The sequence below is a fragment of the Scyliorhinus torazame genome, chromosome 4 (genome assembly GCF_047496885.1).
Source record: "Scyliorhinus torazame isolate Kashiwa2021f chromosome 4, sScyTor2.1, whole genome shotgun sequence".
Taxonomy (NCBI): domain Eukaryota; kingdom Metazoa; phylum Chordata; class Chondrichthyes; order Carcharhiniformes; family Scyliorhinidae; genus Scyliorhinus; species Scyliorhinus torazame.
The window spans coordinates 61,029,693-61,101,781 of NC_092710.1; the positions used below are offsets into that span (position 1 = coordinate 61,029,693).

Genomic DNA, 72,089 nt, shown 5'->3' on the forward strand with positions numbered 1-72,089 from the left:
CACCAGAGACACACCAACGAACAAGCAACGCTAGCCAATCAAGCCACAAGTGAACATCACACATACCTCAACTTAAATGAAGCAGGTTATCGACAAGGCAACGGCACTCCGCCCATCCCCAAATCTTCACACACCCGAGTATCAAACCGAACAACCCGGGCTCCCACTGAATGGGTTCCTGAAATGGACCACACGCCACCGACCACGGCGAACGACCTGACCAAACCCAGCACGGATCTCCAACTCAACTCCAACCTCTACACCAGCCGAGCCTACACCTACCAGTCGTAACCAGGGCAACACAATACATCAATTACGCCAAAAAAGGAAGTATAAACCCTTTGGCCGTTGCTACGAGTAGATCGCAGTCCATAGCACGAAGAACCCTCAAGAGTCCCATAAAATAGGAGTCAAGGGTGGGAGGGCCATTTCTGCTCCCCCATCATCAAAAGCACCACCCGTCAAATGTGGTCAGGCAAGAACCAGCACCAGAACCGTGATCGCCCATATGGTAGGGAAAGAAAAACCGAGGGAGGGGACCGGATCACGGAAGCAGCTGCCAATCAAAGGATATCAAGGCCCCCCTCATTCCGCCGTCCGAAACCATTGAACCAAATCCCCTTTTGTAATAGCGGACCTGACACTCTATTAGTTGCAATAGCAGCAAAAAAAACTAACCAGAGAGACCTGTATGAAGAGAAAAGTCAAGCACGCCCCGAAGGAAGAGTCAAAGACAACCCATTCCTCACCAGGGGACGGGCCAGAGAAGATGAAAGCACGGATTCTGAAAACCAAAACCGAAAGAAAAACCTGAAACGGATTAGCTCTAACTATTCTCAGATACAGCAAGCATGAACTAACTCAACCAAAGCCAGCCGTCCACCCTGCTCCCAGGGTCGGTTGTTGTCATTTTCCCTTTAAACGAGGCGGGGGAGACAACAAGGGACACCACCCTCGCTACACCACAGGATTCGCCAGACGTTATAACGCATGGTGACCTCTAGGATTGATTTTTTTTTAAACAAATTCCACTCCCCATATTCGGCTCAACATGATACGAAGTTGTTAAATCAGAATAACCGAAGGCACAGCTGATCACACCCCGATTATACACGCCCCTGTATGAAAGGAAATGCATCACGGCGCAAATAACAATACGGGGCAACAGGGAGCACTGTTAAGGACTTCAACTGAAATGCAAGACAATCCTCAGGATAAATACTTCTTCATGTACGCACGATGGCAGCAGAATCTGGGATGAAACTAGACCATTGAGCACTCTTCAGGATCTTACAATGATTCCAACGATCGGAGCACGACGCAACATTATTTCCACCACGCCATCGCTCCAAAATGCATACAGCCTTGATTCTGCCGGGGGAGGTGACTCGACCAGTTCCCCCTCAGGACGACTATCAGGAATAGGACAAAACGGGAGTCATCAGAATACCAAACCGACACCTGGCATCTTGGACAGAATATGTTGTGCACGGCATCACGGTGGCGCAGTTGTTAGCACTGCGGCCTCAGGGTACCGAGGCCCCAAGTTCGACCCCGCTCTTTGTCACTGTCCGTGTGGAGTTTGCACATTCTCCCCGTGTTTGCGTAGGTTTCGCACCCACAACCCAAAAGATGTGCAGGATAGCTGGGTTGGCCACGCTAAATTGCCCCTTAATTGGAATGAAAATATGTATTGGGCACTCTAAATTTATTTTTTTAAAAGGGAAAGAATATGTTGTGCATCATTAGCAACTCCCACCGCCCCTCTCCGTGGTTAGTCACCAGAATCTCGGTTTCAAGAAGGGTGTGTGTCGTCCTGCTTTAGCATTCCCCAACCAGAATCCGAACGGCCCTGGTCTTTTCTGAATGAAACATGCATGAAGGCTATTAAATGTTCAATGATTCATTTGTTTCGAAAGCAATGCCATAAATGCTTACCAAACTTTCTAAAAAGAAACTGTCCCCCAAATTCTGTACATCGCCCCACAATATATGATGAAATTTATCTGAACGTCAGTCTGATGTAATGCCTTTCTCTTTCTTACAGTGAACGTGTTGACAATAGTGACCCTCTGCAGAGGAAGGTGCAACCTTTCCAAAAGTATCTCTATCTATATGGTGGCCATGGCAACAGCGGATCTACTGGCCACAATCAACCAACGAATTGCGCACCAGATATTCAGGGAACGGTTTCCACATTCATTTCTTTCCTACACTGTAATTTGGAAGATTACGTTGTACTTGACTGGGAGCAACGTGGGTCTGTCGGTGTGGTTTACAGTTGGTTTCACATTTGACCGGTTTGTAGCTATATGTTGCCAGAAACTGAAAACCAGGTATTGCACAGTGAGAAGTGCGTCCATTGTTATAACCATTGTTTCTGTGCTAATATGTGCAGAGACTATTCCTTTTTGGTTTGCATTTGAACATAAGAAAATAATTAATAATGTTCCCTGGGGGATTATTCCCAGTGCGGCCTTTTTTAGATCTCCTGCAGGTGGGCCCTACTTCAGATTACAAAGTGTTTTATTTTCCGTCATCCCCTTTGCTTTAATGCTGCTGTTTAATTGTTTAATTATCAGACGCATTGTAGTCACCAATATTGCCCGCATTCGACTCCGGTCTTCTGGGATAGGGAATAAGTGCGACCCAGAGATGGAGAGCCGAAGGAAATCCATTATTTTGCTCTTCGCTGTGTCGGCTAATTTTATATTGTTGAGTCTGCCATCGATGGCCAGTCAGTGGGCTGACGCCCTGGTCATACATAGTCGACCTGTTTATACAGATTCTGCGTACATTGCCTTTAAAGTCGGAGATATGCTCACCCAATTGAAGTCTTGTACAAACACATGCATTTATGCAGCCACACAAACGAAGTTCAGGGAAGAGCTTGTAAAACTCGTGAAATGGCCTTGGGTATATATTTTTTCATTTGTTAAAAATATGAACAATCAAACCCAAACTTCCTGTCCTCGTTAGAACACCATAACTGCCCATGATACCATATGGAATGGTCACCTGTCGTAAAGCGATAGCTGTTGTGAAAATCAGCAGACATCAGAAATCATTTCCTGAATTTAGAGCCTTGTGTTTCAAATGGCCTTCATTTCCCACGAGTAACTGAAGAATGTTCTGTCTCCAGATAAGTAGCTAATAACGAGAGGGCAGGGAATTGGTCCATCGATGTGGCATTAGGTTATTTGTTGTAGTTATTAACTTTCCTCTCAATTAGGCTTGAAAATGTTGGTATTTTGTAGCAGGGAACAGATTATTCAGACAAGTTAAATCTTGTGTATCTTCAATGATGCAAATAGCTTTAATAAGCATCAACTTTCATTTATCTTCATGTTCGCTTCATTTCGATATTTGAATAAATTATGTCTCTGCGATTTGCATCATGCATCAGTTCTTCAAGGAAGTTCTCCTACCATTCATTCTAAACTTTCCCAATATGGATTATTCAATTTCCGGCTGTTAGCTTTTGCACGTTCAACTCTCTGCACCTGCCTAGCCAGTTATAGAAAGATGCATGTAGGAGAAGTAGGCCATTCATTCTCTCGAGCCTACTCTACCACAATTAATATAATCACATTTGACCGACTAACTCAACACCTCATCCGAACTCTTCACATATCCTTCATGTCTTTATTGTCCATAAATACATCTAATTATTCTTCAACACATTCACTGACTTGGTCCCCACAGACTTCTGCAGTAGAGAATTACACAAGTTCACAACCATCTGAGTGAAGAGAAGTCCCCCATCTGAGTTGTAAATGGTCTACCCCGTATTCTGAGATTGCGAATCTTGCCAAATGTAAAGGAGTATGAGCGGCTGGGCAGCAGAGTGTACCATCTCTAAGCTGTACTGCAGGAACTCAGCAAGGTTCCTTTGACAGAACTTTCCAAACGCATGACCACTAGCATCTAAAAGGACAAGGAATAGTCAGACAGGGTATACACAAGGGAATCCAGGAGGATCCTAACACCCTACAGTGCAGAAGGAAGCCATTCGTACCATCGAGTCTGCACCGACTCTCCATAGGCCGCCTTCCACACCCTATCCCAATAACACATGAGCCAAACCTACGCAACACTGGAGGAGCAATTTAGCATGGTCAAACCACCTTACATATTTGGACTGTGGGAGGATACCGGACCACGCGAAGGATAAGCACGCAGAGACGGATAAAAGACCGGAATACAGTTCTAACCACTGTACCACCATGCCGCCCTTCGATTGGTGTGCAAGCTACAAACAACTCAGACTCTATCATTTCCTTTCGGGGCATAATGGTGTCCCTAAGCACCTCGCATAAAATTACGTGTTTTATTTCTTATCATTGTAATGTAGGGAAACTCGACAATCACTTTGATTGCACGAAACAGCAACATGCTAATGACCATCAGGTTTAGTGGACTAAATATTGACAAGAGGATCCTAGTGTAAAACTATATTGATTTTCTGAAACGCTATGTTTTGGAATGCAGGATACAATCAGTGAAAGCAGACAAACAATGTCTGTGTGACTTTCTCGTTGATGCCTGGCGAGGTGTGGTGAATGTGGTGGTGAAAGGTTGAAGTGTCCAGACTGTACTAATAGATAAATATCGATATAGTCAATCTTTCCGCGATAAAGTTGTGAAAAGTGAAGCTAATAGAGGCAGATCTTAATACTTCTGGAAGTTATAATTTAATATTATCGCATTTTTCGTCGATGAGCTAATTTCAGCAACTCTGTCATTTCATTGGATTGATTGTTCTGACGTCATAACGCAGCAAGAGTGTTTTGGTATTTAACATTTCTAACAATTGGATTTTTTTGGGGGGGGGCAGATTAAAAGCAGGCGCGACATGGCCGAGCGAATGAACGTAGGGCCAGAACGATCTAATTCAACAGGAGGGAAAGGCGGAAAGGGCGCCGTTCGGAAGGTAATCAGCTGTATCACAGGCGCAGATGAGGAATGAGCAGGAAAACCTCTCGAATCTGTTGTACAGAAATTCCTAATTTTCTTTGTCAAACCAGTTTTTAACAATACTTGATATAATTTAGTCTCTCGAATCTGTCAGGTACAAATAGAAGTGATCATTCAGACTTTCGAAATGATTGCACTGGACAAGGAGTGAGGCATTAATTTTGTGGAGAGTGTTTCACAGAGGCAGGCTTAGATGAATCATAAATAAAAATGCCGAACGAACTCAGCATGTTTGGCAATATCAGTGGAGTGAGAAACCGATCTGTACCAAAATCAAAGGGAATCTAAACGTTAAGTCTGGTTCTCACTCTGCAGGTACCGCCAGACGTGCTGAGTTTATCCAGCATCTTATTCATCTTTTATTTCAGATTTAAAGCATCCACAGTATTTCGTTTTTATTAGACCAATAAGAGACTTGAACATAAAACACGGGTACACAGATGAGCCACTTAGCTCGTAGAATCTCTTCCACCATGTACTGAGGTTAGAACATAGAACATAGAACAATACAGCGCAGTACAGGCCCTTCGGCCCACGATGTTGCACCGAAACAAAAGCCATCTAACCTACACTATGCCATTATCATCCATATGTTTATCCAATAAACTTTTAAATGCCCTCAATGTTGGCGAGTTCACTACTGTAGCAGTTAGGGCATTCCACGGCCTCACTACTCTTTGCGTAAAGAACCTACCTCTGACCTCTGTCCTATATCTATTACCCCTCAGTTTAAAGTTATGTCCCCTCGTGCCAGCCATATCCATCCGCGGGAGAAGGCTCTCACTGTCCACCCTATCCAACCCCCTGATCATTTTGTATGCCTCTATTAAGTCTCCTCTTAACCTTCTTCTCTCCAACGAAAACAACCTCAAGTCCGTCAGCCTTTCCTCATAAGATTTTCCCTCCATACCAGGCAACATCCTGGTAAATCTCCTCTGCACCCGCTCCAAAGCCTCCACGTCCTTCCTATAATGCGGTGACCAGAACTGTACGCAATACTCCAAATGCGGCCGGACCAGAGTTCTGTACAGCTGCAACATGACCTCCCGACTCCGGAACTCAATCCCTCTACCAATAAAGGCCAACACTCCATAGGCCTTCTTCACAACCCTATCAACCTGGGTGGCAACTTTCAGGGATCTATGTACATGGACACCTAGATCCCTCTGCTCAGCCACACTTTCAAGAACTTTACCATTAGCCAAATATTCCGCATTCCTGTTATTCCTTCCAAAGTGAATCACCTCACACTTCTCTACATTAAACTCCATTTGCCACCTCTCAGCCCAGCTCTGCAGCTTATCTATATCCCTCTGTAACCTGCTATATCCTTCCACACTATCGACAACACCACCGACTTTAGTATCGTCTGCAAATTTACTCACCCACCCTTCTGCGCCTTCCTCTAGGTCATTGATAAAAATGACAAACAGCAACGGCCCCAGAACAGATCCTTGTGGTACTCCACTTGTGACTGTACTCCATTCTGAACATTTCCCATCAACCACCACCCTCTGTCTTCTTTCAGCTAGCCAATTTCTGATCCACATCTCTAAATCACCCTCAATCCCCAGCCTCCGTATTTATTGCAATAGCCTACCGTGGGGAACCTTATCAAACGCTTTGCTGAAATCCATATACACCACATCAACTGCTCTACCCTCGTCTACCTGTTCAGTCACCTTCTCAAAGAACTCAATAAGGTTTGTGAGGCATGGCCTACCCCTCACAAAGCCATGCTGACTATCCCTGATCATATTATTCCTATCTAGATGATTATAAATCTTGTCCCTTATAATCCCCTCCAAGACTTTACCCACTACAGACGTGAGGCTCACCGGTCTATAGTTGCCGGGGTTGTCTCTGCTCCCCTTTTTGAACAAAGGGACCACATTTGCTGTCCTCCAGTCCTCTGGCACTATTCCTGTAGCCAATGATGACATAAAAATCAAAGCCAAAGGTCCAGCAATCTCTTCCCTGGCCTCCCATAGAATCCTAGGATAAATCCCATCAGGTCCCGGGGACTTATCTATTTTCAGCCTGTCCAGAATTGCCAACACCTCTTCCCTACGTACCTCAATGCCATCTATTCTATTGTAATCATCCAATTGTAACGTAACAGCAAATAGGAATGCTTTCAAGACAGAGAAGAAATAATGGTTTGGAAATTAAATCCATTGCCAATCATACAAGGGAGAGGTTATGTGCAGTGATATTTTCATACATATGTGTGCAATATTTTGTAAATTATATTTTGTCCAGTTCCACTGTTTTCTATTTATAGCTGACGATAGCGATGAAATCCGAAAACTAATGAACAGTTATAGTGACACGGAGTTAGAGGTCATTACCCAATTCTACCGTCAGAGATTGGAGGAGGCTATTTTAGAACTGGTGGAGAGCATTGCCTTGGCATTAATAGCAACAGGTTCATTGAGCAACGAGGAATATGGGGTATGTTGCAATCCAGAAGCTCAGTTATTGTACCATTTTAGGTTAATACAAAAATAGCAGTAATGAGGGTTCAGATGACGAGAAATGTAGAAACTTGTAGGGAACTGGCAACTGAACACTTCAGAGTAACCATATGAAGAACATTAGTCAGATTATTGGCAGATCTGAAACATTTATTTTGAAAACATTTGATTGCAGTCTTTATTTTATACACTGCACAGTAGATAAGGGTATGTGCAACGGGTGAAATATGCAAGATGTTTACATTTATATCAACCCACCCTCCTCCGGCCCGCCTTGGCTTCCCCCATGTCCCCCCCCCCCACCCCCAATTCCCGCTTCCCCCATCAGCACCACCATTTTTTGTTGCTTTAAGACATTTTCTTAGGTCTCTTATCATACAGTAGGCAATTCGCATCATTTACATATATGCAGTTCTTGCCCCTTTCCCACCACCCGCTTTGTCGATTGGTCCCCCACCCCACCAATCCTATTTTCTGTATTTCTTTGGGGGTCTGTTCTTTGTGGCCTTGCTCGATGCCCCGAATATCCGTTTCGACCATTGTGCAGCCTCTCCGCCCTCTCTCTCTCTGGCGTCCCTCCTCCCCTTCCTGGTCTGTTCCTTGCAATCTCGTTGGCTCCCGAATGCCCCCCCCCCTCCTCGCGCCCTATTGGTTGTTCGTTTCGCACAGGTCCTGGAACAAGTTCTCCACGTTGTGTGGAAGACCGCCTTTGACCCTCGGATAGCGAATTGGATCTTCTTGAGGTGGAAAAATTCCGACAGGTCTATCAGCTAGTCTGCAGTTGTGGGTTGTATTGCTGATGCCAGACTAGCAGAATTTATCAACGGCGATAAGGGAAGGAAAGGCAAGGGTCCTGGCCCCTTCCCCATGTCTGCTTCTGGTTTGTCCGATACCCTGAAGACTGCCGCTCTCGAACACGACTTCACTCTCACCCACACAACCTTGCACATTGCCTCGGAAAATGCTGTCCAGAATCCGACGAGTCTGGAGCATGCCGAGAACATTTAGTTTTGGTTGACTGGGCCTATCTACCAACTTTCACGTTTGTCCTCACATCTCCAGGAAGAATCTGCTCATTCCGGTTCCTGTCAGTGCGCTCTGTGCACCATATTCAGTTGCATGAGGCTTAGCCTTGCGCAAGTGGATGTGGAATTAGCCCTGTTCAGTGCTTCGCTCCACAGTACCCAGCCTATTTCCATCCCTAGTTCTTCCTCCCATTTTTCCATGCTTCGTCCAGTGGAGAGCGTGCACTTTCTAGTAGTCGTCTGTGCAGGTCTCTCCTTTATTACCCATGTCCAGTAGCTCCTCTAGCAGTCTGTGTCTCGGGAACCGTTGCTGTGCTGTTGTCCCCTTGTGGAGAACGTTCTTAATTTGTTGGTGCCGGAGTTCATTGTGGTTAGATAGCTGCACTTTCTCTGTCGGTTCCTCTAAGGTCACTAGCCTGCCTACTGTATAAAAGTGCCAAACGGTCAGTATTCCACCGTCCGGTTTCTACCTCTTAACGGTGCCATCTAGCATGGCTGGCATGAACCTGTGGTTGCCACAGATGGGGGGGGGGCATGGTGTACATCTCAGTAAGGCCGAACTGCTGCCTCATTTGGTTCCAGATTCAGAGGGTGGCTACTACCACTGGGCCTGATGAGTGCTTTGTTGGTGGAGATGGGAGTACTGCTGTGGCGAGGGCCCAGAGGGCCATCCCTGTACAGGAGCTCTCCTCCATCATCGCCCATTCCATGGCTGGTTCTTTCACCCATCAAATCATTCTTTCTGCCGTGGCTGCACAGTGGCAGTACTGTAGGTTTGGGATGGCCAGGCGCCCCATGTTCCTTCCTCTCTGCTGGGGTTTTTGGGTATCCTTGGGTTCTTCCCTCCCCCCTCCCCAAACAAGCGTCATAAACATTTTGTCGACCGTATTGAAGAAGGCCTTGGGGATGTAGATCGGTGTGGATCTGAACTGGAAGAGGAACCTGTGCAGTACGCTCACCATGATCGTCTGTACCGTCCCCGCTAGGGCGAGCAGGAGTGCATCCTATCTCTAGTCCTTCCTTACTCCTCCGCCAGACTGGTCAGGTTGCACTTATAGATTGTGTCCAATCATGGGCCAACTGGACACCCAGGTAGTGCAATTTTCATTGGGCAAGTTTGAATGGTAGTCCCCCCCAGCTCTTCTGCTCCTCCTCTCGGGTTCATCGGGAAGACCTCATTCTTGTTCAGATTGTGGTTGTAGCACGAGAAGGCTCCAAACTCGCTCAATAGCTTCATGAGCCCTTCAATGCTACTTTGCGGATTCGAGATGGGGAGCAGGTCATCTGCATAGATAGAGACTCTGTCTGCTCTTTGGATTACCTTCCAGCTTCTCGGCGCTTTGAAGGTGATCACCAATGGCTCAATTGCCATGGGAAATACGAGCATGGACAGCGGGTATCCCACCCAGTGCCTCTGTGCAGCTGGAAGTACTCAGAACTGGCGGTGTTGATCCGTACGCTCGCCTTGCGGCGTTGGACAAGAGATTCACCATGAGGTGGCATGCCCAGTCCATCGACCAACTGTTTCATCACCAAGTCCCCATCGAAGGGCTCAGAGGTGTGCAGGCCCCGGTAGAAGGCTTTGAATGCATCATTTACCTTTTTGTTGTTTCGGCTACCAATCTTAGAATATAATCATAGAATTTACAGTGCAGAAGGAGGCCATTCGGCCTATCGAGTCTGCACCGGCCCTTGGAAAGCGCACCATGCTCAAGCCCATGCCTCCACCCTATCTCTGTAACCCAGAATCCCCACTTAACCCTTTAGGACACTAAGGACAATTTAGCATGGCCATTCCACCTAGCCCACACATTTTTGGACTGTGGGAGGAAACCGGAGCACCCGGAGGAAACCCACGCAGACACGGGGAGAACGTGCAGACCGCACAGACAGTGACCCAAGCCTGGCATCGAACCTGGGACCCTGGAGCTGTGAAGTAATTGTGCTAACCACTGTGCCACCGGGCTTCCCCAGAGTACTGGGCTAATGGTAAGATTCTTGGCAGTGTGGATGAGCAGAGAGATCTCGGTGTCCATGTACATATATCCCTGAACGTTGCCACTCAGGTTGAGAGGGTTGTTAAGAAGGCGTACGGTGTGTTAGCTTTTATTGGTAGCGGGATTGAGTTTCGGAGCCATGAGGTCATGTCGCAGCTGTACAAAACTCTGGTGCGGCCGCATTTGGAGTATTGCGTGCAATTCTGGTTGCCGCATTATAGGAAGGACATGGAAGCATTGGAAAGGGAGCAGAGGAGATTTACCAGAATGTTGCCTGGTACGGAGGGAAGATCTTATGAGGAAAGGCTGAGGGACTTGAGGCTGTTTTCGTTAGAGAGAAGAAGGTTAATAGGTGACTTAATTGAGGCATACAAGATGATCAGAGGATTGGATAGAGTGGACAGAGAAAGCCTTCTTCCTCGGACGGTGATGTCTAGCACGAGGGGACATAGCTTTAAATTGAGGGGAGATAGATATAAGACAGATGTCAGAGGTAGGTTCTTTACTCAGAGAGTAGCAAGGGCGTGGAATGCCCTGCCTGCAACAGTAGTGGACTCGCCAACACTAAGGGCTTTCAAATGGCCATTGGATAGACATATGGACGATAATGGAATAGTGTAGATGGGCTTTCGAGTGGTTTCACAGGTCGGCGCAACATCGAGGGCCGAAGGGCCTGTACTGCGCTGTAATGTTCTATGTTCTATGCCAGCAGGCGGCTAATCTTGTCTCTTTGTTCAGAGAAAGTCTCCCGTGTTTGGTGGATTTGGTGCACTGCCTTCCTGGTGAATAGCAGGTTAAAGTCCATTTGTAGCTTTTTCCTCTCTGTCACAAGCTCTTCAACAGGGGCCTCAGAGTATCTTCCATCGACGTCCACAATAGAGTCCATCATTTGCTGCTGAGCCGCCGTCTTCTTCCCTGTCCACTGCATCTTCTGGAGCTGCTGGGATTAGAGATCTGCCAGCCAATCAGATTAACTGGCAGCTCTCTGAGGTGGACTTTCTCCTGAATAAGGGGCCACTTGGAATGGTTGTTGGGATGAGTTGGCGGCTGACTCCTTGGATGGCAGGAAGGGAAACTCTGCCTTCCAAAATGTCCTGGTCAGTTGTCATTTCCTTAATTTATTCATTGAATTTATGAAGTGAGCAAATCATGCAATCGAGTTGGGTTTTAATAACAGCATGTATGCACATCGTGTTGCCATGAGATCCACTGTGGGTCCCACTCTCGCTATTATTTGCATTGGTTTCTACGAGAAACGTATGTTTGATGGAATGATCCTGAACACCTATTTCCAGCATGCCTTATCGGAGATAATTTTTCATTTAATCACAGCCTTCAGCGCATCCCAGAGCGTGGAGGGTGAGACCTCCCCGTTCCGGTTGTTCGTAACATACTCGTCTATGACCTGTGATGTCTTCTGACAGAAGACTTTGTCGGCCAAGAGGATCACGTCCAATCTCTTTGTGCGCGTTGGGCACGGAAAGTCTCTAAACTCACCTCCATGAGCATTGGGCGCGGTCGGTGATTACGATCTTGCAGTACTCTGCTCGAACTACCCCTGGAAGCACCCATTTCCACAGGAGGGGGGCGGTCGACAAAACTCCTCAACAGGATAGCCACTTGAAACGTCAGGGGACCTAACGGCCCACTACAAATAAGTAAATCCTGGTATCGACCTTGTGTACTTACGAGAAGAAATAAAGCACCATATCACCTGGGTGATTGAACTGCCATGCGTCCACAGCCACCATCTACTCCATAAATGTTCCCAGTTCTCTCGCCTTGCCTGACGTTTTCCCAGTTCTGGGGTTTGACATGTCTGTCAGTGGTCCTATACCCAATTAAAGTTCCACCACCACCAACACCAGCCCCCATGATCAGTCGGTGAGTATTTATGGCGGGGATTTCCGTAATGGTCTTCTTAACAAATTCTGTGCCGTCCACGTTGGGTGATTACATGTTGACTGGGACAACTGATGCCCCATCTAGGACACCGCTGACCATGACGTACCATCCCCCTTGGTCCGGAAGCGTCTTTGTCGCAGTGAGCATCATCCTCTTACTTACCAATATGACTACCTCCTCGCCCCCGTCTCCCGTCCCGTAATATGAATGGCATGTCCACCCCACTCATCTCTTTCTTAGCCAAGGTCGGTCGTGCTCCCTCAGGTGCGTCTCTTAGAGGAAACTACGTCAGCTTTAATAACGTTGAGGTGGACGACGACTCCGGATCTCTCCCCTGGGCCGTTAGGTCCCCTGACGTTTCAAGTGGCTATCCTGTTGAGGAGTTTTGTCGACCGCCCCCCTCCTGTGGAATCAATGATTCTTATCTTGCAAACTGTGACCCTGCACTCTGGGGTTTTCCTTTCTACAGGTGCCACCCAACATGGTCGTCACCTGTGCGTGCCCCCTGTACTCCGTGGCTTCCCTTTGTTCAGGGGCCCGCCAAAGTGGCAACTTGCGATGCCATCTTGTTCCACGTTCACGAGAGTGAACTGTTGCAGCCAGTCTAAAGGTCTCCTGCTCCCACCACTGTCTCCGTCGTTTTCACCCCCTGCGCATTTGTTCCCTTCTCCCTACTTCTGCCTCACTCCTCATGTCCATTTCCCATACCACCACCACCACCCTCATTCTCTTTACTCCTCTGCTTCCCCCATTTGGTGTTGCGCCACCTCCCCCGCCCCCCCCCCCCCACCCCCCCCCCCCCCTCGCCGTCCCCCTCTTTCCGCCCCCACCCCCATGCTTTCTCCCTGGTGAGAGATGCTCCGCCTCCTCACTTATGCTTCCTGGCGCTTTCTTTCCCATAGATCTGATGAACCCCCTTCCTGGGATCGGTCTGACCCCCTCTGATGGATTCCCCTCTGTCTCCTCCACACCCTCTCCTGCGTTCTGATGCACCAACCGTCATCAACCGCTTAATTTCAAATCACGGGAGACGATTCAGTCACTCTGGTCCGTCGACGTTTTCATTGCTCCTTTATCGTGGTTCCCTCGGCCTCCAGTATCCTTCCTTTGCTGCCGAGGGCCACGTGCACGGTGGCCAGCACATCAGTCACTGCCACCTTGACTGCCGTCTTTAGTTTGGCCTCAATATCGTCTCTCATCTACTTCAGGTCCCTTGTGAGGATAGTCTTCCATCCATGACCTGGCGGAGAGGGGCGGGAGACAGTCTATTGGTCGCTGTTCTCCGTCCCTCGGGGGCAGCCGGGCACCCCTTGCCTTGTGGGTTTGCAGATCCGCTTGCTCACCCCTCCGGCCCCTTGCCTGTTATTCAGTGTTTCGGAGGAGAGCGACATGTGATGTGACGGCTCAGCAACGCCCCCCCCCCTCCCCCCTGTCATCGGAAGTCAGCGCCCGATCAGAAACATGAGAAAGGTTTGGAAACCAGTGAAGCTGAACTGAACGAAATGAGAACAGAAAGAAATGGAAAATTGATTGAGAATAATAACGCAAAATTATAAATTAAACAGGCAGCTGTGAGGATTTTACTAAGTATATGCAAATGAAGGTAATAGCTGAATAGCCACTACTTGAATGATGGGACTGGCAAACTAATAATGTAATGTTCGAAAGTTTAAACACATGTTTTTTAATCTGTCTGCACTGTGGGAGGAAGTAAATACATCTGAATAATAGTATAAAAATCGATTGAAAAGTAAGGGATGAACTGAAAATAATCATTATCAATGGAGAAAAATGAAACACATTTATAGGATTCAAAGCCGACAGGTCCCCCGGATCCTATATATACTGTAGTTAGAAAGTAAGTGACTGCAGAGATACTGAATGCGTCATTTCCAATCTCCCGAATTTGTTAAATTCTGGAAGGATCACACAGGACATGAGAAATGGAAATGCAACGTACCAATAGAAGAAACAATAGGGAAATAGAGCATGAAACGAGAGGCCAATTATCCTTGCATAGCAGCACGGCGGCACAGTGGTTAGCGCTGCTGCCTCAGTGCCGGGGACCCAGGTTCAATGCGAGCCTTAGGTGACTCTCTATGTGAGTTTGTATGTTTCCACATGTCTGCATGAGTTTCCGCCGGTTGTTCCAGTTTCCTCCCACAGTCCAAGTATGTGCAGGTTACGTAGATTGGTTATTCTAAATTGCCCCTCGGTGTCCAAAAGGTTAGGTTGGGTTACGGCGTTACGGGATAGGGTGGGATGTGGGTCTAGGTAGCGTGCTCCATCAGAAGGTCGGTGCAAACCTGATGGATTGCATGGCCTTCTTGTGCACTGTAAGGATTTTATAATTGTATGAAGTTCTTTCACTGTAAACTTCTCCAATTTGTTCTCCGCGGAGTAATAGCTGATTATTATGATAAGGTACGTAAACATGTATATTAATCATGGCTTTATGAAAGGGAAAAGTGTTTGCTAACTTAGTGGACTTTGCTGCGGACGCAGTGAGCAGTGGGGCTAAAAATATACTGTTACATCTAATCAGTTACAATTTACCGAAAACACTTGATAAGTTGACACATTGAATGCTGCTACTGTGATCACGAAATTAACGTATTGGGAGCAATACATTAGCATGGATAGGAATTAGCCAAACAACAGAAAACAAAATAAATGTATTTCTTTGTGTGGAAACGGTAAATCGTGGAATTACAGAGAAATTAGCGTAGGGTCTGAACACTTTGTACTAGATACTAATGCCTTGGTTGAAGGACGAGAATGTTGTAGCGACGTTTGCTGATGATGAATGACATAAGGGGAACTAAATAGTGAGGAGAAGACTAAGAGTATGCATGGGGTATGGAACGTTTAAAAAGTGTGCAAAAAATCGACTGTGGAATTTACTGGGGGAAAATCATCAAATTTGATCAGAAGAACAAGGATGTAACTTTTTATTTGAACGAGGAGATACAGTGGATGTAGGTAGAATCGTGATATCTCCCCTCGTTGTTTTATTTCTCCTGCTCTTGATTTTGCTTTTCTAATATATTTTCTCAATCCTCCCTTATCTCATCTTTCCCCTCTTCCTTTCTTTTCTCCCCCTCCCTTTTTTTCCTTTTCCGTTTTCTCTAATTCCAGTTCATCAGTAAACTGTCAAAACATCAACGCAGAAAGGAAGCAGCCCAATACCTACTCGACATCTTAGCTCAAAAGAATGGTCAGACTAACCGGGAATTCTTGGAAACATTGGTGAAAATGCAAGGAACAAAGCCAAAACTGAAAAGCATTTTAAAAGAAATAAAGAAAAAGGTACTGTACCAACCAATGTAGCAAGAAAACGTGAACTTATATATCAATATGTCAGTCAAACTTAATACTAATGAAATGAAATATGTTCACCAGGTTCTCTTGTGCTTTCTAATGCACGGGCTAGTCAGCTGGAACAAACTCTATCAGCCAGCCTCAAATGTAAGTCAATGGCCATTTTCTCACTGTTCCCTAAAATGATGCAAGACACGTTAAACACCCCATCAGTGTTTCTCACACAATAAATTAAATGTCAACTGTTGCAATAAGGTGTCATCAACGTTGATGCATTGATTGGGTGTTAAAAAATTAGGTCGGGGTGAAAAACTAGAAAATATTCTACCTGCCACAAGTTGCATTGCACATGCCAGAACTCCGGCTCATTGAAGTATAGTAAGGACCAGATCAGATAAGTATAAATTTGCACCTTTGCCCCTAAGTAGACGTCCACCTGATTGAAACTCAATATGTCCAGTTTCTGATTCCCGATTCAGTGCTTCATTGTGTGAGTCAGATGGTCTCAAATATTAGTCTGGTAATTTTTGAACGCTGGAGAAATATTGTTGCGATTCCATGAATCTGTGTTCATACTTGAGATGTTGTTTTAGCTGATTGTGGAAGGTCATGGTTGACATACAAACCGAGATAGGACATGACTGCAATCACGCATAGGAGCAGAGTGGGTAAGGACAATAGTTCTATTAACTCCCATACTGTTTAAGCACTCGAGTCACATATAGCCCAAGGGTTTTGTATGAAACAGTGTTACATATAGTGCCAGAATAGGAAAGGACTGACAGACACGTAGGCCCGGTCTATGCACGTGCACGTCACATTTGGCAAAGACTGATGAACAAAAACGCCCACAAAGGATTAGGTTTCAGTTACATATGGCCTGAAGTGGATAAGGAATGGCGACCTATGTAGACGTAGACTATTAGCCAGGAAACAAATTTCAACATAAATTAGACAACTGGACATTCAAAGAACTCCTTATTGATTGTATAAGATACAAAATGGCTAAGGAATGGATTCACATATAGAACATAGAACAATACAGCGCAGTACAGGCCCTTCGGCCCACGATGTTGCACCGAAACAAAAGCCATCTAACCTACACTATAGAACATAGAATCAATATGTTCCCGGGATGATAGCAACTTCAGACATTTACATTCTCAGACCGAATAAAGACTGGATTTCGTATTCATTCCGGAGTGGTTAAAAGGATAAGTTAAGTCCTGGCCCAAACAGGATAGTGACTTGAGGTACAAATGCAAGACTCAATAAGGATAAAAGCAAATTGCTGCGCATGCTGGAATTCCTATTTATCAGCCCATTTTACATCCAAGTTGCAACTTTTATTCAATACGCTGTAATTTTTCACGCCAGTCTGTTGTTTGCACGGTGTGGATGACCTTATGAAAGTCCATGTTATCACATCAACAGCATTATTCTCGTCGAGTCTTTCTGTTACCTTATTGAAAAATCCCAGCAAGATAGTTTGATACGTTTTTCCCTTCAGAAATGCATGCTGCCTCTTGTTAAGCAACCTATATTTCTTCATGTGTCTATTAATTTTATCCCGATTAATTCTTTCTCGGAGCTTGCCCGCTATTGATGTTGAACTGTCTCGCCTGTAATTGCTATTCGTACAATATTCAAACATTACAAGGGTGTAGAATTTGCCCTAACCTTTGCAGCATACCACTGTAATTTCATCCACGAAATATCTCTCCGAAATCAATGCAACTCTGCAACTGGATCCTCAACTTTCTGACGCCTAGACCACAATCAGTAAGAAGAAACTATAACATCTCCTCCACGATAGACCTCAAAACTGAGCCCTGCAATGTTGAATACTTAGCCCCCTGTTATACTCCCTATCCACACACGACTGCATGCAATATTTGGCTCCAACTCCATCTACACGTTTGCTGACGACATGACCATAGCGGGCCTGATCTCGAACAACGACGAGTCAGAATACATTAGGGAGATAGAGAACCGGTGGAGTGGTGTAATGGCAACAATTTCTCCCTCCTCAATACCAACAAAACTAAAAAGCTGGTCATTAACTTCAGAACGCAAGGTACTGTATGCACCCCTGACAGCACCAACGAAGTAGGGAAAGGTGGAGATGGTTAACAGCGTCAAATTCCTAGGTGTGCATATCGGCAAAGATCTATCCAGGTCTACACAGGTTGCCGCTACGACCAAGAAAGCACAACAGTGCCTGTACTGTCTCAGGAAACTAAGGGAAGTCGGCCTGTCAACATTTAATTTTACCAACCTTTACAGATGCACCGTATAAAACATCCTATCTGGTTGCATCACAGCCTGGTATGGCAAGTGCTCGATCCAAGACGGCAGGAAACTACAGAATATCGTGAACACCGCCCAGTCCATCACTGGAACCCGCCTCCTATCAACTGACTGTATCTATACCTCTCGCTGCCTTCGTAAAGCGGGCAGCATAATCAAAAACACATCAGCCGGCTTACTCACTCTTCCAACTTCTTCCAGCGAGCAGGAGATACAAAAGTCTGAGAATGCAGACGAACACATTCAAAAACAGCTTCTTCCCCGCTGACACCAGACTCCGAAAGGACACTCTTATGGACTAATCAGCTTAACACTGCACTCCTGTATGCTTCACCCGATGCCGGTGTCTATGCATTTACATTGTGTACCTTGTGTTGCCCTATTACGCATTTTCTTTTCATGTACTAAATGATCTGTTTGAGCTGCATGCAGAGAAATACTATTTACTGTACCTCGAGACATGTGACAATAGACAACTCGAAATAAACAAACCCAATAAATCTCACTTCTCAAGGGACAGCGTTTATTTTTTAATTTATTGTGTGCATTAGTAAAACAGAGAGAGGCCCTGATTAGATTCAAAATCAGGACCCCCAATTTGCTATACAGGCCAACAGTTGGAAACAATAGGAAAGTGGAGTGTTCTCCTCCAACACAGGATGTCGAGACATTTAATAAAGCTGTCCAGCATGCTGAAGGTATGCATGCTGAAATAAATCAGAATAACTTGTTTCCTTTGAGACAAGAAGTTAAAAACAGAGGATTGAAAATTGACAGCATCATCATGGGGGAAATGAAAAGGGTTTATTTGATGCATAGGATTGCTTTGACCTGGAAATCACTCTCTGAAAGGGCGAAGGGAGCAGATTCAATACTAACTTTCAGAACGGATTTTAATTAATCCGTTATGTCGGGAAGTCACATGGTTATGGAGAAAGGAACGAGCACTTCAACTAATTGAAGAGTTCTTTCAGAGAGCCTGCACAGACCATAAGACGTAGGAGCAGAAGTAGGCTATTCAGTCCATCGAATCATCTCCGCCGTTTAATGAGACAGTGAGCTTTGCGCACAGGCCATGGGAGAGAAGGAACATCCGAGTGAGGCAAAGGCAGAGTGAGTTTTAAGACTTACAAACAGCTTCTGCCCCGCTGTTCCCAGACTCCTAAACGACCCTCTTATGTGTTAAGTAATGGGTTAAGAGACATTGCAATTAGTTGTCTCATTTATGTTAAGTATCCATTAATTGACACTGATATGTAAAGGGTCTTCAGGTGGCCTCTGTCAGGTGGTGTGTTGTTAACAGTTTTGGGCAGAGACTGTGGAAGTGAAATAAATGGTGTTTGGTGAAAAGGAACAAGAACTTTAGATTCTTCATTTCACAGCAACTAAAACGTCTAACATTATGGGCTGACATGATTAACACTACACCCCTGTCTGATTCACCCGGTTCCGCGGTTATGTCGTTTCATTGTCTACCTTGTGTTGCCCTATTCTGTATTTTCTTTTCACATACTAAATGATATGTGAGCTGCTCGCAGAAAAATACTTTTCACTGTACCTCGGTACACGTGACAATAAAGAAAATCCAAATCCAATTTGTCCATGAGCAGGGAGAGAGAGGCCACATCTTTCTTTGTGCAACACGGTAGCACAGTGGTTAACACAGTTGCTTCACCGTTCCAGGATCCCAGTTTCGATTCCCGGCTTGGGTCACTGTCTGTGCGGACTCTGCACGTTCTCCCCGTGTCTACGTGGGTTTCCTCCGGGTGCTCCGATTTCCTCCAACAGTCCAAAGATGTGCAGGTTAGGTTGACTATGCTAAATTGCCCTTAATGTAAAAAAAGGTGGGGTGGGGTTACTGGGTTACGGGGATAGGGTGGAGGTGTGGGCTTCTGTCGGGTGCCCTTTCCAAGGGTCGGTGCAGTCTCGATGGGCCGAATGGCCTCCTTCTGCAATGTCAATTCTATGATCCTCAGTGAGGCCACAGGCAGAGTGAATTTCAAGCTTTAAACTTGGGAATGTGGTGCAGAGCGGGAATTGTCTGCAGAGCAGGGCGAGGTGCCCTTTGCCGTTTCTCCTTACTTTTCAGCTTTCACACTTTCAGAGAATGGTCTTGCCCTGCTGTAGCTGAGGACGTAAGGGAATGAGCTGATTCGTTAGTAGTGGTCAAGGTCGGTAAGTCTTCAGAACTTTCATCAATTATAGTTTAAAAATAGATATTGTGGTTTATAATCAGTAAGGACTATAATTGGTAGTAACGAGGACAGGCCATAGAAAATTGGATTTAATCTAACTAGCCATCAGGGAGCGGGGTTGGCAGGAACTCAGGGAGGCGGAGCTTTGGGACGAACACAGGGCATCCTGAAGGGGGATGCTCAACAGCCAGATGTCGTCGTACACATAGGTACTAACGGCATAGGCAGAAGAGTGATGATGTCCTGCAGAAGGAGTTCAGGGAGTTAGGCATTAAGCAAAAATCAGGACCTCCATGGTTGTAATCTCAGGATTACTCACTTTGCCACGTGCCAGCGAGGCTAGAAATGGGAAGACAGTGCAGCTAAACACGTGGCCTAACTGGTGGTGTAGGAGGGGGAGTTTCAGATTTCTGGATCATTGGGATGTCTTGCGGGGCAGGTGGGAACCGTACAGAAGGACTGGTTGCATCTAAACTCGAGGGCACCAATATTCTGGCTGGGAGGTTTGCTAGAGTCACTTGGGAGGACTTATACTAGTATGGCAGGGGGCTGGGAACCAGAACGTTAGCTTCGGAGGTGTAATAACTGAAGGGGAAATAGAGGGCAAAAATAAGAGAACAACATTTCCCTCAGGCAGGGCAAAAAAGGTGACGAGTGTGAGAAGTGAGGTGGTAAATGCAGGACTGAGGGTGTTGTGAATGAATGCGTGCAGTGTACAAACAAGGTAAATGAGCTTGTTGAACACATTGAAATTGGCCGGTACATCACAGGAACGTGGCTGCAAGGGGATCAGGGCTGGGATCTAAATATACAAAGATATGTGTTCTAGTGAAAGGATAGGAAGATCGGCAAAGGGGGCGGGGTTGCATTGTTTGTAAGGAATGAACTTAAATGGATAGTAAGGAGCGATATAGGATCAGAAGGGAGAGAATCTTTGTGGAAGTGCAAAGGTAAAAAGATCCCGATGGCAGTTATGTGCAGGCTCCCTAGCAGTAGTCAGGATGTGGGGCAGAAAATAAATAAGGAGATAGAGAAAGCATGTAAAAAAGGCAATATCACAATAATCATGGGGGACTTCAATATGCAGCTGGTCTAGGAAAACCAGCTTGGCAGTAGATCCCAAGAAATTGAATTTGCGGAATGTCGAAGATGTTTTTTTTGGAGAAGCTTGTGACAGAGCCTCTGTCATAGGCAACAGGAAACAGGCAATTCTGGATTTGGTGATGTGCAATGAGGCGGACTTGATTAGGGAACGTAAGGTGAAGGAACCCTTAGGGAGCAGTGACCACAATATGATAGAATTTACCCTACAGTTTGAGAGGGAGAAGCTGGAATCAGATGTAAAGGTATTACAATTAAATAAGGATAACTACAAAGACATGAGGGAAAAGCTGGCCAGAGTTTATTAGAAAATGAGTCTCGCAGGGAAAACAGTTGATCAGCAATTGCAGTAGATTTTGGTAGATAATCGGTAGGCACAACACAAATTCATCCCAAGGAGGAGGAAACATGCTAAGGGAGGACAAGGCATCCACGGTTGACGCGGGAAGTCAACGACAGCATAAAACAAAAAGAAAAAGCATACAAAGTCGCGAGGATTAGTGGGAAGTGAGAGGATTGGGGAACCTTTAAAAGCGAGTGGAGGGCAGCTAAAAGAGCAATAAGCGGACAGAAGATGAAATATGTGCAAGCTAGCTCGTAATATAAAAGAAGATAAGAATAATTATTTTTAAATATATAAAAATAGACGTTGGACCACTGAAAATGAAGCTGCAGGTGTAATAATAGGAAATAAATAAATAGCAGAAGAGCTGAATTGTTATTTTGCATCAGTCTTCACGGTAGAAGACACCAGTGGGATGCCAGAGAATCAAGGGGCAGAGGTGAGTGCAGTGCCATCACTAAGTAGAAGTTTCTGGGGAAATGGAAAGTTCTGAAGGTGGCTACATCACCTGGACCAGATGGATTACACCCAGGGTTCTAAAAGAGATAGCTCAGGTGATAGTGGACGCATTGTGGTGATCTTTCAGGAATCACTGGAGGCAGGAAGTGTCCCGGGGACTGGAAAGTGGCTATTGTAACACTGCTGTTTAAGAAGGGAGGGAGGAAGAAGACGGGAAATTATAGGCCGGTTAGCCTGACTTCGGTCATTGGAAAGATTTTAGAGTCCATTATTAAAGATGAAATTGCGGAGTACTTGGAAGGCATAACAAAATGCGACTGAGTCAGCACAGCTTTGTCAAAGGGAGGGCACGTCTGACAAATCTGTTAGAGTTATTTGAGGAGGTAACAAGGAAGTAAGAGAAAGGAGAACCAGTGGACATGATTTATTTAGATTTCCAGAAGGCCTTTGACACGGTGCCGCACAGGAGGCTGTTAAATAAATTAAGAGCCCATGGTGTTAAGAGTAAGATACTAGCATGGACAGAGGCTTGGCTGACTGGAAGAGGGCAGAGAGCGGGGATGAAGGGTATTTTTCAGGATGACAGCCGGTGACTACTGGTGTGCCTCAGGGGTGAGTGCAGGGATCACAACTTTGCACAATATATATTAATGATCTGGAAGAAGGAACTGAAGGCACTGTTGCTAAGTTTGCAGATGATACTAAGATCTGTAGAGCGACAGGTATTATTGAGGCAGCAGGGGGGCTGCAGAAGTATTTGTACAGGCTAGGAGAGTCGGGAATGAAGTGGCAGATGAAATTCAATGTGGAAAAATGTGAGGTTATGCACTTTGGAAGGAGGAATGATGACATACTATTTTCTAACTGGGGAAATGCTTAGCAAATCAGAAGCACAAACGGACTTGGGAGTCCTTGTTCACGATTCTCTTAAGGTTAACGTGCAGGTTCAGTTGGCAGTTAGGAAGGCAAATGCAATGTTAGCATTCATGTCGAGCAGACTAGAACAGAACACCAGGGATGTAAGTCTGAGGCTTTATAAGGCTCCGGTCAAACCCCATTTGGAGTATTGTGAGCAGTTTGGGGCGTCGTATCTAAGGGAGGATGTGCTGGCCTTGGAAAGGGTCTAGAGGGGATTCACAAGAATGATCCCTGGAATGAAGAGTTTGTCATATGAGGAACGGTTGAGGACTCTGGGTCTGTACACGTTGGAATTTAGAAGGATGAGGGGGGATCTTATTGAAACTTACAGGATGCTGCGAGGCCTGGATAGCGTGGATGTGGAGAGGATGTGTCCACTTGTCGCAAAACCAGAACCAGAGGCCACAATCTTAGTCTAAAGGGACGCTCCTTTAAATCAGACGAGCAGGAATTTCTTCAGCCAAAGGGTGGTGAATCTGTGGAACTTTTTGGTGCAAAAGGCTGTGGAGGCAAGATCACTGCGTGCCTTAAAGACAGAAATAGATAGGTTCTTGATTAATAAAGGGATCAGGGATTCTGGGGAGAAGGCAGGAGAATGGGGATGAGAAGAATATCAGGCACAATTGAATGGCGGAGCAGACACGATGGGCCGAGTGGCCCAATTCTGTTCCTGTGTCTTATGGTCTTATGGAACAGTAAGTATAAATTAATTACCTGAAAAGTGATGTCACAATAAAGCAGTGACCTGATTGGCTGGTTGGTAATTTGTTGTAAATGTGAAAAACTAGAGTAATTAACCAAGTAGCGGAGTAACGAGGAGGTTAGTGAATTTAGCATTTAGTATTTATCGGATAAATATAGCACAAGGGACCATACAACTAATTTGAACTTAAATGTAGTAAGTATTTATTTTAATGTAACTAATTAATTTGTACTAAATTTAATGACTACGTATTTTGACGTAATGAAAAAAATAGTGCTAGAAATGTCTGTCAGTGTGGGCAGTGTTCTAACTGTGACATGTGGGAGTTCCGTTGCGCTTCCAATGTTCCAGATGTCTACGTCTCAGGATGTGTACCCAATTGCAGCTCCTCACATTCCACGTGGTTCGGTTGGAGCAACAATTGGATGCGCTTAAGAGCATGCAGATGGCGGAAAGCGTCATAGATAGGAGTTATAGAGACGTGGTCACACCCAAGGTGCGGGAAGACAGATGGGTGGCCGCTCCAAAGGGCAGGCAGACATTTCAAGTATCTCCGTGGCTGTCCTCTCTCTAAAAAGTATACAGCTTTGGATAATGTTCGGGGGACAGGGTGGCCTATCGGGGTAAACAATAACAGCAGCGTTCAGAGCAGTGGCAGCACGGCTGGCTCTGTTGATCAGCAAGGAGGGTCAAAGCGCAGAACATTAGCTCAATGTGTAGAGGGTCCAACAAGGGATGGTGCAGCGTCGTACCTAATTATCGGGAAGAAACCTGTGACCACTGACGTACCACAGGGATCCGTCCTGTGTCCCCTATAGTTTATCATTTATATAAAAGACATAGATGACTAGACGGGGAATAGGATCAGTAAGTTTGCAGATGACACATAAATTGACCGGATACTTCAACCCAGATAGGGGAGCATTTCAGTGATAGCGAACACAACATGGTTCAATTTAAATTTGTTATGGACAAAATAATTGACAAGTTGCCAAAAAAGGCTTCGGAATGGGGGAAGAGTAGATTTTAGCAAAGTAAGGCAGGATCTTGCCAAGGTCGACTGGAAAGAGTTACTTGTGGGGAAACCTACAGACGAGCAGTGGGGGCTTTTAAAAATGAAACGGGGCGGCTGAAGGCCCAATATGTTCCCTCTGAGGTAACAGGGAGGTGTAACAAACCCAGAAAATCATGGATGACCAGAGACATTCAGGATACGATAAGAAAGAAATGAGAGGCTTTTAACAAGTATAAGGGGAACAGGTCTGCAGAGGAATTAGTGGAGTACAGAAAGTGCAGGATGGATCTTTGAGGAGAGCAAAGAGGGGATATCAGAATGCTCTTGCTGTTAACGGTAAGAAAAATTCCAAAATATTCTGTAAGCATTTAAATGGGAGTGCGTAACCAGGGAAAGGGTAGTGTCAATTAATGACCAAGGAGGATATCTGTGGGTAGTGCCAGAGGACATCGATCGCATGTTGAATGAATATTTCACGTATGTTTCGCCCAAGAGAATGGAATTCGGAGAGAGAGATTGTGAAAGTCTTGAGCAAATTGTCACAGGGAGTGACAGGGAGATATTGGCGGGCATAAAAGTGGACAAATCCACACGTCCGGTTAAATTTTCTCCCAGGCTGTTTAGCTCAATTCTGTCATAGGCTGCTGTGGGAGGCGCGGGGGGGAGGTTGCCGGAGCCCTGACCCAAATTTTTAATTCTTCTCTGGCCAGGGGGAAGGTGGCAGAGGACTGGAGAACAGCTCACGTGGTCCCAACATTTCTGCAAAATTGTAGAGACAGGCCAGGGAACTACAGGTCAGCGAGTCTCACGTCAGTGGTTGGGATAATACTGGAGTATGTTCTGAAGGAGAGAATCTATCTCCACATGGAGAGGCAAGGTTTGATCAGGGATAGTCAACTTTGCTTTGTCAGAGGGAGGTCATGCCGAACAAATGTGGGGCATGCACGGTGGCACAAGTGGATAGCACTGTGGTTTCACAGCGCCAGTGTCCCAGGTTCGATTCCCCACTGGGTCACTGTCTGTGCGGAGTCTGCACGTTCTCCCCGTGTCTGGTTTCCTCCGGGTGCCCCGGTTTCCTCCCACAGTCCAAATGCGTGCAGGTTAGGTGGATTGGCCATGATAAATTGCCCTTAGTGACCAAAAAGGTTAGGGGGGGGTATTGAGTTACGGGGATAGGGTGGAAGTGAGGGCTTAAGTGGGTCGGTGCAGACTCGATGGGCCGAATGGCATACTTCTGCACTGTATGTTCTATGTAAATGTGATTGATTTTTGTGAGCATGTAACCAAGTGTTAAGATGAGGGCAGTGCAGTTGATGTAGTTAACATGTATTTCAGCAAAGACGTTGACCGTGTCCCACATGGGAGACTTATTAAGAAGGAAAATGCACATGGGATGCAGAATAATTTGAGAAGGTGGATTCATAATTGGCTTAGCGACGGAACACAGGAGACTGCTTTAGTGTCTGGAGGCCAGTGGCCAGTGGCATACCACAGGGATCCGTGTTGTGCCCCCTATTGTTTATCATTTGTATAGATGATATAGATGATTATGCGGCAGGTCGGATACTTAAGTTTACGGATGACACAAAGTTTGGCCGGATGCTTAACAGTGAGATTGAGTGTCTTCTGTTACAGGTAGAAATAGACGGACGGTCAAATAGGTGGATAAATGGCAGATGGTATTTATCCCTGAAAAGGGGATGGTTTAGCTCACTGGGCTAAATCGCTGGCTTTTAAAGCAGACCAAGGCAGGCCAGCAGCACGGTTCAATTCCCGTGCCAGCCTCCCCGAACAGGCGCCGGAATATGGCGACTGGGGGCTTTTCACGGTAACTTCATTGAAGCCTACTCGTGACAATAAGCGATTTTCATTTTCATTATACACTTTGGAAGGCGTAATTAAACAAGGATGTGTACCAAGAAAGGTCTGACACTGGTAAGTTCCGAAGAACAAAGGGACCTTGGCATATTATTTCCATAGATCTCCTGAAGGCAGAAGTGCATGTTAACAGAGTGGTGGGAAAGGGATATGGGAAACGTGATTTTAGCAATCGGGGCATTGATCACAAAAGCGGGAGATCATAATGGAGCTGTTCAGAGCTTTGGTGAGGCCACAGCTGGAGTATTATGTGCAATTCTGGTCGCCACATTATAGGATGGGTGTAATTTCACTGGAGGGGTGCAAATAGGATTCACCAGAATGTTGCCTGGGGTGGAACAGTTAAGTTGTAAAGAGAGGTTTTGATTTGATTGGGTTATTTTCGCTGGAGCACAGGGGTGACCTGATTTAGATGTACGGTTATGAAGGGCACAGACAGAGTGGATTGGGAGCAGTTGTACCCTTTAGGAAGGGGCCGTTACGAGGGGAGACATGTTCAAAGTGAGGGATGGGAGGTTTAGCAGGGGTTTGAGGAAATATATTTTAATCCAGAGAATGGTGACAGTCTGAAATGCAATGCCTGGGAGGGTGGAACTTGCGGCATGCCTCATATCCTTTAAAAAGTATCTGGATGTGTACTTGGCACACAATAACATTCAAGGCTATGGGCCAAGTCTGGAAAATGGGTTTACGTGGGTCGATCAGTGCTTTTCATCAGTCGGCGCAGACTCGATGGGCCGAAAGGCCTCTTCTGCACTGTAGTATTCTGTGATTCTGTGATTATGAAAGTATGGCCATGTCTCCCCACACCTCTCGCACCCCCCTCCCACCTATCCCCACACATTGTGATGAATATGATTAGGGTGGAGTTTGCATTTCAGGTTATGGTTAGCCTTCATGTTAAAACATTGTTTTTTTTGTTATGATTCTTCTTCAGCATTAGGGGTACAGCTGGATTTGGGATATATTTCAGACCAATTGTTGGTTCAGGGGTGACCGTTGAGGTGTGTGTTTGAGAAAGGAAGACTGACGAAGGACAACAGCAGAAAATATCTTTATATACTGCCTTCCCCACCACAAATCTCATGACACTTCACACAAATGTACAGCAAAATGTGACAACCAACCAAAAAAGCAGATAATAGAATGTTATTAGTGAGTTTCATAGATTATCATAGATTATCATAGAATTTACAGTGCAGAAGGAGGCCATTCGGCCCATCGAGTCTGCACCGGCTCTTGGAAAGAGCACCCTACCCAAGGTCAACACCTCCGCCCTATCCCCATAACCCAGTAACCCCACCCAACACTAAGGGCAATTTTGGACACTAAGGGCAATTATCATGGCCAATCCACCTAACCCGCACATCTTTGGACTGTGGGAGGAAACCGGAGCAACCGGAGGAAACCCACGCACACACGGATGTGATAAGCTCTGTGTTACGATGGCAGACCTAGGACGCCGATACGGTGGATTTCATATTGAGTTCTGGGAAAATGGGAACAGATTTTAGAGGCAACAACAAGGTCAAAGAGTTCGCCTGGATAATTAGTTCGGATATCGGGAATAATTTTGCATGAACGGAGAGGTCAATGTTTGATTTCTTGAAGGTAGTCGTGATGAGGAGAGAGTCGGAATCCGAGGAGCGAAAATAACTAACAATATAGCTCACTTGGGAGCAGCCAAGGCACCCAGTCATATCCATCCGATCAGACGTCAGACTGAGACACTGGTGCGGTCAGAGGCTCGACCTGGAGTGTTTCACTGATGCTTCCCCAGGGGTGAAACCGCATAGCCATTTCCACCATCTGATTTGTAGAAGGAGAGACGGGAATTATTGGCAACAGGGAATGGTAAGTGTCATGACTCCGAATGTGTTGCCAGCAATAAATTGAGTGATAATTAACGGTCACGGGAAGATTACTAAACAGATTGAATGTTGTTTTCGCAAGAACCGGATGTGAGGCAAAGAGAATTGAACGAGTTGCAGTGAAGGACTGATGGTGACTGTACTTTATCTTCCTGTAATTTTGTGGTCACTATGGCAGTCGCCCTGCACCCTTTTCATCCAAACCTCCAGCGGTTACCTCTTGCTGCATATGTACTTTCTTTTGTGATCCTATTGGGAGTCTGGGATAAATATTACATTAATAAACAGGTAATAATGCAATTTAGCTCAGGCCTGGTCTCAGTTAGTATGCTTATGGATTATTTGAATAATAACAGTAACTGGATATTTTACAGCCTGCTTGAGCTGTTCTCTGAACTTGGATTGAGTGGCTCCATAAATAAATGTGTTTGTGCAGCAGCTTAAATTCCGCAGCATAAATCCGACTCTCTGAAATATGAATTCAGCCTTGCTGTAGTCCCGGGTATTTGCTCCTGTAATGTTATAATATAAGAAATCTACGACGTGTACCAACCACAGAAGAATGAAACTGCCGGATATAGTGAAGAGTAAAATCACAGACTTTCTTCTGCTCTCCATCTCTGGATCACTGTGATTTTCTCCTTTACTCTGGGCCCTCAGTCCCTGACGGACCCGGTTACTAACTAAGATGTGTCTCACTGTCAGAGTGTTGAGCAATAGAATAAAAGTGAATGGGAGCAGTGGGGTTAAAACATTATCAAACCAATCATATACTACCCATGCTGGTTCCGTGTAATAGCTTGGCTTTATATAACAGAACCATGGTACGTTGTTGATTATCTCTCCAGGCTCCTGTGCAAAGTAGTACGGAATGTCCTTTACACAGAGCAGTCCGCAGGTTGTTGCGAGAACCAAAGTCGCAGTTTTCTCGGTGCAAAATTTTGTTTTTAGCTTCTGACAACAAATAGCCACAAATCTATCAAAAGTGAAAGTAACAGTAAACCAGACCGAACACTCTGTCGTTGCACGACGCAGGACATTGATAACACTGCACGCATGTGTGATGAGAAGAAAAGATCCCGGGAAATAATAATAAATGATCCGCCACATTATAACTTCAGTAGTAATGAACAGTAGATCTGCCGTTGCCATGGCCACTAAGTAGCGAGTAGTGCATGTGGAGAGACCACATTTCCCCTGGGACAGGATCACAATCGCAACCAAATTAACTGTAAGGCAGACAATGGGCAAGTGAATAGAACTGACAGATAAAACATTCACTGTGACAGAATGGGTGAAACATTAATATTAAAAGATGTTTGGTTTGCGTACGAGGTCAAAATGTTCAAAATCAGAACCCTGGCTTGAATTCACCTCCTACCCACTCATATTTGGGTAAGATGAGTTTAGATAAGGGGAGTGCACACCAGCGCACACAAGAGGGCAGTTATCGACTGAAAGATTTTAATGAGGCTGGAAATCTGTTTAAACCTGATGGACAATTTTAACTCTGTGAAATTGCCCCCCCCCCACCCTATACTATATTCCGTCCGATATATAAAAGTCACATGATATTGGCCAATCCACTCCTTCTGTTCCATAACTGGAATTGGTTCCCATGGATAAGAAGCCCCTTCCAGCACCATATACTCTTGAGTGTGGAACCCCTTTCTCCTATAATCTGAGCTATCCCCTGCACACAGATCATCTCAGGACCATTCTGTAGCAGGGGATGCGACCCTCCCCAGGAATGAACGCCTTCTATCAGAGTTCAGCCCGTTTTGGACCTCAATGTTTAATTCCCATTTTTGTAATGGAGCAGGCAGCCCTCGTGTTTTTCCCATGTTCCTCATGTCACTGAACGTGTGTCTGCACCACATGGACTACGAACTTTCAAGGTCCAACTCACCTCTATGTTCTCAAAAGAAATTGACCACAGAGTAATGTGCTTTTCAGTGAATGGCACAGCATATGAATCGATAAAAGAAACAAATGATTTGGGAATATAAATAGGCAAAGCCCAATATTAATCCTATGTCATATGATGTAAGATAACACTTGGCCCACAGATTCTCAAGAGCCTGTTGGGACGGGTATGATAATCGGCACTAAAACATGAAGTATTAATATTTGGTGTAACTAACACACAGATATTTTGAGTACAATAGCAACGCTATTCAGATGCTTCGCTCTCTGCAGGTAGATAAAACCCGTCTTTATTGCAGCAGTTCGTCTGAAAAACAAACTTAACTTAATTAAACCATAACGAAAAAACACAACTGTCCATCTCCTTTGCAATCTATAACAGCTATAAAAACGTAGGCAGCGCCACGGAATTGAGTCACTGAAGATTTTCGTAATATAACAAGCTCCTTCACTACAGTTAGTCACCCACATTCAACAACACCCTATCGTGACAGGAACTCCATGAAGAAATATGACCACGAGGGTCAGGTATTCCATGCTTGTTGGAACTAACGCTAAGCACATTTCAACAGATACTTATTTCCAGTAATGCATTATACTGAGATTATGTATTGCAACGAAGTTGGTGATCTTTGTTCAATATAAATATACACTTAGAGATACTCCAACTTAGACCCTTCCTGGGAGATTAGGCTGCACTGAGTTCTGAATACACCGTACAAGCTGCCGCAGGAAATGTAATAGCTTCAAACTGCAAAGAGAGGTGCTTATGAGCCCAGGTATATTTCACAATAATTCCTGACCACTCAAATACTGAAGCAGCCCCTGTCCAAATGCAACAAGACCTGAACAATAAGCAGAATTTGGCTGACAAGTAACAAGTAAAATTTACGTCACAGATGTGCCAGACAGTGACCATCTGCAACAGGAAATGATCTAATCTTCGCTCCTTGACATTCGCAGAATCACAGAAAAATACAGTTCTGAAAAAGCCCTTCGGCCCATCGGGTCTGCACCGCCGCATGAAAGGCACCTCATCTGCCAATCCAAACCCATTTGCGAGCACTTGACCCATAACGTCAAATGTTAATACCTGCCAAGTGCTCATCCAGGTGCTTTTTAAAGGATACGAGGCAACATTCTCTACCACCCTCCTCGGAAGTACGTTACAGACCGTCACCACCGCCTGGTTAAAAACGTTTTTCCTCAAATGCCGCCTGAAACTCCCGCCCCTCACCTTGAACTTCTGTCCCCTCGGAACCGGCACTTCAACTGTTGCCCATCTACCCTGTCCGTTCCCCGCACAGTCATATACACCTCGATCAGATCGCCCCTCAGTCTTCTCTGCTCCAGCGAAAACAACCCAAGCCGATCCAAACTGTCTTGGTAACTTCAGGGTCTGGACTTCCGGCAACGGCGATGTACTGAGCAGTTGCACATCAAGTGGCTCCCCCCCCCCCCCCCCCCCCCCCCGCGCACCAGCAAAATAGCCACTTTTCATCGGAGATTCGCCACCAAAAAAAACTCCTTCGCCCAACCTGAGTTAAACAGGTGAGGGCGGCGGGGGTGGGGGTTGGGGGTGGGGGGGGGGGGGGGGAGGGAGGGGTTGTCAGAGAGAAAGGGAAAATACCTGGAAAAAGACAGTCCAGGGTCCGAGCAGAGACCAGGAGTGGAAGGAGCCTGGAGCAGAAACAAACGGACGAGCCAATCAGTGCTTGAGGCGACGAAGCCCAAGATCCACCGGAATGAGAAGGGCAGACCAGTCGCACACAAAGCCCCCCCTCGGGGTGGGGGTGGGGGGGGGGAGGGGTAACTGGATGAGGTTCTTCTCGGAAACACTAAAGGAACAAAAACAATAAACGAAAGTGGATACCCAGGCAGCGGTGAAGGGTGCAGTAGCCGAAGCCCAGAGACGCATGCAGCTCGCCCTGGACATAGCTGAAAAGAGACTGGAGGCCCAAGGAGCGACGATCATAGAACTGGAAAGGGCCGCGACGGACCAGAGTGACTGGATCGATGCCCTGAAAAAGAGGTGACGAGGCTGGACGTGACAAATGAAAGGTAGAGGGCCAAGATAACCGGTCGGGGTGACAAAACTTGTGCATCCTGGGCCGAGCAGAGGGGATCGAATGTAGGGACCCCTCAAACTGTGTGGTCCAAATGCTGGGCAACCTGATGGGCAGGTAGACCCTTCCTCGCCCACCAGAAATAGACAGATCACGCTGGTCGCTGGGACCAAAGCCGAAAGCCAGGGACCAACCAAGGGCGGTGATAGCGAAATTACACCCTGCCAAGACCGGGAGAGTCCTGCGCTGGGCCAGGCAGTCCAAGAACTGCAGCTGTGAAGGACACAGAAGTAGAATTTCCAGGACATTGGGGCTTGCCTGGCCAAGCGTCTTTCCGAATTGAACAGGGCAAAGGGTGCGCTGTACAAGAACGGCGTACGTTTTGGTATGCTGTACCCAGACAAGCTCTGGGTCACATACCAGGGCAAGGAACATTTCTTTACAGCCCCGGCAGAGGCAGACAAGTTCTTCACGGAATGCGGGCTGGAGCAACGACAACAAGCGAAGCGATGAGGAGCCCACTGGAACAATCAGAAATGCGGCAATGGGCTGCCATGGGTGGGGGGGGGGGGGGGACAGAGATGAACCTCTAACCCTAACACAACCTGTACTACCAACAGCAAGCCATCACCTAGGAAACCGCTTTATGCAGGAGATTGTGGCCTCGTTCAGGACAACAAGGGTAGCGACAGAGGGAAAGCAGAGTGACACTCAAGAAAAACACAGGATCAGACGGGTATGGGACGGGTAGGAACTTCAAAGCGCTGGCGTGGAAAAGCAGGACAGTAACTTAAGGGAGGGAAGTCACGTGACGAGCAGGATAGCTATCGCCGGGACCCCTGTCGCGACCCCCAACAAGAACTAACTAATTATGGCGTTCATGTGTGTGTGTGTGGGGGGGGGGGGGGAGTGGAGGGGAGGAAGAATGCAAGGATCGCCACAAAGGTCCTACAGCAAACGAAATCCAGGGGGACTAGCTCACCCAAACCTGCAGTACTACCACTGGGCAGTGACAGAGAAAGAGTAATGGGATAGATAAAGGAACCAGAAGCCGAATGAATGCGCACGGAGGAGGATTCCCGCAAGGGGACCTCCCTCCGGACCCTCGCCATGGCGGCAGTCCCATCCCCATCCAAGAAGTACTCAAACTTGGTGATGGTGGCAACACTCCAGTCGTGGAACCAGTTACGACAACAGTTTGGCCCAAGAAAAATGCACGATAAGACCGTCACCTGCAACAGCCATAGGTTTAGGCCGGTACTCACAGACGTCTCCTTTAAAAGGTAGAATGACGTTTCGACCAACGGCAGGGTCACAACACTGGATGAACTAATTGAAAGATTTCAACTAGCTGGCGGCAGCGAATACAGGTACCTGCAGCTTAAAAACTTCCGATAGAAGGAAACAAGGACATATCCATGCCGCCACGACAGTCACTACTAGAAGAATTACTGGACGCAGACATTTTAGGCAGAGGGAACTGGAGTAACATGAACGGACGACTGATGGACAGGGCCGATGCCAAACTGGACGTGACAAGGGGGAAATGAGAGGAAACACGAGGTTCGAAATAGGGTAGACCTATTCCCGAAATAGGGAATTGCTAATTTGGGCTAATCATGGATTTATTGAAAACTGCTTCCCTGGATTAAATGGAGGAAAGTTACCATGACCATGCAGACACGTGGGCTCATGATGGAAAAGCGGCGAACGAGGGATTCCGCCAATCCAGATAATTCATGGCAAGTGGAGCAACATAGTGGACGTGACCATCCTGTGGAAATTGTTCTCTCGATGTTCACAATCAGGCAGCTGTAATTTCTAAATATGAAAAATTATCCCTTTTCGTCCAAGAGTCTTGCGTGTCCAGGCAGTTTTTCTTCATCAGCTTCCGAATCGGCTGTTGTCATCCTGAATTTTCAGTATGTCTGTTCGCATCTGTGCATTCGTCCGGTCTTTTTAAAATCAGGCAACCAGTGCCCAGAACAGATTATGCAGGGTGATCCTTGCTCAAGGTGGTAGCTAATAAGCACTGTGATCGAGTGGGAAAGCAGTTGAACCTTCTACCGGGCACTGTGCACCTCTGAACGCTCCGAAGGGAACTCGGGTATGAAGCAATTCCGTCATGGTCTGGACATGCCAGTCGTGGGCGAAACTAGGAGGCAGAGGCTGGAAGCACCATTTGATCAGGGAGAAGTAATGGAGAGCATTAACACCATTCAAGGGAAAAGGCGCAGGGACCGGATGGATTCCCAGCCGTCTTCCACAACAAATGCACAGCAGCGCATTTGTGGGAGAAGTTAACAGACTCGATAGCAAGAAGTTTCCTGCCTCCAACCGTGGCACCAACCACAATCTCGCTGATACCTAAGAAAGACAATGTCCACAGCAAATGTGAATCTGACAGACGCATCTTGCAGCTCAATATGGACGCGAAAATAATGGCAAAAGTCCTGGCCATGCGAATGGAGAACTGCGTACCAGAGGTGTTAGGTGACAGCCTGACTGGTTTTGTCAAGAACAGGCAACGAACAACGAAAATCAGACGCCTTCTGAACTTGATATTGACCCCATCTAGGGAGAGAACACCAGAAGTGATCATTTTCCTGGATGCAGAAAAGGCATTCGACAGAGTCGAGTGCAAGGAGCACATAGTACTGTATTCGGTTGGATTTGGAACAGGGTTCATCTCCTGGGAGAAACTCCCGTGCACAGCCTCATGGCGAACGTACATACCGCACCACCAGCTCTCAATACTTCCAGCAGCAAAGGGCATATGGGCAGGGATGTCCGCTCTCCCCACATTTATTCGCCCTGGCAATTGAGCCGCTAGCGATCGTCCATCAGAATGGCAAAAAATTGGAAGGGGATTCAGAGACGAAACAGATGGTTACTCTATGCGGATGGTCTGTTCCTCTAGGTCTCAGACCCGCAAAAGAGCATGGAAGGGGTGACGAAGCTCCTGAAAGCGTTTGAAGCCTTCTTCCACTACAAACGCAACCTGAGCAAGAGAAATATTCCCGGTATATCCGAAAGAGAGATGGGCAGAGCAGGAAGGGCTGCCGTACAGGCAAGCCCAAAGCAAATTCCGCTACCTGGGATCCAAATTGCCCATGACTGGACACAAATCCACACACCGTACCTGACTAGCCCGGTAGAAGAAGTAAAAAAGGACCTGCAGAGGAAGGACGTACTCCCACTCTCCTTGGCGGGAGGTTGCAGATGATCAAGATGAATTTGGGGGTGGGGGGGGGGGGGGGAGAGGAAGAATCCAAGGATCCCCAAAAGGGTCCTCTACAGAAAATAAAATATGGGATGCCTGGCCTTCCGAAACCAACAACACTACCAGTGCTGCCACAGCAGGGAGAGTGAGGGGATGGGCGAAGGGGCCATAAATATAATGGGTGAGGATGGAGGAGAGTTCCTGCATGGATACGTTCCTCCGAGCCCTCACAAGAACAACACTGCTTTCTCCGCCAGCCAAACACTCAGCAAGCACAGTAGTAATACCACACTCTGGACATTGAACCAACTGAGACAGCACTCCGTTCTACCGTGGCCTCCATCTGCAGCAACCACGGTTCGTGCCAGTCACGATGAATGCCACATTAAACAGATGGAGACAGGACAGAGGGACAATGACAGTTAGGGACATCTACACAGATGACACACGAGCGACGTTAGTGGAACTGATGGAAAGTTTGCAACTGCCCAAGGGGAATGAACTGAAACACTTACAAATCAAAAACTTCCCCCACTATCTCAATGTTAGAGGAACTGTTGGACACAGGCGACGTAGGTGGGGGACGTGCGGGGACTTGTATGGGCAACCTTTAGGGGAGACGCGCTGCCAGCTGGACGACACACAGAACAAAATGGGAGGAAGAACTACGGGTGGAAATAGCATAGAGGCTCTGGAGCGAAGCCCTGACCTGAACAGGGCGAACTCCACCTAATAATAATAATAATAATCTTTATTTTCACAAGTTGGCTTACATTAACACTGCAATGACGTTACTGTGAAAAGCCCCTAGTCACCACATTCCGGCGCCTGTTCGAGTACACAGAGAGAGAATTAAGAACGTCCAATTCACGTAACAGCACGTCCTTCTGGATGTGTGGAAGGAAGCCAGAGCACCCAGAGCAAACCCACGCACACACGGGGATAACGTGCAAACTCCACACAGCCAGTGATCCAAGCCTGGGAATCGATCCTGCGACCCTGGAGTTGTGATCAAAGAGTGTTATCCACTTTCCTACCGTACCACCACTCACTCCATCCCAGATAGAATTATGTAAATAGGACCGGTGGACGAACCAAGCCAATGTGCTTGCAGAAGGAGGGCTGGAAGATGGTCGATGTTATCTGGGTACTTTTGCATGTATGGCTACCTTCTTCCTTTTTCTTATTGTACTGTCACATGTAAACAAATTGAAACTCTAAAAACAGGGTAGAGACTCTGGAGCGAAGCACTTCACAGGGTTAACTCCACCTCCACATGCGCAAGACTTAATCTAACGCAACTAAAAGTGGTACATAGAGTCAACTTGGCCAGAGCCCGAATGAGTAGGTTCTTCCCAGAGGCGGAGGACAGGTGCGAACGATGCCAAGGAGGCCGGGCCAACCAGGCCCACATGTTCTGGTCTTTCCCCAGACTTGTCGGGTACGAGACAGCCTTATTCAAGCCAATGTCCACAGTAGTGGAGGGTGGGCAACAACGGAGTAGAACCAGGTCCCAGGTTCGATCCCAGCTCTGGGTCTCTGTCCGTGTGGAGTTTGCACATTCTCCCCGTGGTTGCGTGGGTTTCGCCCCCCACAACCTAAAGATGTGCAGGGTAGGTGGATTGACCACACTAAATTGCCCCTTAATTTGAAAAAATGAATTGGGTACTCTAAATCTATTTAACAAAAAGAAATGTAAATAACACCAGGGGCACCACCCAGGTCCCCCTCCCACCCCTGCAGAAGTCCTATCTTGTATGTACTTATACTGTGCTCTGTATAACACAAATAATAAAAACATTTTTAAAAACTTAAAGTTCCATTCCAGGCATCATCCTGGTGAAACAGCTCTGTACCCGCTTCATTGCAATCACATACTTCCTTCAATGTGGCGACCCGAACTGCACACAGTACTCCAGCTGTGGTATCGCCAATGTTCTATATGACTCCAACATAACTACCTTGCTTTTGTAATCTATGCCACGACTGATAAAGACAAGTGTATCATAATTCGTTTCCACCACCCTATTATCCTACCTTCAAAGATCTATTTACCAATACGCCAAAGTCTCTTTGTTCCTCGGGACCTCTCAACGTGGTGCCATTCATTGAATATTTCCTTGTCAAACTGCTCCTTCCAAAGTGTAACAGATGACACTTTTCAGGATTAAATTCCGTCTGACACGTTTCTGCCCATTTGACCATCCCATCTATATCTTCTTGTAACCTAATACTCTCAACCTCACTGTTAACCACCCTGCCTATCTTTGTGTCATCTGCAAACTTACTGATCCTACCCCCCCACATAGTCAACTAAGTCATTTATATAAATGACAAATAATTGGGGACACAGCGCAGATCCCTGTGGTACACTACTGGGCACTGGCTTCCAGTCACGAAAACAGCCGTCTGCCATCGCCCTCTGTTTCCTACAGTTCGGCCAACTTTTAATCCACCTTATCATGTTCTCCTGTATCCAATGTGAATTTGCCTTCTTTATAAGTTCCCATGTGTGACCTTGACAAATGCTTTGCTGAAATCCATGTATACTACATCAACTGCATTACCTTCATTGAATGGCATTGTCGTCATTGAAACTCCCATTATCAGCATCCTGGGGGGGGGGGGGGGGGTACCATTGGCTGGAATATTACCTGGAATAGCCATATAAATGCCATGATTACAAGAGCAGGTCAGAAGGTAGGAATCGTGGCGAGTACCTCACCTCCTGACACACCAAACCTTGTCCATAATCTGGAAGGCACAAGTCAAGGGTAGAATGGAAGGCTCTCCTCTTGCCTGGATGAGTGCAATTCCAACAATCCTCAAAACCTCCGACACAATCCAGTACACAGCACTGGCTTGATTGCTATCCCTTCCACAGGATGGAATCCATTCAACACCGACGCAAAAAACAGGAGTGTGTACCTTGGACTGGTGGACTGTAATAACTAACCACAGCTTCTTAGACAGCACTTTAAAAAATCACGGCCAGTTCCAGCTGGATGGACGAGAGCAGAAAATACATGGGAACACCGCCATCTGGATATTGCCCCTCGAGTCGCTCACCATTCTGCCTTAGAATTATATCGTCTTTCCTTCACTGTCTTTGGGTTAATATCCTGGAACTCCCTCGCTAAGAGCCCTGTGTGCGTGCCTACACTGCATGGACGTTTGCGGTTCAAGAGGCAGCTCGCCACCACCTTCCCATGACCAATTACCGATGGGCAATGGTCTTGGCAGACCTAGCAAAGCCCATATTTGGCGAGTAATTTAAACAACACATATTTGCTTCAGTAAAACAATATCATTGATTGGGTAACTGTTTTACGGTAAGCACAACATCAGGATGCAACACCATCAGTAAGAGAGTAAACCAAAGACCAGCACACATACAGATTTAAATAGCCTCGCATTTATGGCCACTTACCAGGAACACCAATAACAGCAAGAGTAGTGTAATATATTTTCATCACATTATCAATTGGATAATGCATTTCGTGTGTGAAGTGCTCTGCTCCTTCGTGCTGCAAACTATGATCTGTCGAACTTTACGTCAATATATTTTCACAGCCTTTATTTATACCCCATGGAAATTCCACGGGGATACTGAGATTACAACATTGTTCATTTACATAAATAAATCAGGTTACAGCAGAGAATTAATGTTCTGTTTTGACAGAACACATTTGGTGATGACACTCTATTGTTTAATTCTGATCACAATAAATAAGTTTTAAAATAGGAACTGTATTCTAGTAGCAATGGTTCTATTCACTCACAGCCATCAGTTCCGTTACGAAATTTGATGCTGTTTCAGTGATGTCCTTTACTTTACTGTGATCATTAATAACCAAACGCCAAGTGTCTCTTTCAGAGCTGTTTCACTGATTAAAAGATTAAAAACAAAACAGCAAAAAGCCCGTTTTCCTTTTTGTCTTCATTCTTTGTCTCTGGGATTCAAACTTTTGTGAAATTCTAGTCTTATAAGGCCGCTAGTGCTCATTAAAATGTGTATAACCGTGAATGCATTGCGCAGAAGAATCACATCAAATGGTACAGCCGGTGTTTGGGAAGGCAGTGGCGTGGTGGCGTAGTTGTATCGTCACTGGATTAATAATCCACAGACCCAGAAAGAGATCTGGAGATTGGATCCTGGTACAGCACATGGTGAAATTTGAATCCAATAAAGGTTGGAGTTAACATTGATCATGAAACCATTGTCAATTGCCGGAAAATCCCATCTGGTTCACGAATGCCCTTGAACGAAATCTACCATCATTACCTTGTCTGGCCGCCATGTAAATCCAGATGCAGATAAATTGTAATGCCTCTTAAATGCCCTCCGAAATGGCGGATTGTTCTGGTTGGGCAATGAATGCTGGCCCAACCTGTGACGCTGTCCCGTAAATCAATTTTGGATGAGTTGAGCATCTTGATTTCCAACTTTATTTTTAATTTAGAGTACCCAATGCATTGTTTCCAATGGAGGGGCAATTTAGCGTGGCCAATTCACCTACCCTGCACATCTTTGGGTTGTGGGGGCGAAATCCTGGTAAACACGGGGGGGGGGGGGGGATCTTCAAATTCCAGACGGAAAGTGATCCAGAGACGGGATCGAACCTGGGACCGCGGCGCCGTGAGGCAGCAATGCTAACCACTGCGCCACCGTGCTGCCCTCTTGATTGATAACTTAAAATGAGAGAACCAAACGTTGTTACTTTCACAAGACTAAATAAAGGGGTTTGCGTGCTAATATGAGCCTTTAATACACAATGCCAGGTGATGTTATTTATACAACCAGAGCGACATTTTTTTCGGTGAAATATTTACTTTTCAGCTTCTGTCAATAATGCGTACAAATCAGCCAAACAAGTGAGTGACGGTGAACCAGACCGAGCAGTCATATGGAAGATGGCGTAGTCATTTCATTCATTAATGAAAATCATGAAATGAAACCATTGGACTTATATCAACAGAGGGGTGAGCTTACCGACGATATAATCAAACCCAGATATGGATATCAAGTCGGAAGTAGTGCTCGGGGAGATTGCACTTTTCCAAGGCAGGATAAACATTACTCCTAAATTAAGTGGAAGGTAAAGCAACAGAGTTCTAAAAGGATTGACGACCTATTGCGAATTTCATTAGGTATTGAATTAATCGTACACAAAAGAACAAATGAGAAAGTATGTTACACTCTAACTGTTGTACTCAATGTTAATCATAACCCCTTACTTTCTCCTTTCTTCACATAACTATAAATAATCTATACATTCTAATTTCTAACGAAGGGTCGTGAACTTGAAGCATTACCTCTGTTTGTCTCTCCAAAGTTTCTACCAGAATTGACAAGTAACTTCAGCATATATGTTTTATTTTCAATTTGTAGCATTAACAGCAGTAGCTTTGTTTGGAAAAGTAAAAAGTTGGAGTGACTGGGGAATTTAAAACCTGGAATAGGTATAACGAAATTTAATAATTTTAAAACACTGTTTGGAAATGGGTCCATTGAATTGCTCGCTGCGAGTTAATTTAAACTAATTTGGGCTAATGATGGATTTATTGAACACTGGTTCCCTGGATTAAATGGAGGAAAGTTACCATGACCATGCAGACACGTGGGCTCATGATGGAAAAGCGGCGAACGAGGGATTCCTCCAATCCAGATCATTCATGGCAAGTGGAGCAACATAGTGGACGTGACCATCCTGTGGAAATTGTTCTCTCGATGTTCACAATCAGGCAGCTGTCATTTCTAAATAGGAAAAATTATCCCTTTTCTTCCAAGAGTCTTGCGTGTCCAGGCAGTTTTTCTTCATCAGCTTCCGAATCGGCTGTTGTCATCCTGAATTTTCAGTATGTCTGTTCGCATCTGTGCATTCGTCCGGTCTTTTTAAAATCAGGCAACCAGTGCCCAGAACAGATTATGCAGAGTAGAGACCCGGAACTGGTCCGGACTTTGGGTTTTTTGTCTGGAATTCAAGTCCATTAGGTCACTTCGCCAAAACCTTGCTCAAGGTGGTAGCTAATAAGCACTGTGATCGAGGGGGAAAGCAGTTGAAACCTTCTACCGGGCACTGTGCACCTCTGAACGCTCCGAAGGGAACTCGGGTATGAAGCAATTCCGTCATGGTCTGGACATGCCAGTCGCGGGCGAAACTAGGAGGCGGAGGCTGGAAGCACCATTTGATCAGAGAGAAGTAATGGAGAGCATTAATGCCATTCAAGGGAAAAGGCGCCGGGACCGAATGGATTCCCAGCCGTCTGCTACAACAAATGTGCGGCAGCACTGCAGCGCATTTGTGGGAGAAGTTAACAGACTCGATAGCAAGAAGTTTCCTGCCTCCAACCGTGGCAACAACCCCAAATATGTGGGGTGGGGGGAGGGGGGGTTGAGTGGGGGAATCCAAGGATCCCCAAAAGGGTCCTCTACAGAAACTAAAATATGGGATGCCTGGCCTTCCGAAACCAACAACACTACCAGTGCTGCCACAGCAGGGAGAGTGAGGGGATGGGCGAAGGGGCCATAAATATAATGGGTGAGGATGGAGGAGAGTTCCTGCATGGATACGTTCCTCCGAGCACTCACAAGAACAACACTGCTTTCTCCGCTAGCCAAACACTCAGCAAGCACAGTAGTAATACCACACTCTGGACATTGAACCAACTGAGACAGCACTCCGTTCTACCGTGGCCTCCATCTGCAGCAACCACGGTTCGTGCCAGTCACGATGAATGCCACATTAAACAGATGGAGACAGGACAGAGGGACAATGACAGTTCGGGACATTTACACAGACGACACACTAGCGACGTTAGTGGAACTGATGGAAAGTTTGCAACTGCCCAACGGGAATGAACTGAAACACTTACAAATCAAAAACTCCCTCCACTATCTCAATGTTAGAGGAACTGTTGGACACAGGCGACCTAGGTGGGGGACGTGCGGGGACCTGTATGGGCAACCTTTAGGGGAGATGCGCCGCCAGCTGGAAGACACACAGAACAAAATGGGAGGAAGGATTACGGGTGGAAATAACATAGAGGCTCTGGAGCTCCTGACCTGAACAGGGCGAACTCCACCTAATAATAATAATCTTTATTTTCACAAGTTGGCTTACATTAACACTACAATGACGTTACTGTGAAAAGCCCCTAGTCGCCACATTCCGGCGCCTGTTCGAGTGCACAGAGAGAGAATTAAGAACGTCCAATTCACGTAACAGCACGTCCTTCTGGATTTGTGGGAGGAAACCGGAGCACCCAGAGCAAACCCACGCACACACGGGGATAACTTGCAAACTCCACACAGCCAGTGATCCAAGCCTAGGAATCGAACCTGCGACCCTGGAGTTGTGATCAAAGAGTGTTATCCACTTTCCTACCGTACCACCACTCACTCCAGCCCAGATGGAATAATGTAAACAAAACCGGTGGACGAACAAAGCCAATGTACTTGCAGAAGGAGGGCTGGGAGATGGTCGATGTTATCTGGGTACTTTTGCATGTATGGTTTCCTTCTCCTCTTTTCTTATTGTACTGTCACATGTAAACAAATTCAAACTCTAAAAACATGTAATATAATATGGGAAATCAATAATAACCAGTTGGGGTGGGGGGAAATTGGGTGGGGATGAGGGGCATATTGAGGGATTAGTTTACATTGATGTGGGGAGAGAGTGTTGGAGCGGTTATTCCTCTTATTGTTCGGTTTCTGTAAACTTTGTACAAGAAATCATTAAAATTCCAATACAAATATTAACAAAAGTCACACTAATTGAAATACCAACGCATGCGTGTTAATGGCCCCAGAATGGGTGGAATGAAGCATTCAAAAGCAACGCAGCCGAGTTGAGAATCTCCGAGTTCAGCTTGATGATGTCTGCCAAAGGAGATCGCTGTTTGCCCCTGCCATTGCAGTGACAGCAACTGAGATCGCACCAGGGAGCGAATGTTAGAACATCGAACATACAGTGCAGAAGGTGGCCATTCCGCCCATCGAGTCTGCACCGACCCACTTAAGCCCTCACTTTCACCTTATCCCCGTAACCCAATCACCCCTCCTCACCTTTTTTGGGCACGAAGGGCAATTTAGGATGGCCAAACCACCGTTGCGGTGTCTGCACGTCTTTGGACTGTGGGAGGGAACCTACGCAGACACGGGGAGAACGTGCAGACACCGCACAGACAGTGACCCAGCAGTGAATCGAATCTGGGTCTCTGGCGCTGTGAAGCCACAATGTTATGCTGTGACTGTGATATCGTCCTGCCCTAAAACAAGGTCACCGATAAATGGATGCTGGGGAAGATTTGACAAACATGTGATGGAGCACAGGGCACTTTTTAAAAAAGTTGGTACTACAGATTTTGCCATGATTTATGCTTTCATCAAACAGGTTTTCCAATGATTTTCTATTTTCCAACATTCGTTTTTCAGCTCGCTGTTTTAATCTAAAACCGTGCATCGACGAAACGTCTGAAGGCACTGCTGAGATTTGAACTCAGAATCACCTGTTTATTAAACAGGCGCTTTAACCGACTAAGCCACAGCGCCGATTGTCATCCAATCCGCTGGCCTGAGACGCGTTTCTGTTTTTTGCGGGAGTCATTCCATTCGTGATATCTTATCAGAGTGGACCTAGGGGTTACAAAAAAATAATTAGGAAGCCTGGGTGTTAGCTGGAAGACGGTGCAGCCATCAATAGTTTCGCAGAGGAAAGGCGGATACAAATGTGATCAGATGGAGGAACATGCATGGTATCTGGCATGGTGGCCAGGAGGGGAGCAGGAGGAAATCTGTGTGGATTTTGTTTTTTCACGTTATTTCACAGGACATCAGTGTCACTGGTTACTCCCGCATTTTCGTTGTACATCCCTAATGTGAAGAGGGTTTTGAAGGAAACAGCTTCAAGTGGCTTCAAGTGATGGCATGTCAAATTGAAGCGTAGGTTAGGAATGGGTTTGTAATCTAAGAGGGGCATGAAAAGCAATATTTTTAACATTAAGGAAATAGGTGTCCACGAACTCATTGTACCTGGTTCAAAAGCAGCAGCTTCACAACACAAATGAAAATAATTTGAAAGCAGATTCAGAAGGGTGTGGCATTGAATTAAATTGGGACTCCAAGAATTCTGAGGAATAGCCAGTACTTTGTTTAAGGTCGCCCTTGTCGGTGGGAATGGATAATAGAATCATTGTTTACATGCGAATAAAGAAGAAATCTCATTCAGCACACAGGCTGATGGAAATGGGTGTAACACACCTATTGCAGAAAGGCTGGGGTAATTTGGAAGCCTTGTAGAACTAGGATCGTAAATGGCTGGCGAGAAGCGCGAAATAAGGCGAGAGGCATAAATAAGCAATTGAAGCCACAAGGGCAGGGGACACAAAACCATGACGGACGGCATTCTCTGTGGGCCGACGGCGATGTCTGGAAACGCGATTGGGTGGAGAATCTGTCGTGAAGCGAAACTCCCGGCTGGTGCCGGGCGCCCACCAGAATGCTATGCTCCAGTGCGTCAACAGCAGCGATCTACTCCGCTGCGGGGGTGGGGGTGCGGGGGGGGGGGGGGGGGGATCTTCAAGTCTGCGGTGCAGCGCGAAGTGACGGGGGTGAACAACGGATGGCCTGATACCACCACCACCCCCGCCCGGCGTACCCACGTTCATCAATCGATGGCCTCTATTGCCGCAGCCTGCAAGACCGCCATCTTGCTGCCCACCTCACTGACCGCCATCAATGGCACATGGCCGTGCAGTGGCACCGGGCATATGGGTTCCCGCACCACACCGCCTCCATATTTCACCCCCAAACCTCCACTACACCAACTTCCCTCCCCAACTAACTGCCACTCGACGGCGGAGTAGCACGTGGCCCACCAATGGCAGCGGCTGCAATAGCCCCTGCAGGAGGGCACAGGATCGGTGCGTACCACTGGCATGGGTACCGCCGGCAGCAGAGGCGGGTGACCGTGCCAGAGGTCCCCATGGTGCTGGGCACCGACTGGATAAGGGGCATGGAGGGAAGTGTGCCAGGGGGCACGCCTGGGGTGGTTTTGCGGATGGGGAAGGGAGGTGCAGTGCAGCCTGCGGCCACGATGTAGGGCCTGGTCGGGCACGTGGGTACGGACAATGCTAACATATCTGGCTTTCACCCCCAGCAGTCAATGGACTTCGGAAAGCAACGAGGAATGGTGGTATTCATCCTGTTTTCTGCTAGCCTGGGGGATGCACTGAGGCAGTACGAGCTGGAGATGTTCGGGATGTTGGAGATGGACCCTGCTACATTGGATCCTGTCCCAGTGGAACAGGAGGCAGCCGGTGAGAATGGGGAGCTGACCGCCCAACAGGCCGAGCAAGAGGTGGGAATAAGGCAACGCATGAGACCTCGAGTGTTTCACAGCGCTTGTCGTTCGAGGACATGGCAGACCGGTCATGCTGTCGAAGACTCTGGCTGAGTAGGTGGACAGTGCAACACGTCTCCCAAGTCAGGATGCCGACAGCAACACGGGGGAATGTAAGAGGATACCTGCTCCTGGTGGCCGTCAAGGTGATGGTCGCCCTGAACGTTGACGCCACGGGATCCCTCTAGGCGCTGAGTGGGGACCTAACCGGCATCTCACAGGTGCATTCATGCCGTCATGCTGGCCCTAAATTCCGGGGTGGCACAAATAGATCAAATTCGATGTGGACCATTCCTATCAGGTTGCCCAGGCAGTGAGTTTTGCCATCCTCGCCAACATGCCCAGGTCCAGTGGTGATCGACGGGATGCAAGTCCCTAATGAGAACCATCGCATGACAGGCCATTCTTTATAAACCTAAAGGGATCCACTTGATGAACCTGCAGCTGGTGTGTGACATTAGATGCACATCTTGCACGACTGCAGTTGGTACACGGGAAATGTGCACCCAGATTTCATGCAAGAACACTCGACGGTTCCCGTCTTCTTCGCGAGATACCCCCGGCTGAAAGTTTGTTTTTTGGGCAACAGGGTTTAGCTGCTGCAGCAGTGACTGACGACGCCTATCCGGAAGCCCCAGACTGTCAGAGAGACCATGCAGCGACCAGAGTCCTGATCGAGCAGTGCTTTGACGTCCTCAAGATGTAGTTCAGTTCCCTGCACCGTTCTAGAGGAGCCCTCCAGTATAGCGATGGGAGGGAGGATCGCCGACATTGTGGTGGCCTGCTGCGTCCCCCACAAGGTCACGCAGCAGAAGGGTGACGTGCTGCAGGAGTATGTTGAACTCCAGGCCTGGGGCGACGAGGAGGTTGTGGGTGAGCGTGCGGATGGTCATGGCATGGGGCCCCGGCAGGCACGGGAGGAATCACAACCTGTGTGCCAGGGCCAATGCGTCCGGTATGCTCTGATCGTCTGCAATTTCGCCATCCACTGGCCAAGGGCAAAGACACCACAACCCACACTACAATGTCTCCCTTGGCCACCGGCACACCCCACCCACTCCTGCACCCACTCCATGAAAGCTACCTGGCTCACGACGAGGTGCGGGCCCTGGGCTGGCACGGGCAGCCTGTCTAGCCCACGGGATGGAGGATGAAGACAAACTGCTCTGCGATTAGCTCAGGAGCTCCACATCACGTGACAACGTCTGACTCCAGCCCACAGTAGTACTTACCACGGCCACCTAGGTGACCTCTGCATGAGAGCTGGCCATTCCATCACGTGGTCCAAAGATTCCAAGGGCTGGCGGACGTGGGGCTGGAGTGGTGGGTGGTGGGTGGGTTGGGGGTGCGACCCCAGAGCGGTGAGCACTCCCTGAACCGCGGTCCCAGGGCCAACCCCCCCCCCCCACCATCAACCTCTACACATTTCCACCCGCGCGCCCCGCTTGCCCTCTGCGTCCACCCCAGTCCAGCCTTTCCATCCCAGTGCACCGAGGCAGGTTATAACATTCTGCAGAGATCTTTAATGTGCAAACAGATATGGTGGATTTTGCCCTAGCCCTTATCATTAAACTGTGCCCTGCACCCGTGCCAACTTAATAGTGTCCACTTTTCTAGCTATACAGACCCTAACGCTATGCCTAGGTGATCCTCAGGTGGTACATCAGGAGTGGAGGATACCTGCTGTGATTCCTGCCCTGTGGCCTAGTTCCCCTTTGGTGGCCGCCTTCTAGGGCGACCTGGCCTGAATGGGCCCGGCTGCAGCTCGGGTCTCCTACGAGGCGTGGCGCCGCCCTGTTCTACCCGTTGCCCATGTGATACACCAGGGAGAGGAAGGGGAGTGGGGGGGGGGGGGGGTGGGGGGGGCAGTCCAATGTGCTTCGGTGTTCCGGCACATCCCCTGCGGGAGTCACTGACACAGATTCCACCACTTCCTCCTTCCTTAAGGTGCCCGTTGGTCCATGGGCTAATCTATGGAATGGCGCTGCGAGCGGAGCTACATCCTGAGGCTGCCCTGCTACCTGACACTGCCAGTCCTGGAAGCTGCTGCCGCCTCATCCAGGGTCTTAATGCTCTCGGTCATGGACGATAGGGAGTGGACCACCTTGTTCTGGGATTGCACCATGTCATGATGTGACTGGGCCATCTCCCTCTGTGTGCAACGTCGGTAAGCCCCTGGAAATTCTGTCTACGCGCTCAACCATTGCCCATTGCGACCAGTGCAAGCAACAGTGCACAGCTACAATATCCAAGTGGCCTTGGCACATAGTTGCCTGTGATAGTGCCGCCCTGCCCTGGTCCTTCGTCACCGCCTACACAAAGATTCCTGGTCCATGTTTACCCTGACCCATTTGCTGAAACCTTCACCCCCCAAGCCCTCCACCATGGACGCCACCCGTGCAGTGTTGGCCTGGGTGGCACAGATGGTCGCACCATCTCCTGCTCCATCAAGCGGATGGTGTCCTCCAACTGCACCTGCAGATGCGGTATGATCACCGTTAACCCCTCATGTCGTGCCTGGTTCTACGACTGCAGCTCCACAATCGATGGGGCTTCCTTATCCAGAAGCCCAAACCCCATCTGAAAGGCAGCTAGTCTATGGATCGGCTCGCACTCCCGACCGTCAGTCTACGTACCGGTGCATGTCGTAGTGCCCCCCAGGAGCCTCTTCACTGAGGTGGCGAACTGATGTCAGGGTCTCGGAGGGGTTGGAGATATCTCTGACGATTAATCAGTGTTATTGCTGGACTCGAGCTCCGGGGTGTCCTGAGGTGCAGGTCGTGGACTCCCAGCTATGGTGGTATCATCCTAGTCGCAGCCTGGCACCTGGGTGTCTGGCTGTTGCTGGGGTCTGGGGCGGGGGCACCATAGGGGCCCGCTCCTTCGCCAGAAGCTCCTTCAAGACACGAGAAAAGACATATGATTGCCGAAAGAACAGAAGGTCCTAAGCTCAAATCTTCATGACACTTTAGCCGATGCATGTCTTTAAGTCAAAACAGCGACATCGACAGGAATCTGGACAAGCTCTGTAGTCCGAAAGGATCAAAGTTAACCCTGTTATAGTCCAAATGTCGTACCTCCCCCACAGGATCATCTGTCGCTTGTTCTCTTCTGCAGTTTTTAATACTACTATCAGTACTCCCGCTGATTCGATAGGCTAAATGGCCTAGTTTGGTTCCAATATCTTACAGTCTTATTATCTTTAGGGATGCTGTAAAGGTGATTTGCACACATTTAGAAAGAAAAGGGACAAAGTAAATAAGTGATTTCAACCCTTGTCAAACTACATTACTATATTGAAATGACCAAAATTTAAAAATAATTGCCACTGAATTGTCTGAAGTGGGTTCTTCCAAGATGTTATTAAAACAAATACATTATCCATTATTCGAACTGAATAATCGTCATTTCCCTGACTAATTTCTTACTCCTCAGGTCAATGTGGCAGGTCAGGGGCAGCACGGTGGCGCAGTGGTTAGCACTGCTGTCTGACGACGCTGGGGTCCTAGGTTCTATTCCTGCTCTGGCTTACTATCCATGTGGAGTTTGCACATTCGCCTCGTGTTTACGTTGGCTTCGCCCCCACAACCGAAAAATATGCAGTGTAGGTGGATTGGCCACGTTAAATTGCGCCTTAATTGGAAAAAGTTAATTGGGTATCCAAAATTAGAAAATTTATACATGGCACGACAGATGCCACTGATGTCTACATAGCGGCGAAAAATACTTTTTTATTCTTGAGGTAAAATCAGAAAAAGGGCAGGATGGGGAAGTAAAGAGGAGAAAGGGTTCGAAAAGGGGGCATAAGATAGGGCAAAGGGTGGGGAAAATATATATAAAGAAAGACAAAAAATAAATAAAAGGGCTGCAGCTAATAATATGATGTTGGTGAATTCGACGTTGAGACCAGAAAGCTGTTGTATGCCTAACCGGAAGATGAGATTCTGTTTCCAGTCTGCGTTGAGCTTCACTGGAACATTGCAGCAGGCCAAGGACAAACATGTGGACGTGGGAGCAGGGAGTGTATTAAAATGGCAAGCAACGGGAAGGTCAGGGTCCTGAATGCGCAGAGACCGAAGGTGCTTGGCAAAGTGGTTCTTCCTCAACCTTGATTTCCCACCTACAGTTGTTGGCAGGGCCCTCAACAGCGTGCGGTCCATCGCCCGCGCCAGTATCCCTGCCCCCTCCCCACCATCCCAGAATAAGGACAGAATCCCCCTCGTTCTCTCATTTCCTCCCACCAGCCTCGGTATGCAAAGCATAATCCTCTACCATTTTCGCCAACCCCAGCGTGATACCACCGCCAAATGTATCTTCCCTTCAGTCCTTCTGTCAGAATTCGGCAGAGACTGTTCCATCCGGTATAATCTAGTCCACTCCTCCACCATACCCAACACCTCTCCCATCACCCATGGCACCTTCCCATGCAATCGCAGAAGGTGTAACACCTGTCCTTTTACCTGGTTGAACATCCCAGCTCACAAACACTCATTCCAGGTTAAGCCGCGTTTAAATTGCACCCCATTCAGTTTGGTCAATCGCATTTGCTGCTCACTAGTGGTCTCCTCTATATCCGAGAGACCAAACGTAGACTGGGTGATCGCTTTGCTGAGTACCTGCATTCTGTGTGCATTCAGGACCCTTAGCTTCCCGTTGATTGCCATTTTAACACAGGGCCCTGCACCCATGGTCACGTGTCTGTCCGTGGCCTGCTGCAATGTTCCAGTGAAGCTCAACGCTCAACTGGAGGAACAGCATCTCATCTTCCGATTAGGCACGCTACAGCCTTCCGGTCTCAACTTAAAATTCAACAACTTCCGATGATTAGCTCTACCCCACCTCGACCCATTTGCTTTCATTCCATTTAATTTCAACTTTATTTTACCTTTCATTTCTTTCTTGTCTTTCTTTATATATAGTTCTCCCCCACTCTTTCCCCCTTCGTTGTCCCTCCTTTCCTTACGTTTTCTCCCCTTTGCATCCCCTTCCCCATTTTTCTCATTTTACCTCCCTCCCTGCAATGTCCCCCGTTCCCCCACATCTACATCTCACAGCTTACCATCTGATTTTAATTTCTCTGCTTTTTGGCCTTTCATCCATTTTATTCTCTCTGGGGACGGCCATTAGCACTCCTTTCCCTTGGTTTCTGTGGCTATGACTCATCTTCCATTCCCTCACCCTGCAATATAAGTATCTCCCACTTTCTATGCCTTTTTTGTTTGACAAAGGTTCATCGAGACTCGAAACGTTCGCTCGTTTCTCTCGCTACAGATGCAGCCAAACCTGCTGGGAGTTTCCAGCATTTTTTGTTTTGGCGAAACACTACTCGCTACAGGTCTCCTTTCGGAAAAAAGGCCCTTCGATCGCTACTTTCTGTCTTCTATAACCAAGCCAATTCAGCATTCACCTAGCTCCCCCCACCCCCCTCTCCCCCTCCCCCTCCCCACCCCACAACTCATGTGAGTTTAGTTTTTGTACCAGTCTGCCATGAGGGAACTTGTCAAACGCCTTACTAAAGACCATATAAACTATACCCAAAGCCATTCCCTCATCAGTTTTCTTTTTTACCTGTTCGTAAAACTCATTCAAGTTGGTGAGACATAAACTTCCCCACACAAAACCGTTCTGCTGGTCACTAACTAATGCATTTTCCTCCAAATGCGCATTTACCCTGTCCCTCAGCATCTTTTCCAAAAACGTCCCGACCGCTGATGTCAGGCTCGCCGGCCTATAATTTGTTCGATTTTCCCTGCTTCCTTTCTTAAACAAGGGAACAGCGTTGGGTATTCATTCTCCAGTCCTCTGGAACCTCGCCTGTGGTCAAAGAGGATGTGAAGGTATCTGGCAAGGCACTAGCTATATCTCCCCTTGCCTCCGGAAGTAACCTGGCATGGTTCCAGTACGGCCCCGGGGACTTGTATACCTTAATGCAATTGAGGATACTTAACACTTCCTCCTTTGATATGGAGACGTTCTCAAGCGCGTGCACACACCTATCCCTGACCTCAAACTCCGTCATGTCCTTCTCCCTGGCGAATACCAATACAAAGTACTCATTAAGAATTTCAATTTCACTCAGTCCATCTGGTTGTACGCATAACCTTTCTCCATTGTCCTTGAGCGGGCCTACACTTTCTCTTGCCACCCTCTTGTTCCGAATATATGCCTAAAAGCCTTGGGTTTCTCGTTGATCATGTTTGCTGAAGATATTTCATGGCACTTGGTAGCCATCCTAATTCCACGTTCAAGTTCCTTCCTACTTTCACTGTAGTCCTCAAGGCTTCGTCAGTTTTTAGATGCCTAGACCTAGCGTATGCTCCCTTTTCACATTTGACTGATCTTACAATTTCCCTTGTCATCCATGGTTCCCGAATCTTGGCATTTATATCCTTTATTTTGGCGGCGACATCCGACACTTCAATCAACTGGCCTTTTAAAAATCTCCCACGTGTCAGACGTGGATTTGCTGCCAAATAACCGCTCCCAATTGCTGCTTAATTTGGATATAATTGGCCCTCACTCAAATAAGCACCCTCGCCCGGCGCCACTCTTGTCGTTATCCGTGACTACCCAAAATCTTCTGAAATGATAGTCGCTAAGACCAAAATGCTTCCCCACTGAAACGTCAATCCCGTGGCCTGGCACATTCCCCAATATCAAATCTAGTATGGCCCCTTCCCTGGTTTGAATATCAACATACTGCATCAAATAGCCCTCCAATTGTTAGGTGGACACATCTAACAAATTACTCTCCCTCCGGGCACCTGGCTGTAAGGGATTCTTAGTCAATATGGAAGTTAAAGTCCCCCGTCGCAATTACCCTGTGTTTTTCACACCTTTCAGTATCTGACTACACAACTGCTCCTCTGTCTCCTGCGGCGTGTTGGATGCTCAAACAACGATACCCGGAATGTTAAACTGCCAGTCCTGTCCCTCCTTTAACCTGTCTTTGTATTTGCAATTGCATCATAGTTCCATCTCGTAATCCAGGCTCTCAGTTCGTCTGTTTTACTTGTTATAGTTCTTTCATTCTGCACTGTACTACAGGCGCGCTGGGCCCTGCCCCGAGCCTCTGCCTGCTCTTACTCTGAACTGTGTTCATCTCAGTCTCACTTATTTATCCCCAGTGTGCTTCCCAATTGTAGGTCCGATTTTGATGAAATCTAAACCACTTCCATTTCCGAGGTTTGTTATTTAATTTGGCGATAAAATTTGATATATTTATCTTATTGTTAATCACGGTTGTACCACTTTTCTTTATTTGCGTGGCCGTTCGTCCTTGCATTAATATGCATTTAACATTTTCGATGAATTTCATGTCTACAATCATACATTTTGAAAAGTCATTTCAAGATCTCCATTTGAAAGTTCGCAACGAAAAGCTACGTAGTTTACTATTACGAGATGTGTCATCCTCCGGACAAAGCTACATAAATATTTTTCAATATAGAATGACATTTTCTATGATATTGTTTCACTCTTCCTTAGAAGCCAATGTGTTATAAGACCTCCCTCATTCTTCAAGACCAGATCTAAAATAAACGGCTCACTTGTTGGTTCGACGGCATACTGATCTGAAAAACTATCTTGAATTTTCGTTCTCCGTGCTGTACGAATAAGGCACGTTTCCATAAGACCATAAGACATAGGAGCGGAAGTAAGGCCATTCGGCACATCGTCTGGGATTTCTTTCTGTTGATTAATATAAATGGCAGTAGTATTGTGGACTGACCTGCTCAATTTTGCCATTGCCGTTCACAATGCACTGAACTGGAAACACTCCTTTGTTTGTTTAGTGACTGTAACTAACGGCAAATATTGTGCAAGCTGCGTTTCTCAGCTGGGAAAGGATTGTTCTATAAAGGGCTCCGAGGGATCTCACACATTTCCAGTGAGAACTGCAAAGCGGATCAGTAGGCGAAGGTTCTTCCAAATAATGGAACGGCCGATAATTCTACAGATCAAAGACATTTACTATCCTGTTCTGGTAGCCATTGGTACTCCCGGTAAGCCAGAATAGCGTTCTGTATAATAGCTGTTAATATTTATGTGTCACTGGTAATGTAACAGAACAAGAATGTCCTCCTGGCAGATCTGTTTTTCTGGTCAATTAACGGTGAATATTAGCGCGAAGAGCCCACACAGCGGCAGGGGGGTGGGGGGGGTGCTCTGCTGGACGGTGGAAGGAGAGAGTCAGGACACAGCTTTCTCTCGAAAAGAAGAGACGGCGAGACTATTCCCCGACACTCCAATAGTTTGATGAATCAAATGACAAAGAGTTCTTAAAATTTTATTATTTCAGGCACGTGAGAGGCATTAGCGTTGCCACCATTTGCTGTCCCTTTCTAATTGGACGTGAGTTGATGCTGGCGCATTTCCCATCACCTCATGGTATTATACATCCCTGACTACATTAATTTGATAATTTTACTGACTGCGGAAGAATTGCAAAACCATCCTGAAAAGTCGGCATTTTAAAGCAACGAGTTATAAAACACTCGGCTGGGAAAAAAGTTAAGGGTTCCACCAGATCCCACTCAGTTCCAGTGCACACGCCTATTACACAGGCGTGTTTCTGAATTATGTTATTTTCTCGCTCATTTGAATGATTTATTTGAATTGTCGTTTTTCCAATTATTGAGCTTTAATTTTGTTTGAATCTAATACTGCGAACCTTGTCTCCAAATAAATCACAGGGACTAAATGTGAAGTTTCATCACTTTCACCACTGGTCTTGTGTATTAATGCAGAAAATCGTGTCGCTGAACCATAATGTACAAGTTTATTTAAATTGTTTGTTTTTAGTGCATAGCACAGAAATGTGGACATTAAGAAATATGTGAGAGAATTCCTTTGACACTGCCGAAAATAAATACGTTATAGAATCATCTAAGATTTACTTTCATAGCTTTTTGTAGCTGAACTCTTCCTGTTAGGTCCTCACATTGTATCATTTCTTTTCAAACTCAACAGTTGCAACGTGGATACATAATTTGTTGAGCGAATAGAAAAATAAAGTGATTAGTGGGTGTTTTATTAGCGTTAATAATGGGGGCATTGAATAAAAGAGCAAGGAGATTATCCTGAATTTGTGTCAGTCACAATTTCTGCTTCAGCTAGAATATTGCGTCCAGTTCTCGGTGCAGCGTTTCTGGAAGAATGGTGCATGAGAATGATTCCAGGGATGAGGAACTTCAGTTACCAACGTAGACTAAAGAAGTTAGAACTGTTTTCCCTCGAGAACAGAAGGTGGTAAAGGTGGGGGAGGGTGGGAATGGAGTGGATTTGAGTAACACTGAAAATCATGACGGTTCTTGCGAGTAGACTGGGATGACTTGCTCTCACTTGTGGAGGAATCGAGAATGAGAGGATATCGATTTGAAGTAATTCGTAAAATAAAAAGGTGACATGAGGAGAAACTTCGTTTTATATTCAGCGTATGGTTAGGGTTGGAGTTCACTGTCCAACATTGTGGTGAAGGCAAGTTCAATTGAAGAATTCAACGTAGAATTAGACTGTTATCGTCAATGTCCGAATATTCAGGTCTACAGGTAGAAGGTGGAGAATGGCATGAGGTGAATTAGTAATTTGGAGAGCCCATACAGTCACAATGGCTCATGTGGACTCTTTCCATGCCGAAACTCATCTCTGATTCTTATTTGTTTAATAATCGCCAAATTTTCAATTGGAAAGCTTTCTATTTCCACTTCTGCACCGTTCCGTCTGATGTCGACCTCAGACGAGGTCGCACTTCCTCTCCCCATCTACAAGTTGCTCTACGTAGATGCCATTCAAAAATGCATCAACTGCTTGATGAGAGCCAACCCTCCATTGTAATCCCGTCTCTCATCAAGTATTTCTGCTTAAGCTGCAGCTTTCCTGAATCGTACTGCTCGGAAAAAAATTAAGACTTCTGCTGTTGCATTTTTAAAACGTATCTTTATTGGATTGTTTTTTTTTACAGATATCGCAACAAAGTAAAAAGAGAAAGTTGTAGTCACTGCAACAGGTGCAGCACAGAACAAGAATAATTGCAAACATTAGAAGAAATAAGACAAGAGGGGCAGCACGGTAGCCTTGTGGATAGCACAATTGCTTCACAGCTCCAGGGTCCCAGGTTCGATTCCAGCTTAGGTCACTGTCTGTGCGGAGTCTGCACATCCTCCCCGTGTGTGCGTGGGTTTCCTCCGGGTGCTCCGGTTTCCTCCCACAGTCCAAAGATGTGCAGGTTAGGTGGATTGGCCATGATAAATTGCCCTTAGTGTTCAAAATTGCCCTTAGTGTTGGGTGGGGTTACTGGGTTATGGGGGTAGGGTGGTGGTGTTGACCTTGGGTAGGGTGCTCTTTCCAAGAGCCGGTGCAGACTCGATGGGTCGAATGGCCTCCTTCTGTACTGTAAATTCTATGATATGCTCAGGAGAGTATCCCCCATCATGTTCCTTCCACGGATGTACGTCCTGTCTATAACCAATGCAGGATATAGTCAACAACTTAAAGATACATAATACCCAACATTACAAAGTAAAGCAAATCCACAATGACCCGAACACTAGGGGGAAATTAAACCTTCAAATACAATCCAACCCCAACCATGCCCAGGACAGAATCAAAGTCAATCGTATGCCTGCAACATTTTTCCGAAAGGGCTGGCGCCAACAAGTCCAAGTTATTCTCAGAATCAGAGAACAGGAAAAGAGTGGATACCAGGGATACTAGAACCAACCCATCTGATCCCAGGTCAAGATTCATAACACCACACGTGAAATGTCCAACAGTCAGAAGGGAATAGACCACCCGACCGCCAAGCATAGAACGCACCCCCCCCCCCCCCCCCCCAGAGCTGGTATTTAAGGAAGGATAACCTTTGAAAACAGCCGAAAGTGCAGCGCCGCTCCTGGGAGGTAGCTGTCAACATTCCCTCTGGAAAGGTCAGCCAAGGAGGGAGCGTCGAAACACCACAACCCACCACCCCTCCACTGCCCCGCCCCCAGCGCCAGGGAACCTACCCCAAAAAACAGGACCACCCAGGAAAAAAGAAACGAGCATACAAAGTGGACCCACTCCTGAACGTCGAGACTCAGCCATCTACAACATACACCAGACACAAACAGGGAAAAGGTAAATATAAAATACGAACCACAGTGGAAGATTCACTTCCGCGGTCTCTCGGGAAAGAAAAAAGGGAGAGATGAAGAACCATCAGAACTAATTACGTAACAGGAAATCGGCATCCAACCCACACACCACCAGAGACACACCAACGAACAAGCAACGCTAGCCAATCAAGCCACAAGTGAACATCACACATACCTCAACTTAAATGAAGCAGGTTATCGACAAGGCAACGGCACTCCGCCCATCCCCAAATCTTCACACACCCGAGTATCAAACCGAACATCCCGGGCTCCCACTGAATGGGTTCCTGAAATGGACCACACGCCACCGACCACGGCGAACGACCTGACCTAACCCAGCACGGATCTCCAACTCAACTCCAACCTCTACAGCAGCTGAGCCTACACCTGCCAGTCGTAACCAGGGCAACACAATACATCAATTACGCCAAAAAAGGAAGTATAAACCCTTTGGCCGTTGCTACGAGTAGATCGCAGTCCATAGCACGAAGAACCCTCAAGAGTCCCATAAAATAGGAGTCAAGGGTGGGAGGGCCATTTCTGCTCCCCCATCATCAAAAGCACCACCCGTCAAATGTGGTCAGGCAAGAGCCAGCACCAGAACCGTGATCGCCCATATGGTAGGGAAAGAAAAACCGAGGGAGGGGACCGGATCACGGAAGCAGCTGCCAATCAAAGGATATCAAGGCCCCCCTCATTCCGCCGTCCGAAACCATTGAACCAAATCCCCTTTTGTAATAGCGGACCTGACACTCTATTAGTTGCAATAGCAGCAAAAAAAACTAACCAGAGAGACCTGTATGAAGAGAAAAGTCAAACACGCCCCGAAGGAAGAGTCAAAGACAACCCATTCCTCACCAGGGGACGGGCCAGAGAAGATGAAAGCACGGATTCTGAAAACCAAAACCGAAAGAAAAACCCGAAACGGATTAGCTCTAACTATTCTCAGATACAGCAAGCATGAACTAACTCAACCAAAGCCAGCCGTCCACCCTGCTCCCAGGGTCGGTTGTTGTCATTTTCCCTTTAAACGAGGCGGGGGAGACAACAAGGGACACCACCCTCGCTACACCACAGGATTCGCCAGACGTTATAACGCATGGTGACCTCTAGGATTGATTTTTTTTAAAACAAATTCCACTCCCCATATTCGGCTCAACATGATACGAAGTTGTTAAATCAGAATAACCGAAGGCACAGCTGATCACACCCCGATTATACACGCCCCTGTATGAAAGGAAATGCATCACGGCGCAAATAACAATACGGGGCAACAGGGAGCACTGTTAAGGACTTCAACTGAAATGCAAGACAATCCTCAGGATCAATACTTCTTCATGTACGCACGATGGCAGCAGAATCTGGGATGAAACTAGACCATTGAGCACTCTTCAGGATCTTACAATGATTCCAACGATCGGAGCACGACGCAACATTATTTCCACCACGCCATCGCTCCAAAATGCATACAGCCTTGATTCTGCCGGGGGAGGTGATCGACCAGTTCCCCCTCAGGACGACTATCAGGAATAGGACAAAACGGGAGTCATCAGAATACCAAGCCGACCCCTGGCATCTTGGACAGAATATGTTGTGCACGGCATCACGGTGGCGCAGTTGTTAGCACTGCTGCCTCACGGCACCGAGGCCCCAAGTTCGACCCCGCTCTTTGTCACTGTCCGTGTGGAGTTTGCACATTCTCCCCGTGTTTGCGTGGGTTTCGCATCCACAACCCAAAAGATGTGCAGGATAGCTGGGTTGGCCACGCTAAATTGCCCCTTAATTGGAATGAAAATATGAATTGGGTACTCTAAATTTATTTTTTTTAAAGGGAAAGACTATGTTGTGCATCATTAGCAACTCCCACCGGCCCCTCTCCGTGGTTAGTCACCAGAATCTCGGTTTCAAGAAGGGTGTGTGTCGTCCTGCTTTAGCATTCCCCAACCAGAATCCGAACGGCCCTGGTCTTTTCTGAATGAAACATGCATGAAGGCTATTAAATGTTCAATGATTCATTTGTTTCGAAAGCAATGCCATAAATGCTTACCAAACTTTCTAAAAAGAAACTGTCCCCCAAATTCTGTACATCGCCCCACAATATATGATGAAATTTACCTGAACGTCAGTCTGATGTAATGCCTTTCTCTTTCTTACAGTGAACGTGTTGACAATAGTGACCCTCTGCAGAGGAAGGTGCAACCTTTCCAAAAGTATCTCTATCTATATGGTGGCCATGGCAACAGCGGATCTACTGGCCACAATCAACCAACGAATTGCGCACCAGATATTCAGGGAACGGTTTCCACATTCATTTCTTTCCTACACTGTAATTTGGAAGATTACGTTGTACTTGACTGGGAGCAACGTGGGTCTGTCGGTGTGGTTTACAGTTGGTTTCACATTTGACCGGTTTGTAGCTATATGTTGTCAGAATCTGAAAACCAGGTATTGCACAGTGAGAAGTGCGTCCATTGTTATAACCATTGTTTCTGTGCTAATATGTGCAGAGACTATTCCTTTTTGGTTTGCATTTGAACATAAGAAAATAATTAATAATGTTCCCTGGGGGATTATTCCCAGTGCGGCCTTTTTTAGATCTCCTGCAGGTGGGCCCTTCTTCAGATTACAAAGTGTTTTATTTTCCGTCATCCCCTTTGCTTTAATATTGCTGTTTAATTGTTTAATCATCAGACGCATTGTAGTCACCAATATTGCCCGCATTCGACTCCGGTCTTCTGGGATAGGGAATAAGTGCGACCCAGAGATGGAGAGCCGAAGGAAATCCATTATTTTGCTCTTGGCTGTGTCGGCTAATTTCATATTGTTGAGTCTGCCATCGATGGCCAGTCAGTGGGCTGACGCCCTGGTCATACATAGTCGACCTGTTTATACAGATTCTGCGTACATTGCCTCTAAAGTCGGAGATATGCTCACCCAAATGAAGTCTTGTACAAACACATGCATTTATGCAGCCACACAAACGAAGTTCAGGGAAGAGCTTGTAAAACTCGTGAAATGGCCTTGGGTATATATTTTTTCATTTGTTAAAAATATGAACAATCAAACCCAAACTTCCTGTCCTCGTTAGAACACCATAACTGCCCATGATACCATATGGAATGGTCACCTGTCGTAAAGCGATAGTTGTTGTGAAAATCAGCAGACATCAGAAATCATTTCCTGAATTTAGAGCCATGTGTTTCAAATGGCCTTCATTTCCCACGAGTAACAGAAGAATGTCCTGTCTCCAGGTCAGTAGCTAATAAAGAGAGAGCAGGGAATTGGTCCATCGATGTGGCATTAGGTTATTTGTTGTAGTTATTAACTTTCCTCTCAATTAGGCTTGAAAATGTTGGTATTTTGTAGCAGGGAACAGATTATTCAAACAAGTTAAATCTTGTGTATCTTCAATGATGCAAATAGCTTTAATAAGCATCAACTTTCATTTATCTTCATGTTCGCTTCATTTCGATATTTGAATAAATTATGTCTCTGCGGTTTGCATCATGCATCAGTTCTTCAAGGAAGTTCTCCTACCATTCATTCTAAACTTTCCCAATATGGATTATTCAATTTCCGGCTGTTAGCTTTTGCACGTTCAACTCTCTGCACCTGCCTAGCCAGTTATAGAAAGATGCATGTAGGAGAAGTAGGCCATTCATTCTCTCGAGCCTACTCTACCACAATTAATATAATCACATTTGACCGACTAACTCAACACCTCATCCGAACTCTTCACATATCCTTCATGTCTTTATTGTCCATAAATACATCTAATTATTCTTCAACACATTCACTGACTTGGTCCCCACAGACTTCTGTGGTAGAGAATTACACAAGTTCACAACCATCTGAGTGAACAGAAGTCCCCCATCTGAGTTGTAAATGGTCTACCCCGTATACTGAGACTGCGAATCTTGCCAGATGTAAAGGAGTATGACATAGTTGGGATTACGGAGACATGGCTCCAAGGTGACCAATGATGGGATCTAAACATTCAGAGATATTCAGTTTTTAGTGACAGACAGAAAGGGGAAGATGGTGGAGTTGCATTGTTCATTAAGGAAGGTATTGATACAATATTGAGGAAATATATTGCCACATAAGATGTGGAGTCTGTATGGTTCGAGTTAGGCAACAGCAAAGGGCAAACAACATTCGTTGGGGTGGTGCACGGACAACCAAACTGCAGTGGTAATGTTGCGAATGACGTTAGACAGGAACTAAGAGATGCATGCAATAAAGGAAGATCTATGAGTATCAGGTACTTCAATCTGCATATAGTTTGGGGGAGTCACATGAGTCACTGTACAGTATTGGAGGATGTTCTGCAGTGTACATGCAGTGATTTTCTGGACTAATAGGTTAAAGAACAAACAAGGGAACAGGCCATCTTTGACTGGGTGTTGTACGATGAGATAGGGTTAGTTGACAATCTAGTTGTGAGAGAACAATTGAGGTTGAGTGACCTTAACATGACAGAGTTCTTTTCAAGGTGCATAGTGCAATAGTTGATTCTGAGACCAGGGTCCTGAATCTCTTTACAGGTAACTTTGATGGTCTATAAGAACTAGGAACAGGAGTAGGCCATCTGGCCCCTCGAGCCTGCTCCGCCATTTAATGAGATCATGGCTGATCTTTGTGGACTCAGCTGCACTCTCCGACCCGTACACCATATCCCCGAATCCCTTTATTCTTTAGAAAGGCATCTATCTTTTTCTTCAAAACGTTTAAAGAAGGAGCCTCAACTGCTTCACTGGGCAAGGATTTCCAGAGATTCACAACCCTTTGGGTGAAGACGTTCCTCCTACACTCCGTCCTAAATCTATCTTCCCTTATTTCGTGGCTATGCCCCCTAGTTCTGCTTTCCCCGAGCAGTGGAAACAACCTGCCCGCATCTATCCTATCTATTCCCTTCATAATTGTATATGTCACAATAAGATCCCCCCCGCATCCTTCTAAACTCCAATGAGTACAGTCCCAGTCTACTCAACCTCTCATCATAATCTAATCCCCTCAACTCTGGGATCAACCTAGTGAATCTCCTCTGCACTCCCTCCAGTGCCAATATGTCCTTTCTCAGGAAAGGAGACCAAAACTGAACACAATACTCACGATGCGGCCTCACCAACACCCTATACAATTGCAGCATAACCTCACTAGTCTTGAACTCCAACCCCCTAGGAATGAAAGACAAAACTCGATTAGCTTTCTTCATCACCTGTTGCACCTGCACACCAACTTTTTGCGACTCGTGCACCAGCACACCCAGGTCCCTCTGCATAGCAGCATGTTTTAACATCTTACCGTTTAAATAATAATCCATTCTGCTGTCATTCCTCCCAAAATGGATAGCCTCACACTTGGCAACATTGAATTCCATCTGCCAGAACCTAGCCCATTCACCCAACCTATCCAAATCCTTCTGCAGACTTCCGGTATCCTCTGCACGTTTTGGTTAACCACTCATCTTAGTGTTGTCTGCAAACTTTGACACATTGCACTTGGTCCCCAACTCCAAATCGTCTATGTAAATTGTGAACAACTGCGGGCCCAACACTGATCCTTGAGGGACCCCACTAGTTACAGGTTGCCAACCAGAGAAACACCCATTTATCCCCACTCTCCGCTTTCTGTTAGTTAACCAATCCTCGACCCATGCTACCACTTTACCCTCAATGCCATGCATCTTTAATTTATGCAGCAACCTTTTGTGTGGCACCTTGTCAAAAGCTTTCTGGATACCCAGATATACAACATCCATTGGCTCCCTGTTATCTACTGCACTGGTAACGTCCTCAAAACATTCTACCAAATTAGTCAGACATGACGTACCCTTTGTGAACCCATGCTGCGTCTGCCCAATGGGGCAATTTCCCTCCAGGTGCCCCGCTATTTCCTCCTTAATGATAGATTCCAGCACTTTCCCTGCAACCAAAGTTAAGCTTACCGGCCTATAATTACCCGCTTTCTGCCGACCTCCTTTTTTAAACAGTGGTGTCACGTTTGCTACTTTCCAATCCTCTGGGACCACCACAGAGTCTAGTGAATTTTGATAAATTATCACTAGTGCGTTTACAATTTCCCTAGCCATCTCTTTTAACACTCTGGGATGCATGCCATCAGGGCCAGGAGACTTGTCTACCTTTAGCCCCATTAGCGTGCCCAAAACAGCCTCCTGAGTGATTACAATCATCTCAACGTCCTCACCTATCATATCCTTATTTCCATCAGTCACTGGCATGTTATTTGTGTCCTCCACTGTGACGACTGACCCAAAAAACCTGTTCAGCACCTCAGCCATTTCTCCGTCTCCTATTATTAAATCTCCCTTCTCATCTTCCGAAGGACCAATATTTACCTTAGCCACTCTTTTTTGTCTTATATATTTGTAGAAGCTTTTACTATCTGTTTTTATGTTCTGAGCCAGTTTACTTTCATAGTCTACCTTACTCATCTTTATGGCTTTTTTAGTAGCTTTCTGTTGTCCCCTAAAGACTTCCCAGTCCTCTAGTCTCCCACTAATTTTTGTACTTTGTATGTTTTTTCCTTCAATTTGATACTCTCTCTCACCTCCTTAGATATCCACGGTCGATTTTTCCCCTTTCTCCCGTCTTTCTTTTTTGTTGGTATGAACCTTTTCTGAACACTGTGAAAGATCGCTCGGAAGGTTCTCCACTGTTCCTCAACTGCTTCACCATGAAGTCTTTGCTCCCAGTCCACCTTAGCTAGTTCTTCTCTCATCCCATTGTAATCGCCTTTGTTTAAGCACAAAACACTAGTGTTTGATTTTACCTTGTCATCCTCCAACTGTATTTTAAATTCCACCATATTGTGGTCGCTCCTTCCAAGAGGATCCCGAACTATGAGATCATTAATCAATCTTGCCTCATTACACAAGACCAGATCAAGGACCGCTTGTTCCCTTGTAGGTTCCATTACATACTGTTCCAGAAAATTATCCCGGGCACATTCTATAAACTCCTCTTCAAGGCTGCCTTTACCAACCTGGTTAAACCAATCGATATGCAGATTAAAATCTCCCATGATAACCACTGTACCATTTCTACATGCATCCGTTATTTCTTTGCTTATTGCCTGCCCTACCATCCTGTTACTATTTGGTGGCCTATAGACTACTCCTATCAGTGACCTTTTCGCCTTACTATTCCTGATTTCCAGCCAAATTGATTCAACCTTGTCCTCCATAGCACCAATATAATCCCTGACTATGGCCCGGATGCCATCCTTAAACAACAAAGCTACACCACCGCCCTTACCGTCCATTCTATCCTTTCGTATTGTCTGATCCCCTTGGATATTTAACTCCCAGTCGTGACCATCTTTTAACCATGTTTCAGTAATGGCCACTGAATCATAGTCATTCACGATGATTTGCGCCATCAACTCATTTACCTTATTTCGTATACGACGAACATTCAGGTAAAGTACTCTTATGCTGCTTTTTATGTCTTTGTTATGAATCTTAACACCTTGATCAGTAACTTTTCGCAATTTATTTTTCCTCTTACCCTTTCTCCTAATTTTCCTTGCCTTTGAACCCATATCTGGAGTTGGAAGAACTTCGGATCATTCGGGAGGCAGAAGGGGTCATAGATAGCAGCTTCAGGGAATTAGTTACACCAAAGATTGGAGATAGGTGGGTAACTGTAAGAGGGACTGGGAAAAAACAGTCAGTGCAGGGATCCCCTGCGGTCGTTCCCCTGAGAAACAAGTATACCGCTTTGGATACTTGTGGGGGGGACGACTTACCAGGGGTAAGCCATGGGGTACGGGCCTCTGGCACGGAGTCTGTCCCTGTTGCTCAGAAGGGAAGGGGGGAGAGGAGCAGAGCATTAGTAATTGGGGACTCTATAGTCAGGGGCACAGATAGGAGATTTTGTGGGAGCGTGAGAGACTCACGTTTGGTATGTTGCCTCCCAGGTGCAAGGGTACGTGATGTCTCGGATCGTGTTTTCCGGGTCCTTAGGGGGGAGGGGGAGCAGCCCCAAGTCGTGGTCCACATTGGCACCAACGACATAGGTAGGAAAGGGGACAAGGATGTCAGGCAGGCTTTCAGGGAGCTAGGATGGAAGCTCAGAACTAGAACAAACAGAGTTGTTATCTCTGGGTTGTTGCCCGTGCCACGTGATAGTGAGATGAGGAATAGGGAGAGAGAGCATTTAAACACGTGGCTACAGGGATGGTGCAGGCGGGAGGGTTTCAGATTTTTTGATAACTGGGGCTCTTTCTGGGGAAGGTGGGACCTCTACAAACAGGATGGTCTACATCTGAACCTGAGGGGCACAAATATCCTGGGGGGGAGATTTGTTAGTGCTCTTTGGGGGGGGTTTAAACTAATGCAGCAGGGGCATGGGAACCTGGATTGTAGTTTTAGGGTAAGGGAGAATGAGAGTATAGAGGTCAGGAGCACAGATTTGACGTCGCAGGAGGGGGCCAGCGTTCAGGTAGGTGGTTTGAAGTGTGTCTACTTCAATGCCAGGAGTATACGAAACAAGGTAGGGGAACTGGCAGCGTGGGTTGGTACCTGGGACTTCGATGTTGTGGCCATTTCGGAGACATGGATAGAGCAGGGACAGGAATGGATGTTGCAGGTTCCGGGGTTTAGGTGTTTTAGTAAGCTCAGAGAAGGAGGCAAAAGAGGGGGAGGTGTGGCTCTGCTAGTCAAGAGCAGTATTACGGTGGCGGAGAGGATGCTAGATGGGGACTCTTCTTCCGAGGTAGTATTGGCTGAAGTTAGAAACAGGAAAGGAGAGGTCACCCTGTTGGGAGTTTTTTATAGGCCTCCTAATAGTTCTAGGGATGTAGAGGAACGGATGGCGAAGATGATTCTGGATATGAGCGAAAGTAACAGGGTAGTTATTATGGGAGACTTTAACTTTCCAAATATTGACTGGAAAAGATATAGTTCGAGTACAATAGATGGGTCGTTTTTTGTACAGTGTGTGCAGGAGGGTTTCCTGAAACAATATGTTGACAGGCCAACAAGAGGCGAGGCCACGTTGGATTTGATTTTGGGTAATGAACCAGGCCAGGTGTTGGATTTGGAGGTAGGAGAGCACTTTGGGGACAGTGACCACAATTCGGTGACGTTTACGTTAATGATGGAAAGGGATAAGTATACACCGCAGGGCAAGAGTTATAGCTGGGGGAAGGGCAATTATGATGCCATTAGACGTGACTTGGGGGGGATAAGGTGGAGAAGTAGGCTGCAAGTGTTGGGCACACTGGATAAGTGGGGCTTGTTCAAGGATCAGCTACTGCGTGTTCTTGATAAGTATGTACCGGTCAGACAGGGAGGAAGGCGTCGAGCGAGGGAACCGTGGTTTACCAAGGAAGTGGAATCTCTTGTTAAGAGGAAGAAGAAGGCCTATGTGAAGATGAAGTGTGAAGTTTCGGTTGGGGCGATGGATAGTTACAAGGTAGCGAGGAAGGATCTAAAGAGAGAGCTAAGACGAGCAAGGAGGGGACATGAGAAGTATTTGGCAGGAAGGATCAAGGAAAACCCAAAAGCTTTCTATAGGTATGTCAGGAATAAGCGAATGACTAGGGAAAGAGTAGGACCAGTCAAGGACAGGGATGGGAAATTGTGTGTGGAGTCTGAAGAGATAGGCGAGATACTAAATGAATATTTTTCGTCAGTATTCACTCAGGAAAAAGATAATGTTGTGGAGGAGAATGCTGAGCCCCAGGCTAATAGAATAGATGGCATTGAGGTACGTAGGGAAGAGGTGTTGGCAATTCTGGACAGGCTGAAAATAGATAAGTCCCCGGGACCTGATGGGATTTATCCTAGGATTCTATGGGAGGCCAGGGAAGAGATTGCTGGACCTTTGGCTTTGATTTTTATGTCATCATTGGCTACAGGAATAGTGCCAGAGGACTGGAGGACAGCAAATGTGGTCCCTTTGTTCAAAAAGGGGAGCAGAGACAACCCCGGCAACTATAGACCGGTGAGCCTCACGTCTGTAGTGGGTAAAGTCTTGGAGGGGATTATAAGGGACAAGATTTATAATCATCTAGATAGGAATAATATGATCAGGGATAGTCAGCATGGCTTTGTGAAGGGTAGGTCATGCCTCACAAACCTTATTGAGTTCTTTGAGAAGGTGACTGAACAGGTAGACGAGGGTAGAGCAGTTGATGTGGTGTATATGGATTTCAGCAAAGCGTTTGATAAGGTTCCCCACGGTAGGCTATTGCAAAAAATACGGAGGCTGGGGATTGAGGGTGATTTAGAGATGTGGATCAGAAATTGGCTAGCTGAAAGAAGACAGAGGGTGGTGGTTGATGGGAAATGTTCAGAATGGAGTACAGTCACAAGTGGAGTACCACAAGGATCTGTTCTGGGGCCGTTGCTGTTTGTTGTCATTTTTATCAATGACCTAGAGGAAGGCGCAGAAGGGTGGGTGAGTAAATTTGCAGACGATACTAAAGTCGGTGGTGTTGTCGATAGTGTGGAAGGATGTAGCAGGTTACAGAGAGATATAGATAAGCTGCAGAGCTGGGCTGAGAGGTGGCAAATGGAGTTTAATGTAGAGAAGTGTGAGGTGATTCACTTTGGAAGGAATAACAGGAATGCGGAATATTTGGCTAATGGTAAAGTTCTTGAAAGTGTGGATGAGCAGAGGGATCTAGGTGTCCATGTACATAGATCCCTGAAAGTTGCCACCCAGGTTGATAGGGTTGTGAAGAAGGCCTATGGAGTGTTGGCCTTTATTGGTAGAGGGATTGAGTTCCGGAGTCGGGAGGTCATGTTGCAGCTGTACAGAACTCTGGTCCGGCCGCATTTGGAGTATTGCGTACAGTTCTGGTCACCGCATTATAGGAAGGACGTGGAGGCTTTGGAGCGGGTGCAGAGGAGATTTACCAGGATGTTGCCTGGTATGGAGGGAAAATCTTATGAGGAAAGGCTGACGGACTTGAGGTTGTTTTCGTTGGAGAGAAGAAGATTAAGAGGAGACTTAATAGAGGCATACAAAATGATCAGGGGGTTGGATAGGGTGGACAGTGAGAGCCTTCTCCCGCGGATGGATATGGCTGGCACGAGGGGACATAACTTTAAACTGAGGGGTAATAGATATAGGACAGAGGTCAGAGGTAGGTTCTTTACGCAAAGAGTAGTGAGGCCGTGGAATGCCCTACCTGCTACAGTAGTGAACTCGCCAACATTGAGGGCATTTAAAAGTTTATTGGATAAACATATGGATGATAATGGCATAGTGTAGGTTAGATGGCTTTTGTTTCGGTGCAACATCGTGTGTCGAAGGGCCTGTACTGCGCTGTATTGTTCTATGTTCTATGTTCTATCTCTACATAATAACCTGTCACGTAACCTGCTGCCTTGATCTCCATTAACCATTATACTGTCCATAGCTTTACACTTCCCTTCCCCCCCAACTTGCTCGTTTAAATTCCTTGTGGCCAACCTATGTATCCTATTCGCTAGAACGCTGGTCCGAGAATGGTTCAGGTGAAGAATGTCCCAATGGTACAGGTCCCTCCTGCCCCAGTCCTGATGCCAATGCCCCATGAAATGGAATCCCTCTTTCCCGCACCACCCCTTTAGCCACGTGTTAACTTCTCTAGTTTTCTCAACCCTATGCCAATTGGCACGTGGCTCGGGTAATAATCCAGAGATTATAACCCTGGAGGACCTGCTCTTTAATTTAGTCTCTAGTGTTTGATAATCCCCAAACAGGTCCTCTTTCCTAGTCTTACCTATGTTGTTAGTCCCAACATGGACCGCAACAACTGGATCCTCCCCCTCCCTCTCCAAAATCCTTTCAAGCCGATCAGAGATGTCCCTCATCCTCACGGGAAGGCAACATACCATGCGGGACTCTCGATCTGGTTTACAATGGATGCCATCAATCCCCCTAATTATAGAATCCCCTACAACTACCACTTGTCTTTTTGCTCCCCCTCTTGAATGGCTTCCTGTACCACGGTGCAGTGGTCAATCAACGAATCCTCCCTACAGCCCTCTTCCTCATCCACACAGGGAGCAAGTACCTCATACCTGTTGGACAAGGTCAAGGGCTGAGGCTCCTCAACTCCTAAACTCAGGATCCCCCTACCTGCCTCCCTTGCAGTCACACCACTCTGTCCCTGACCACTGCCCAAATTAACAGTACCTATTCTACCGGGTGTGACTGCCTCCTGAAACAAAGCGTCCAGGTAATGGTCCCCCTCCCTGATGTGCCGCAGTGTGTGCAGCTCGGTCTCCAGCTCATCAATTCTGAGCCGAAATTCCTCGAGCAGCCAACACTTGCTGCAGGTGTGGTCACTGACGGTCTCAATGGGATCCACCAGTTCAATCATCATACAGCAACAGCACATCACCTGTCCAGCCATATTCAACTAGTTAATTAATTGAAATATATATGTTTTTTAATTGTCTTTATAGAACCTCAAGGATGAACCCGAACACCAACAAAAACACAGCCCACTCTCGCCACTCACCCCAACTCAGTCACTCACCTAAACTCAGATGCACTCTGTTCCAATCAGCATTCAGTCAATCACCTAAACTCAGATGCACTCTGTTCCAATCAGCACTCCGTGACTAAAGGCACTCCTGCCACAACTTTTGTGCACTCACCTCTCCTAGCACTGTCCAGGCTCTCTCCTCCCGCGCTTTTTAAATCTCCCAGCTCTCTCCTCCGGCGCTGTTTTTGCTGTCCAGGCTCTCTCTGCTCCGGCGCTGTTTTCGCATGATAACATGATGCGTGTTAGCTTTGATGGACTGGAAAACATCAGTTAAAGGAAGGACAGTGGACAGGGAGGCTTTCATGAACGAATGGGTGAACTCCAAAAGTTGTTTATTCCTATTTGGCGCACGAGTAGACAGGGTACTGTGGCCAAACCATGGCTACAAGGGAAATTAGAAATTGAATGCGATTCAAAGAAATTACAGACAAATTATCAAGAAAAAGCAATAGACGTGAGGATTTGGAACTGTTTACAAATCAACGAAGGCAGGCCAGGGGATGGATTAATAAGGGAAAAATACAATATTGAAGTAAGCCAGCGGGGAATATAAACGTTTCTGGAGATACGTAAAGAGAAAAGGATTGACAAAAACGAATGTAGGCGCCGTACAGTCCGAAAAGGGGAATCCCTAAAGGGGAAAAAAGAAATGACTGAGGAGCCAAATTCGGACTTTGCTTCTGTCTTCACAAAGGAAAGCATGAATACTATACCGGAATTTCTGAGTTACACACGTTTCAGTGAGGAGCTGAATGAAATTAATATTAGTAGAGAAATGTTGGGGGTACATTAATGGGTTGAAGGTGGATAAATCTCAGGCGCCTGATAATCTTCATCCCAGGGTACTTAAGGAAACGGTCCTAGTGATAGTAGATCAATTGGTAGTCACTTTCTAAATTTCTTTGGATTCTGGAATAATTTCTGCAGGTTTGGGTGTAGCTAATATCATCCTCCTATTCAAAAGAGGATCTAGAGCGAAAACGGTAAACTATAGGCCAGTGAGCCTAACGTCGGTAGTAGGAAATTATCTGGAGTCCATTATCAAGTATTTCAAATCACATGATTTTGAAAGCAGTGGTATAATCAGATAAATAACGCTTGACAAATCTGCTGGATTTTGTAAAGATGTCACTAATAGCGTTTACCAGGGAGAACCAGTGGATTTGATTAGTTAGACGTCGTTAAACTATTTTTAGGCTTTCAACAAATTCTCACATAGCAGATTGATATGTAAAGTTAAAGTGCATGGGATTTCGTGCAGTGTCTTGCGATGGATAGAAAGCTGGTTAGCAGACAGGAAGCCAAATGTTGGAATAAATGGGTCTTTTTCCGATTGGCAGGCAGTGTCTCGTCGGGTACCACAGGGATCTGTACCAGGACCCCAACTGTTCACATTGTATATTAATGATTTGGACGAGGGATCTAAATGTATTATCTCCAAATATCTCCCATGGCCACGTGTCTGTCCGTGGCCTGCTGCAATGTTCCAGTGAAGCTCAACGCTCAACTGAAGGAACAGCATCTCATCTTCCGATTAGGCACGCTACAGCCTTCCGGTCTCAACTTAAAATTCGACAACTTCAGATGATTAGCTCTACCCCACCTCGACCCATTTGCTCTCATTCCATTTAATTTCAACTTTATTTTACCTTTCATTTCTTTCTTGTCTTTCTTTATAAATAGTTCTCCCCCCCCACTCTTTCCCCCTTCGTTGTCCCTCCTTTCCTTACGTTTTCTCCCCTTTGCTTCCCTTTCCCCATTTTTCTCATTTTACCTCCCTCCCTGCAATGTCCCCCGTTCCCCCACATCTACATCTCACAGTTTACCATCTGATTTTAATTTCTCTGCTTTTTGGCCTTTCATCCATTTTATTCTCTCTGGGGACGGCCATTAGCACTCCTTTCCCTTGGTTTCTGTGGCTATTACTCATCTTCCATTCCCTCACCCTGCAATATAAGTATCTCCCACTTTCTATGCCTTTTTTGTTTGACAAAGGTTCATCGAGACTCGAAACGTTAGCGCGTTTCTCTCCTTACAGATGCTGCCAAATCTGCTGGGAGTTTCCAGCATTTTTTGTTTTGGCGAAACACTACTTGCTACAGGTCTCCTTTCGGAAAAAGACCATTCGATCGCTACTTTCTGTCTTCTATAACCAAGCCAGTTCAGCATTCACCTAGCTCCACCCCCCCCCCCCCCCCCCCCCGCCCCCCTCCCCACCCCACAACTCATGTGAGTTTAGTTTTTGTACCAGTCTGCCATGAGGGAACTTGTCAAACGCCTTACTAAAGACCATATAAACTATACCCAAAGCCATTCCCTCATCAG

The 72,089-nt window shown here is 46.4% G+C and overlaps 1 protein-coding gene and 1 non-coding gene across 2 annotated transcripts; both read right to left on the bottom strand.

Annotated features, from left to right (window-relative positions):
* Positions 1–28,813: 28,813 nt before the first annotated feature.
* On the bottom strand, positions 28,814–39,207 carry LOC140411367 (probable G-protein coupled receptor 139). The gene is made up of 2 exons (XM_072500486.1): positions 39,141–39,207; positions 28,814–29,724 (listed from the first exon to the last, which is right to left on the bottom strand). Exons 1-2 carry the CDS (start codon positions 39,205–39,207, stop codon positions 28,814–28,816), a joined length of 978 nt encoding a protein of 325 aa, XP_072356587.1.
* Positions 39,208–44,193: 4,986 nt separating this feature from the next.
* trnai-aau (transfer RNA isoleucine (anticodon AAU)) lies at positions 44,194–44,267 on the bottom strand. Its single transcript has one exon. It is a non-coding gene; the product is annotated as a tRNA-Ile (tRNA).
* Positions 44,268–72,089: the final 27,822 nt, after the last annotated feature.

Excerpts from the sequence above, each read along its gene's own strand:
- LOC140411367 (XM_072500486.1), bottom strand. The coding sequence starts at position 39,207 with ATGCATTATCCAATTGATAATGTGATGAAAATATATTACACTACTCTT. Across the intron at positions 29,725-39,140 it reads TGCTGTTATTGGTGTTCCTG|TTAATTTGGTTGCGATTGTG; the intron begins GTAAGTGGCCAT and ends TCTGCCTTACAG.